This window comes from Vanellus vanellus, assembly GCF_965231255.1.
Source record: "Vanellus vanellus genome assembly, chromosome: Z".
In the NCBI taxonomy this organism is placed as follows: Eukaryota; Metazoa; Chordata; class Aves; order Charadriiformes; family Charadriidae; genus Vanellus; species Vanellus vanellus.
This window is the reverse complement of record NC_138908.1, coordinates 50175779-50247867: the sequence shown is the minus strand read 5'-3', so window position 1 is coordinate 50247867 and position 72089 is coordinate 50175779. Positions and strand designations below refer to the sequence as shown.

Genomic DNA, 72089 nt, shown 5'->3' with positions numbered 1-72089 from the left:
AAAAGTGCTGGTGCCCAAGTTATCTTTTCTTCCATTTTATCGGTCAGAGGAAAGGGTGCAGCCAGAAATCGAGGTATAATGCAAATCAACTTCTGGCTTTGTGGCTGGGGCTGTCCTGAGGGGTTTGGCTTTTATGACAATGGGCCATCCTTCGATGACTGTAGCCTGCTAGGGAGGGATGGGATCCACGTGCCTCAAAGAGGCAGCAGGCTGGCCAACTTGGTGAGTCAGGCCTCAAACTGAACGACTTGAGCGGCAGGGTCCAAAGTGGCAATGCTCCCACCACTGCAACCAACTGGGGAATAAGCCAGGTCAACCAGAGCAGCAACAAATGTCCCTTAGCTGCCTCTCAGGATGAGAACCAGAAGACCGGACACCTCAAGCGTATCTATACCAATGCACACAGACTGGGCAACAAACTGGAGGAAAGGTTAGGATATGATAGGAATAACTGAAAGACGGTGGGACAGCTCACGTGACTGGAGGATCGTGATGGATGGCTCTAGGCTGTTTTGTAAAGACAGGCAGGGAAGAAGAGGAGGAGGAGTCGCACCCTGTGTTAAGGAGAACCTTGAATGTATAGAAGTCAGCTACGGTGGTTGTGGAAGCCCTGTCAAATGCCTCTGGGTCAAGATCAGAGGGGTCTTCTCCGAGGCGGATCTTAGAGCAGGCGTCTGCTACCAACCTCCAAACCACGACGATAAGGCCAACAAAGTACTACGCGGGTCACTTAAGCAAGCTTTGGGTCAACAGAACCTGCTTCTTATGGATGACTCCAACTACCCAGACGTTCGTTGGAAGAGCAATACAGATACTCACAGGTCATCCCGCAAGCTCCTGGAATGAGTAGACGACTGCTCCCTCATACAAACGGGAGAGGTACCAACCAGGAACGAGGCACTGCTGCACTTGCTACACATCACAAACCAAGAAAACCTGCTTTGTAGTGTCTCGCTTAGTGATAGCCTTGGCTGCAGTGATTGAAACGTTGTGGAGTCGAAAGAGCTGCTGATGTTGTGGCAAGGCTGCTCCCCATAGTTTTTGAGAAGTCGTGGAGATCGGGGGAGGTCCCAGAAGACTGGAAGAAGGCTAATGTCACCCCTATCTACAAGAAGGGCTTAAAGGAGGATCTAGGAAATTATAGGCCCATAAGTCTTACTTCGGTCCCTGGGAAAGTTACGGAACAAAACCTCCTGGGGGCTCTCACAAGTCAAATGAAGCACATGATTGGGAAAAGCCAGCACAGACTCACCAAGGGCAAATCCTGTTTGACCTCAAACCTGGTTGCCTTCTACAACAAAGGAACCTGCTCGGTTGATGAGGGGTGAGGGGTGGACACCGCCTACCTGGATTTCTGAAAGGCTTTTCACATAGTTCCCCACAGCCTCCTCCTAGGCAAACTGATGCGTTACAGTCCAGACAAGTGGTCTGTCCTGTGGGTTGGGAACTGGCTGACAGTACCACCCAGAGCGGGGTGGTAAAAAGCTCCTTTTCAAACACAGGCAACCTATCACAAGTGGGGTCCGCCAGGGACCGATACTGGGCCCCAGGCTGTTTAATAACTTCATAAGGGATCTGGATGAGGGCATCAAGTGTTGTACCCCGATAAGTTTGCTGATTGCGGAAGTGCACACTTTGGAAGGGACAGCCACCCCACAGGAAGACCTGCATAGGCTGGAAGAGTGGGCTAAAAAGAACGTTGTGAGGTTCAACGAGGACAAGTGTAAGGTCTTGCACCTGGGAAACCATAATCCAGGAGTGCAGCACGGGCTTGGATCTAGGTTGGACATGCCCCCCCACCCAGGACTCCACACACCTCTCAGGCCCACACAGGTTCCCTGCTATGCCTGGACGTCATGTGGCCTTGGCGAGGGCCTGTGAAACGACAGCGCTCTGCTCCACACTAACAGCCATATTCTTTTGCTCGGGGTTTTTTCTGTTTGGTTTTTTTTTTTTTTCATTTTTTATTTAGACGGTAGAATAACACACTCACAGAATGGTAGGGGCTGGAAGGGACCTTTGGAGATCATCTAGTCCAACCCTCCTGCAGGTTCACCTAGAGCAGGTTGGACAGGAATGGTCCAGGCGGGTTTTGACTCTCTCCAGAGAAGGAGACCCGACAACCTCTCCGGCAGCCTGTTGCAGTGCTCTGCCACCCTCAAAGTAAAGAAGTTTTTCCTCATGCTCAGACAAAACTTCCTGGGTTCCAGTTTGTGCCCAGTGCTTCTTGTCCTGTTGCTGAGCACCACTGAGAAGAGTCTGGGCCCATCCTCTTGACAATCACCCTTCAGACGTTTATAAGCATTGATGACATCCCCTCTCAGCCTTCTCTTCTCCAGCCTAAAGAGACCCAGGTCTCTCAGCCTTTCCGCGTAAGAGAGATGAAGCTCTCCTTGTGCCTGGCCGATGGCATTCTTCCTGTTATCCTCCCATGAACCTGCACTCGATAAATGCAGCTGTAGCCAGAGTTCCCCCAGTTGCTCTCTATGACAATGCGGAGAAACTGAAAGGCTCTGGGAAGCTTGTTCTGCAAAGAAAACGTGCAAAAAGACACATCACCCCTGAGCGTAAGGAGCGGCAGGAGGCCCCACACATCCTCCTCTGCCAGCCTGGCCCTGGCTCCGGGAGGTGCAGCTCCTGCCCCAGCCGAGGGGACAGCTTCTGTCTCCTTGCCTTCTCCCACCCAGGACCCCTGTCCCTCTGCAGAGCCAACACCCAGCCTCAGAGAGCATCTGGGCCACTGTGGAAACCTGAGGCTGGCTGGCCCAGTGAGGAAACGGAGCCCAGGGAAAGTCCCGCTGCTGGGGAAATATGTTGAGTGTCCTCCTTGCCACCCCCTCCCCCTCTGGGGCTCGGTCCCTGTTCCGCCACCCCTTCCCTTTGCTGTGGCCTCTGTGCTGGCAGAGTGGCAGGGGAGCGCTCCTGCGCATGGGCTGTGGCAGCACCCAGCAGCTCCTCCACCTGCCTCCCCAGCAGAGCCCGGGCCCGGGGAGGCGGCCACAATGCAACTGGGTGTGGGGTACCCCTGTGGTGCTGCCTCTTGGCTGTTGCCACCCAACACGTGTGTTTTAGGGCAGCGCGCAGCACACGTGAGGTGACAAGGCTGTGGCGGGCTCTCGGAAGTGTTTTTTGTTTTTTCATTTTTTATTTTGACTCGCTCTCCTGCTGCTGCCCTTGCAGGGAGCTGCTCAGCCTTCCAATTCCTGCCACATCTCACTCGACCAGGGGTGGGCCCCGACCTCGGGAAGGACCGTCCACACTCCTTCTGCCACTGACTTGCTGGCAAACCTGCGTTTCTACCCTGGCCTCTTGCCCACATACGCGTCTCGTACCTGCAGAGGGAAGGTCTGCGTCGGCTCTTTCTCAATGTCAAAGGTGAACGTCCCAAGCAGAGTTTCTTTTCCTTCCTCATCCACTCCCTTGGAGATAAAGCACAGAGGAGCAGCTCAGGCTCGACTCAGCCACGAGAAAACACGCATGCCGGATACAGATCCGTGCCCGCGATCTGCCCCCTCTCCCACAGCTCCAGTGCATTCTGGCGCAGGATGCAGTGGAGCTGAGCCGTTGGGCCAAAAGGCACTGAGCAAGTCTTCAGGTGGGATGATACCACCTTACGCATTCCCCTCAGGGGGGGAATGTCCCCTCAGGGCAGAGCAGTGCTCGGGGCAGACCAGCACATGAATCTCAGTAGATGTGCAGAGACTAGCAAGTCCCCGTTACGGCTTTTCCCCGGCACCAGCTCCCAGCCCCAAGTGCCCGCCAGAGACTTACACAGACAGTGAAATTTCGGGGGGCGCTGCTGATGTCCCCGAGCGCAGAGGACTTCTTCAAGGGGTGCTGCACAGTGATCGCTGTTGGTCGGACTTGTGCAGGCAACCGAATGTCTACCTGGCTGCAAGATGCTTGGAAAGGCCAGCAGTATCCTGGGGAAATGTCCATCTGAAAGCAGAGGGCAATGCCATGGTTGGTGAGGCTGCAACATGGCCCGTGCTGCTGCCAGTGCAGCCAGAAGCACTGGCGGCACAGTGCCTGTGGGCTGGATTTGTGCTCGCAATGAGTGGTTTGCTGGGAAACGGACAGAAGTGTCCAGATGTCTCGCCAGCCAGGGAAAGAGGGCTCGCAGAATTCCCCAGGGGAGGAAAATATCCATCATGAAAGATCTGATACCCCGCAACTCAGTCAGGCCTATGAAGAAAGCTCTCCCTTTGCCCAGCAGCTCGGCATCTTCCCCTACCCCTGCCTTGCCCCATCTCAAAAGGCATGATCACAGCTGGGGGAGGCCACTGGGCTTGCTAAGGAGAACGACAGAATCAGAGAATCATTTAGGTTGGAGAAGACCCTTCAGATCATCGACTCCAACCGCAAATCTAACACTGCCAAGTCCACCACCAAACCGTGCCCCTAAGTGCCACATCTACACATCTTTTAAATACCTCCGGGCATTCTCACTCAACCACTTCCCTCGACCGCCTGTTCCAACGCTTGACAACCCTTCCGGTGAAGAAAGTTTTCCTAATATCTAATCGAAACCTCCCCTGGTGCAGCTTGACAGGACGGTTTCCTCTCGTCCTACCCCCCACCTCGCCACAACCTCCTTTCAGGCAGTTACAGAGAGCAGTAAGGTCTCCCCTCAGCCTCTTTTCTCCAGGCTAAACAACCCCAGTTCTCTCAGCTGCTCCTCACAGGACTTGTTCTTTTGACCCTGCACCAGCTTCACTGCTCTTCTTTGCGTGCCCTCCAGCACCTCCTTTTCTGTCTCAGAGTGAGGGGTCCAAAACTGCACACACTATTCAAGGTGGGGTCTCACCAGTGCCGAGTACAAAGGAACGATCGCTTCCCTAGTCCCGCTGGCAGCACTCTTTCTCATACAAGCCAGGATGCTGTTGGACCCAAGGGCACGACACGGCATTTTGCCTTGTTGAATCTCATACAATCGGCCTCGGCCCGTCCATCCAGCCTGTCCAGATGCCTCTGGAGAGCCTACTGACCCTCCAGCAGATCAACACTCCTGTGCATCTTGGTGTCATCAGCAAACTTACTGAGGGTGCACTTGGTCCCCTCATCCAGAACACCCAGATCAGAGAAGCTCCTTCATCCAGCAGTCACCAGGGATAGTGGGCAGGATGCAGCAGCTCAGCTCAGCTCAGCTCAACTGCTTCCTGGGGGAAGCCACTAGTTTCTAGCGAGCCAGGCCCCATGGGAGACCTAAGGTATCTGGCACCCGCCCAGTGCCATGGGCTTCAGCAATACCACTGGCCTGAGGGTAGACGCCCCAGGGCTTGCCCTCAACCTTACAAGGGGGAACAAAACCAGCACTGGTGATTTCTGCTACCATACCTGCACAAAGGTATCCAGACGGTTCAGATCACAAAGGAACCAGAACACGCTGCAGGGCCATGCATAGCTCCTGGGTGACATCTCCAGGTCAATGGCGACCCCTGATAGGAGAAGAGAATAGCTGACTGTCAGAGGCCCCAGGCTCGGAAGGCCTGGTGGCCGTAGGGCTTTTCTGTGGCTGCCTGCCAGTCCCGCGCCAAGCCCCGTGCCCTCAGAGGCGACGCAGGCAAGGAGGGGATCCCTGTTCCCAGACGGCGTCTCTCTCACAGCCGCACAAAGAGAGGTCTCTGGGCACTGGGAGGCTGTAAGCCCCCGTGGGAAGGGCAGGGGGCCCAAGCTGAGGCCCCGCTGCACGGAGAGCGAAGGACGACATGACCACTCGCTTTTCCCTCCCCAGGAAAGCTCAGCAGAGAGGAAGAGCGTAGAAATGCTGGCAGGGGTATGCCAGGGGCACCTGAGAGTGGCCTGAGGGCAGGACAGGCGTGAGCCCAAGGGAGCTGCTCTGCCGCAGGCACACTGTTGGGACCCGTGATTTCATCTGACCTTCCCCAGCCTCGGAGAGACGAGTTTGCAGTGTGGGCTCCTTTTGGGAGTGCTAAGCAGGAGCCCAGCACAATGAGACCTGCCTGCCCGCATCCATACCTGAGCTTTTCAAAACCCAGGCAGACATCCGGACATCCTCGTCCAAAGGCATTGCAGACGCTGCCATTCGCAGGTCCTCGAGTTCCTGGGAAAGACAGAAATGGACACGGGAGTGCAAGACAAACCTTGTCCAGACAGCTGCCAGGCTAAATGCCTTTTGATGAGAAGAGCAAGGGCTTGGCAAGGGCATTTGTGTCCACAGCCATAGTGCCACAGGTGTGGCTCTGCGGCCCACAGCCTCATCTACACCCCCACCCCCAGCTCAGCCCAGAGACAGGCTCAGCCCTGCCAGGGCCAGATGCTCCTGGGAGGCCGCTTGTGTCTCGCTGCTCTCTGGGGCCAGGCCAGATCTACCAGCCTCCCCAGGGCACCGGGGCAAGCACTTCAGCAGTCCTCCACCGCCAGACATGGCCCAGTTAAACTTGGCCAGAGGAAGGGGCTTTAGAGTAGAGAAGCCAGCAACCTCTGTCTGGTAAGGGATGAGTGGGTGGAGTGAGCAGAAAGGCCCCAGTAGCAGGCCCAGGAAAACACCCTCTGCGGGGCCCTGCTTATCCCAGCCCTTTTTCCCAAAAGCACAGCACTACCTTCTTCACACGGCTCGCCTCTGCAGCCAGGTACGCCACCAGCTTCCTCAGCTGTTGGACCTCTGGGGCTTGTTCTTCCTGGAGAGCGACCAAGTTCCTGCAGATGCCGGGAAAGCACATCTTGTCAGGGACCTGCTTAGCCTCTCCCAGAGCCTCCAAGCTCAGAGACAAGCAGAGACACACGTGCTCGAGCTGCCTTTTCTTTCCCCGCTTTGTGAGTGCTCCCCTTCACCTCCAGCTTTAGCAAAAGGCAAAGAGAGAGGGAAAGGCACGAGCCCTGGCTGCTAAGCACAGGAGTGCAAAGAGCACCAGGCCGGCTCCCAATACTCCACCAAATGAGCTGAGGGCCAGGAGAGGGCTCTTACCACAGGAAATTCAGCTTGCCCACGGGCTGCTCCAGATGCACCTGAAAGGGAAAAACTCTCCGTCTGAGTCCCAGAGCTGCCAGGACAGTGCTCCTCTGCAGGACTTTCCTGTCCCACAACAACAGTCACTGACCTGTGGCACCTCTTTTGCCCTCAGCATCCATGTGGACAGTGAGGTCCCGCAGTAGGCAGCAGCTGTAAGTCACATCACCGAGAGAGAGGTATTTGACTAGCGTTTCTAATGCCACCTGTAGTCACACTGTCTCTCCCTGGCTCTAAGCGGCTCTGCTTCCTCCAGTGCACCTCTGATCACGGGGCTACCAGAGCAGCTGTTGCACAGCAGCGCAGGAGCTGGGCCTGTCCCCAGCACGGACTCTCAATACACTCACCGAACATGGCTAGAAAGACGAGGCACAGCGTCGTAAAGAGCCTGCTCCTCTTCCGGGTGGTCTCTTTGCTGAAAAAGAGGGAGTCCTGCTGTTACCAGTGCTCAGGGACAGGGGCAGATTCCTGTATGAGGGCATTTTCACTTGCAAGCGCAGAAGCACCAATTCTGCGGGTTAGCTGCTGGCAGAAAGCGGACAGAGCAGCCCCTTCCAAAAGGAGCACGGTTTCTGTCTGCGCCCTTCAGCGCTCCAGGCAGAACTTGACAAAGAAGAGGTTCTCCAGGATCACCTTCAGGCATGGAGTTTCAATGATCCGGGGAAGTAAGCAGACCCAGCAAGGGAAAGCTGCTCTTTGGCAGTCTCTGCTATGTGCTGGCCTTCCCTTTGTCTAAGGCAGCAGACCTGGTTGCACTTGAGATGAAACACCTCTTCTTTTGGGGTGTTTCCACAGTGCTTGGTGGTGTAGCAGGCATTGACTGTTCCTCTCCCGCCACCCCGACAGATCCCCCTCCCCCTCTCCACGGCCAGAGGCTGTTCAAGGCCAATGCAAAGCCTTCTGCTACAGAGGTTTGGCCCCGACTCTGAGCATTCTGCTGCACCCAAGGCACTTGCCTTGACACGCGCGCCGACTGGGGCTGCTGAGGGAGTTTTGCTCTCATTGCCAAGCAGCTCCTCCAGCCCTGGCAGCACCCGAACTGCTGCCAGCAGGACACACGCTCTCCACATCTGGAGCACCACCAGTCTCCCCATGACCCAACAGCAACCCCCGCCTTGTCCACACTGGACACTTGCTGTACTCACATGGTGGAGAAACAGGTGTAGACGTGTCCCTGAAGGGGCACCACAGCCAGCTCCTGACTGCTGGAAACAATCAAGAGCAAGCCTGGCAAAGAAAGCAGAGAAAAGCCTGAGGACCCTTCTTGAGGACATCTGTTGGGATGCACGTCAGGCCCTGCAGGGAGGTGGGCACTGGTCGGGCAGAGCCGTGCCCAGAGCTGGGCAGCATGCAGCCCTCTCCAGCACAGGCCCGCCAGCACCATCTCCTCCAGCTCTGGTGCAGAGGAGCTCTGTGGGGGCATCCCAGAGGCTTTTGCAGAGCAAAGCAGCGTTGAACTTACTCTCATTTTCTGGAGAGCTGTCCCTGTTGCATGCAGGCCCTTGCTGGGTGGCACCCTGGGCCGCCTGAGCAGGGGTGAGCCTGTGGGAGGAAAAAGACAGAGCCCGCTTGTGCACCGTCTCCACGCCATGTCACGCGAGGCGGGCGGGAGCTGCCAGCACAGAGGCTTTGGCCAGAAGACAGGCCTTGGGAAGGCTCCCAGGAGACGGGGAAGCAGCAGCAAGGCGGCTCAGCCGCTTCCACCCTATCCTCCGCTGCCCAGCAGGCCCTGCTGCACCAGCCTGCCCTGGGGCGGGAATCCCAGCGGCCACGTGTCCTTCGGAGACAGGGCACAGGCTGCCCTCCTCCAAAGCCCCCCATCTCTTCCCGAGGCCCCTGCAGCATGAGGGCCACAGCCCTCCCCAAGTCTCCTGGCCAGGACCTTGATCCAGTGCCAGCAGCAGCAGTGCAGGGGTTGGCCCCAGGGGGCCACAGGGCCTTTCAGCGAGTTTCCCAAGCCCCACGGCTGCTGCTCTGCATACAGCCCTTGCCAGCCCCGCGTTAGGCTCTGCCTGTGCTGCCCCCTGGCTGAGTCCTCCAGAAGGAGAAAACCCGCATGTACATACGCATTCTCCCTGGTCCTGGCCGCTCTCCGCCGTGAGGGGGATCTTGGTGCCCGCTGTGATTTTTGGGGAGCCCTTCTCTGCCTCATGTTGTGGAGACAGCAAGCTCTCCCTCTATCTTACGGCCCCTTCTTCGGGTGCAGGGGTTTTGCCTGCCCGGGGCACGGATGATCGGAGAAAACCCCAAACCAATCTCTGGTAGAAGCGCTTCTGCCACACGCACGCAGCTACGAGGACAGCACGAGCCGCTGCCAGCCAGGCAGTCGTGGCCCAGAGTGCTGTGTGGCTGAGCAACACACTGACCTCACAAAGCCTGGTCGCGCATGGTGTGAGGTGATCCCTGTGACATCGCAGGTGGGGCCACGAGTGGGCGGCAGGTGGGGAGTACCCCTGCAGTTTCCTGGTGCAGCCCTCCCGCAGACACCCGGGCCATGCACCGGGGAGTGCTGAGGTGCAGCTGAGGGGCAGCACTGGCTCCCCTGGCAGCTCCTCCGGGATCCCGTGCATCCCAGCCCCCGGGCTGTTTTGAGCCCTGCCAGGGCCAGATGCTCCTGGGAGGCCACTTGTGTCTCACTGCTCTCTGGGGCCAGGCCAGATCTACCAGCCTGACCAGGGAAGTCCAAGTGACATTTCCTGCCCTGGTGCTCAGGGCCCCACAGCTACTCCCCGTTTCCCCTCCCCGCTGTGGCAAACACCAGCACCAGGCTCCCCGGGCTGGGGGAAGATCCCTCCACACGCCCCCCTGCACGCTGCCCCTGGGATGCTCCGCTTCAGCTCGGCTCTACTTCCCAAGTGATGGACAGGTCTGGTGCCGGCTGCCCGGCATACCTCCATGTAGACACCCACGAGCAAGGTCTGCAGGGAGAAACTGTACCAGTAGCTCACAGTGGGTATCGCAAAAAGAAACAACGAGCGCTCATAGTGGGTGACTCTGTTATGGAGCTGGCCCACCACACCAGACACAGCCAATCCCGGCAGCATCTTGCGCCTCTGAACCCATCAGAGCACCTTCTCCCCGGTTGTGCAAGGAATTCCTCCTGGGACATGGGTTAGACACCCCCTAACAGGTCCAGAGAGCTTCTGGTGGAGCTGGCCAAAGAGGAGACTCCTCTCAGGCCCGCCCAGGTTCTCCGTTATGCCTGAATGCCACATGGCCTTTGTAAGGGCCTGTGAAAAAACAGCGCTCTGCTCCACACTAACAGCCACAGTCCTCTGCTCGAGGGGGACTCTTTTGGTTTTCATTTTTTATTTTGAAGTCAGAATGTGTCCTCGTGCCTGGCCAATGCCATTCTTCCTGTTATCCTCCCATGAACCCGCACTCGATAAATGCAGCTGTAGCCAGAGTTCCCCCAGTTGCTCTCTATGACAATGCGGACAAACTGAAAGGCTCTGGGAAGCTTGTTCTGCAAAGCCCCACAGCTACTCCCCGTTTCCCCTCCCTGCTGTGGCAAACACCAGCACCAGGCTCCCCGGGCTGGGGGAAGATCCCTCCACACGCCCCCCTGCACGTTGCCCCTGGGATGCTCCGCTTCAGCTCGGCTCTACTTCCCAAGTGATGGACAGGTCTGGTGCCGGCTGCCCGGCATACCTACATGTCTGGGTCCACAGGCCACCTGGTGTGGCTGTGCCACAGAGCTGGCCCGACCCGCAACAGAGCAGCAGATCTCAGCAGACAGGGGGTTTTCCTGAGGTAGGGAGCATTTCACCAGGGCAGCGGTGAGAGCCGCAAGGAGCTGGCAGCTCTTGCAGGAAACACTTAGGAGGCCTGGGCATTGCCAGAGCAACGGGGAGGGGGACACACATGGGACGGGACTTAAACACAGGGTAACAAAAACGAGCTCTCAGTCACCAAGGAGAGCTTCTCTGGGACTGACCCGACCGGCCAGGGTCCTCTGCCAGCATGGTAGGTACTTGTCTCAGAGCTAAAATCAGCGTATCTACAGCAAAAGCCCCTGAGATGCCTGACACTTCTACCCAGACGAAACTGGTAAGGAAGGAGACTTCGGTACAGATGGTAGGCTGCAACGAGTGCCCAGACCCTTCTCTGGGAGAAAGGAAAGCACCTGCAAACACTGTGCACGTGTTGATGATTTGTTGCGTCAGGTGGCTGAGCTGCAGGAAACAGTTAAAAAGGCTGCGCAGTATTAGAGGGGCCAAGATGGCGGTAGAGAAGTGGTTTCAGAACCATGCTGCTGTGGCGGACGTCACAGAGAATGAGGCACCTTGGACACTGGTGAACCACAAGAACAGATCTCTGCCTCAGTCCCCACCTTCCAGTTTGACAATCAAAACCAGATACAAAGCTTTAAGAGCTGTAGACACCCACGAGCAAGGTCTGCAGGGAGAAACTGTACCAGTAGCTCACAGTGGGTATCGCAAAAAGAAACAACGAGCGCTCATAGTGGGTGACTCTGTTATGGGGCACTGAGGTGCCCATCTGCAGGCCTGACAGGGAGTCATGAGAGTTATGCTGTCTTCCAGGAGCTAAGGCCTGAGGCATTGCCGAGAGGGTGCCACAACTTGTCAAGAGCACAGAGTACTATCCATTGCTTCTCTTTCACAGGGGCATGAAGGACACCGCAAGCCGGAACCTGGGCAGAATCAAGGAAGACGACAAAGCTCTGAGGGCGCGAGCAAAAAGTGCTGGTGCCCAAGTTATCTTTTCTTCCATTTTATCGGTCAGAGGAAAGGGTGCAGCCAGAAATCGAGGTATAATGCAAATCAACTTCTGGCTTTGTGGCTGGGGCTGTCCTGAGGGGTTTGGCTTTTATGACAATGGGCCATCCTTCGATGACTGTAGCCTGCTAGGGAGGGATGGGATCCACGTGCCTCAAAGAGGCAGCAGGCTGGCCAACTTGGTGAGTCAGGCCTCAAACTGAACGACTTGAGCGGCAGGGTCCAAAGTGGCAATGCTCCCACCACTGCAACCAACTGGGGAATAAGCCAGGTCAACCAGAGCAGCAACAAATGTCCCTTAGCTGCCTCTCAGGATGAGAACCAGAAGACCGGACACCTCAAGCGTATCTATACCAATGCACACAGACTGGGCAACAAACTGGAGGAAAGGTTAGGATATGATAGGAATAACTGAAAGACGGTGGGACAGCTCACGTGACTGGAGGATCGTGATGGATGGCTCTAGGCTGTTTTGTAAAGACAGGCAGGGAAGAAGAGGAGGAGGAGTCGCACCCTGTGTTAAGGAGAACCTTGAATGTATAGAAGTCAGCTACGGTGGTTGTGGAAGCCCTGTCAAATGCCTCTGGGTCAAGATCAGAGGGGTCTTCTCCGAGGCGGATCTTAGAGCAGGCGTCTGCTACCAACCTCCAAACCACGACGATAAGGCCAACAAAGTACTACGCGGGTCACTTAAGCAAGCTTTGGGTCAACAGAACCTGCTTCTTATGGATGACTCCAACTACCCAGACGTTCGTTGGAAGAGCAATACAGATACTCACAGGTCATCCCGCAAGCTCCTGGAATGAGTAGACGACTGCTCCCTCATACAAACGGGAGAGGTACCAACCAGGAACGAGGCACTGCTGCACTTGCTACACATCACAAACCAAGAAAACCTGCTTTGTAGTGTCTCGCTTAGTGATAGCCTTGGCTGCAGTGATTGAAACGTTGTGGAGTCGAAAGAGCTGCTGATGTTGTGGCAAGGCTGCTCCCCATAGTTTTTGAGAAGTCGTGGAGATCGGGGGAGGTCCCAGAAGACTGGAAGAAGGCTAATGTCACCCCTATCTACAAGAAGGGCTTAAAGGAGGATCTAGGAAATTATAGGCCCATAAGTCTTACTTCGGTCCCTGGGAAAGTTACGGAACAAAACCTCCTGGGGGCTCTCACAAGTCAAATGAAGCACATGATTGGGAAAAGCCAGCACAGACTCACCAAGGGCAAATCCTGTTTGACCTCAAACCTGGTTGCCTTCTACAACAAAGGAACCTGCTCGGTTGATGAGGGGTGAGGGGTGGACACCGCCTACCTGGATTTCTGAAAGGCTTTTCACATAGTTCCCCACAGCCTCCTCCTAGGCAAACTGATGCGTTACAGTCCAGACAAGTGGTCTGTCCTGTGGGTTGGGAACTGGCTGACAGTACCACCCAGAGCGGGGTGGTAAAAAGCTCCTTTTCAAACACAGGCAACCTATCACAAGTGGGGTCCGCCAGGGACCGATACTGGGCCCCAGGCTGTTTAATAACTTCATAAGGGATCTGGATGAGGGCATCAAGTGTTGTACCCCGATAAGTTTGCTGATTGCGGAAGTGCACACTTTGGAAGGGACAGCCACCCCACAGGAAGACCTGCATAGGCTGGAAGAGTGGGCTAAAAAGAACGTTGTGAAGTTCAACGAGGACAAGTGTAAGGTCTTGCACCTGGGAAACCATAATCCAGGAGTGCAGCATGGGCTTAGATCTACGTTGGACATGCCCCCCCACCCAGGACTCCACACACCTCTCAGGCCCACACAGGTTCCCTGCTATGCCTGGACGTCATGTGGCCTTGGCGAGGGCCTGTGAAACGACAGCGCTCTGCTCCACACTAACAGCCATATTCTTTTGCTCGGGGTTTTTTCTGTTTGGTTTTTTTTTTTTTTCATTTTTTATTTAGACGGTAGAATAACACACTCACAGAATGGTAGGGGCTGGAAGGGACCTTTGGAGATCATCTAGTCCAACCCTCCTGCAGGTTCACCTAGAGCAGGTTGGACAGGAATGGTCCAAGGCGGGTTTTGACTCTCTCCAGAGAAGGAAACCCGACAACCTCTCCGGCAGCCTGTTGCAGTGCTCTGCCACCCTCAAAGTAAAGAAGTTTTTCCTCGTGCTCAGACAAAACTTCCTGGGTTCCAGTTTGTGCCCAGTGCTTCTTGTCCTGTTGCTGAGCACCACTGAGAAGAGTCTGGGCCCATCCTCTTGACAATCACCCTTCAGACGTTTATAAGCATTGATGACATCCCCTCTCAGCCTTCTCTTCTCCAGCCTAAAGAGACCCAGGTCTCTCAGCCTTTCCGCGTAAGAGAGATGAAGCTCTCCTTGTGCCTGGCCGATGGCATTCTTCCTGTTATCCTCCCATGAACCTGCACTCGATAAATGCAGCTGTAGCCAGAGTTCCCCCAGTTGCTCTCTATGACAATGCAGAGAAACTGAAAGGCTCTGGGAAGCTTGTTCTGCAAAGAAAACGTGCAAAAAGACACATCACCCCTGAGCGTAAGGAGCGGCAGGAGGCCCCGCACATCCTCCTCTGCCAGCCTGGCCCTGGCTCCGGGAGGTGCAGCTCCTGCCCCAGCCGAGGGGACAGCTTCTGTCTCCTTGCCTTCTCCCACCCAGGACCCCTGTCCCTCTGCAGAGCCAACACCCAGCCTCAGAGAGCATCTGGGCCACTGTGGAAACCTGAGGCTGGCTGGCCCAGTGAGGAAACGGAGCCCAGGGAAAGTCCCGCTGCTGGGGAAATATGTTGAGTGTCCTCCTTGCCACCCCCTCCCCCTCTGGGGCTCGGTCCCTGTTCCGCCACCCCTTCCCTTTGCTGTGGCCTCTGTGCTGGCAGAGTGGCAGGGGAGCGCTCCTGCGCATGGGCTGTGGCAGCACCCAGCAGCTCCTCCACCTGCCTCCCCAGCAGAGCCCGGGCCCGGGGAGGCGGCCACAATGCAACTGGGTGTGGGGTACCCCTGTGGTGCTGCCTCTTGGCTGTTGCCACCCAACACGTGTGTTTTAGGGCAGCGCGCAGCACACGTGAGGTGACAAGGCCATGTTCTTGCAACATAGCCATCGCTTGGAGACTGGCGGGGCATCAGCCTGCCTCCGGAAGGTAGGAGAGACTGCTGTTGCAGCATGAGGGCCACAGCCCTCCCCAAGTCTCCTGGCCAGGACCTTGATCCAGTGCCAGCAGCAGCAGTGCAGGGGTTGGCCCCAGGGGGCCACAGGGCCTTTCAGCGAGTTTCCCAAGCCCCACGGCTGCTGCTCTGCATACAGCCCTTGCCAGCCCCGCGTTAGGCTCTGCCTGTGCTGCCCCCTGGCTGAGTCCTCCAGAAGGAGAAAACCCGCATGTACATACCCATTCTCCCTGGTCCTGGCCGCTCTCCGCCGTGAGGGGGATCTTGGTGCCCGCTGTGATTTTTGGGGAGCCCTTCTCTGCCTCATGTTGTGGAGACAGCAAGCTCTCCCTCTATCTTACGGCCCCTTCTTCAGGTGCAGGGGTTTTGCCTGCCCGGGGCACGGATGATCGGAGAAAACCCCAAACCAATCTCTGGTAGAAGCGCTTCTGCCACACGCACGCAGCTACGAGGACAGCACGAGCCGCTGCCAGCCAGGCAGTCGTGGCGCAGAGTGCTGTGTGGCTGAGCAACACACTGACCTCACAAAGCCTGGTCGCGCATGGTGTGAGGTGATCCCTGTGACATCGCAGGTGGGGCCACGAGTGGGCGGCAGGTGGGGAGTACCCCTGCAGTTTCCTGGTGCAGCCCTCCCGCAGACACCCGGGCCATGCACCGGGGAGTGCTGAGGTGCAGCTGAGGGGCAGCACTGGCTCCCCTGGCAGCTCCTCCGGGATCCCGTGCATCCCAGCCCCCGGGCTGTGTTGAGCCCTCTGCCAGGTGCCCCATGTTGTGTCCCCTGGGCAGGGCAGGGCTCAGCACTCCTAGAGAGGCCCCAGGAAATGGGAGTGGAGGGTGGATGGAGGTTTCTGCTCTTGCCTCATGCGACAGCTGCTTCAGGCAGTGTTTCTGCTCTTGGAATCTATCTGCACCTCTGCAGAGAGGAAGGGAAACTAAGCGTTCCCTGGTGCTGCCAGAGGCAGAATGGTGTCTCTGTTGTGAGAAACGCGCTCACTGTATTTAATTTTAGTCCGGGGCAAATTCGGTGGAGCAAAGAATATTTATTACAGCGCTGGGAGTTACACAGGGGGTTTCTCCTCCTGTGCCTCATTTTTCTCTTTACAACCGCTTGTTTTTATTTCGTATTCTTTATAATTATTCATGTTTCTTCTTGGAACATAGTTTGCATAGTCAATGAGTTTTTGGAACGCGACCCACCCCCAAATACATAAACAATGAGTTCTGGGAATGCAACCCACCCCCAAATACATAGTCAATGAGTTCTGGGAATGCAACATGCCCCCCTCCCAGGCGGCATGCTTCCTCCGGGGTCTTCCTGATAGTCCATGGAGGGAGGGCCAAAGTCTTTATCACCATGTCCTTCTTGTGGCTTCTTCACTCCTTACACTTCTGTGGTTATCTTAGCTAACTACACCACCCTTTGTTCTGCAAATTTTCGGTAGTTCTAACTGTTGCTTTCGTCTGATATCCTATTTAAAACTATCTCTTTTCCAAACGCATAGCAAGCACACACCCATCTTAGCTGAAGCCATAGCGAGCACACATTCATTTTTAGCTGAAGCAAAATTTTTGCCAAATTACTTATTACACTGTGTAAGGCAGAAGGGTTTTTCTCAGCCTTGCTGACCGTGCCTTAACGTCCATCCCACTCTGCTGGGTCTGGCTGCTGTGGAAGTTGACTTTCCCCTGTTTCATTCACTATTTAGTTCCATGTAGTATGTTCTGTACGTATTCGAGCATATTACTGGCATATTACATACATATTATATACAAGGGACCTTCGTTTTCAGCTGACACTCTCTTGAATCAGGGAACCTAGGACAAGGTAAGTGCTCCCACAGCCCTCTAGATTAAAAGTGGTAACTAGGGCAAGTAATAACTTTTTGAGATTTTTATTCTTTGAACATGTCCTTAAAAAGCACAGGCAACAATGTTTCAATCTGCTTTTCACAGAACAAGCCATTTTCCTGCAATACATGTCACTTGCACTTTTATAAGCATCCACAATGATTTCAATGCAATTTCTGGGGAAGCCTCACACACTCTTGGAAGGAATAAAGCGCCATGTGCTCATCTTTCAGGAAACAGAGCAAGCTTTTCTCAAAAGTCAGGATCATGCAGGGCAGAATTTATTCCTTGCTAAGGTTTCTCCTTCTTCCTTTTGAACAGTTCTGCGGAGCTTTGGAACATGTTACATACTGAGCCCCTGTACCTACCAAAACAAATCTAAAAACTTGTTTGATGAAAAATCCCTGCATCCACACAATTTCTATTTCTGCTGCTGACTACTCTGCATGACAGTTAGCTCAGAAGTCAACACAATCCTCTACAGGCAGTAGCTGCGGGTAAGCAGTTACAGAGTGCACTGATATGCAAGTGTTAAATCACATAGAAAGAAGGAACATTGAAGAATGTCAGCAATCAGATAACCTGAGTAGAAACGTGTATAGAGTCCAGCGCTACAGCCAACCAAAGTCAAGTCTCTCAAAAGTTGTTGGCTTTGAATCTTGAAGGATTTACCATGTTCTACTTCATCACCTAAACTATCTTATCCCTTGTATTTTGATGAATTTCTGATATCTTAGAGCAACTGCTGGGATAAAAATGTCCTTGAGAATAAGTACATATACTCTGAAAGAGCTTAGATTGCCTAGGCTAGATTTTGACACAGGAAAGAATAGTCAAGAATAGACAGAATTTAAATACCTAACTACAAGACTGTTGTAGTCTGAGGCCCGTAATAATATTCACCACAATGCTTGTGAAAATACTACTGCTTTTCCCAAGCTGGGCATATGTAGTCTGACGGACTTGGCACCATCTTATGCTTTATGAAATTTAGTGCAATTCTGGAATTAAACAAGGTTGAAATCCCCTGGTAAAAGTACTGCCTAAAAACATTCAAAGCAAACTAGGAAAGCAAATTTGGTGCTGGTTAAAGGAGTACAACTCCATTGTTTGTTTCTTTATAGCAGCCATGAGCTTACGCACGTCAAAGAGCACAAGAATAGGGCAGGCGCATAAAAAAAAGTTTGACTGTTGAACATAAGTTACAAATTGTAACTGCTAACCAGTACAAAAGCCAATAAAATAGGACAATAAAAAAGACCTATTTTGTCTTCAGCATTACATGTGGGAAGAAAGCTAGCTGGTCATTTCAAGACCAAAGTCAATTCTGTCGATGCTGAGATTTAAGTTTCTCTTGGGACTATGAGGAAAAGGAGGATATATTAAAAGCATTGCGTAGACTTTCAGCACCCTACAGAATACTGAAACATTATTCCAGAGTTCAGACACCCTGATACTGGAATGAGTGAAAGCTGAACTGTTCACGAAATTAATGAGTCAAGGATGTTGGATTGTGGTGGGGAAAATCACACTGAAGACCTGATGATAATGACGCTTATTTTAGCTTTCTTATTACACAAACAAACTATAACCTACATTCTAATAAAGGTAGTACCTAATCACTTCAAAGATAAGAGTTGTGGTACTGAAGTACAGATGAACCCACATCTAAAAACATATAGCTGGAACAGAAAAAGTTTTAATGCTAACAAATTCTCTCCAGATGAATGTAAAAAAGGCTTAATGAAAGTAACATCTTTATCAATATTTTATATTGAGATCTATTTTTATATAGTCTATATTTTATTCTATATATTTATATTTCTATATATTTATATCAGTTTTTATACCTTGAGTAGCTTCATCAACCAGCTGGACAAGGGGACAGAGCGCCCTCTCAGTAAGTTTGCAGATGCCACCAAGTTGAGCAAGAGTGTTAACCTGCTTGAAAAGACTCTACCCCCTCTCCAAGGGATTTGGACAGGTTGCATTGACGTGCTGAGGCCAATGGTATGAAGTTGAACAAGGCCAAGTGCCAGGTCCTGCACTTGGGTCAGAACAAACCCATGCAGTGCTACAGGCTTGGGGAAGAGAGGCTGGAAAGCTGCCCAATGGAAAAGGACCTGGGGGTGTTGGTTGACAGCTGGCTGAACATGAGCCCACAGTGTGCCCAGGTGGCCAAGAAGGCAAATAGCATCCTGGCTTGTGTCAGAAACAGTGTGCCCAGCAGGACTAGGAAGTGATTGTCCCCATGTACTGGGCACTGGTGAGGCCTCACCTCAAATGTTGTTTTGGGGGGCCTCCCCCCAAGAAAGACACTGAGGTGCTGGAATGTGTCCAGAGAAGAGGAGTCTGGAGAACAAGTCTTATGAGGAGCAGCTGTGGGAGCTGGGGTTGTTTAGTCTGGAGAAAAGGAGGCTGAAGGGAGACCTTACTGCTCTCTGCAACTGCCTGAAAGGAAGTTGTAGTGAGGTGGGGGTCAGTCTCTTCTCTCAAGTCACAAGTGACAGCACAAGAGGAAATGGCCCTCAAGTTGTGCCAGGGAAGGTTTAGATTGGATATTAGGAAAAATATCTTCACTGAAAAGGTTGTCAAGCATTGGAACAGGCTGCTCAGGGAAGTGGTTGAGGCACTGTCCCTGGAGGTATTTAAAACATGCATAGATGTGGCATTCAGGGACATGGCTTAGTGGTGGACTTGGCACTGTTAGATTAAGAGTTGGACTCTATGATCTTAAAGGTCTTTTCAAACCTTAATGATTCTATTCTACGATTCTAATCCATGGTGAGCAGCACAAATTTCCTCATCTGAGATACATCTACTCCTTTGCTTCAACAGGAAAATTTTATGTTTTTTGTTTTAAGAGAGCAATAGAAAACCATGATTTATATCGCATAAGCAAAAATAAATTTCTCCATGACTCTTTCAAGAATTTTTATTCTATATAGCATAATAAAGGATAAAGAACAGGAATGGGGAGGCAGGAGACAATACTCTAAAAGATAAGTCTCTTGCAGCAAGTCTAGTTCTGTGTCTTATTTTAAATCACAACAGATTTTAAAACCCCATTCAGAACACTGGGAAGCAACAGTGATATGTCCCAGTTACTTGAACAGCAGGAGATGAGACCCTGAACGGAACAGCGTACTGGTGTAAGTAAACTCATGAAAGTCAGAGACTCTAGAAGTCTAACACTGTTCTAAAGAAGAATAAGATACACAGTTTGTCTAGAATATATCTTTATTATTTTCAGTCTGTGTAAATTTTAATACATGATTGAATTTCTACATCATTTTCTGTTTAAGCACATCCTGGTGTTTTCCAACAACGCAGTCAATTGCACCTTTATTATATACAGTCAGTATTTATGAAATATTACATATGCATCTATGAACTTAGAAAAATAACATGCAAGGGAAATTGTTACCATGACACTGATAAAAAAAGAAAAAAGAGACGTAAAACAGTCAATCCCCTTTTAGCGTGTTATGGCTTTGCACCAAGTGTCAGATTTCAAAACAAACAGTTTAAGATGCTTCTTGTTAAAGGCACTTACTGTTCTTCAAATACACTTCCAAATTTAGTTCTATTGCATTAAGTAGTGTATCTCTAGGATCATACTTTCATAAGACAGCAGAACAGTCCAAAAAGGCAGCATTAATAAAAAGGAAAAAAGGGGTTTTATGTTAAAATATGAAAATACCAGGAATTAACACAAACTTTCAGGATTTGGTCCTTATAAAACAGGCAACAGCATTCAGGCAATAGTGATTTCTTTTCTTAGATGCTAACAAAATAATATCCCCAAAAGTGAACTCTTCCAGTTCCGGCGTATAGATATATCTAAGTTCAGTAGTGTACGTACCCTCTAACAGCACCCCCAGTAAAAATATAGCTTTTCAATACTAACTACTGCTCCACTTTGGCTGGGAAGAAGAAACCTCAAAAGAGCATTATACACGTACATACTACCAAGCCTACAATTCTGTGTCTCTGTATCTGGATGGCTGCCCATAATACCCCTTCTTAGAGTGGTCTGAGAGCTGCCGACGGTACTCCTCCTCCTCCTCTGCATCGCTGCCGTAACTGCCACGGTTCTCTAGGTAAGGTCTAATAGGAGGTTTCTGGGGTTCTGGAGGTCTGGAGCTAACACAGAAAGACAGGGAAAGAGCGACAAAATTCTGAAATTTTCCATTCCGAAAAGCTGAAAGATAATTATACTTAGTATTTGCTTTATGGCCCTGTAAAACCTAGAAAAGCACGTGGAGCAAATTAAACCTCTTCTAGCCCATAAACAACTGCATGCCCATGGTATGCCTATCTGGAGAGGCATCTTATTCCCATGTTTGGATTTGATCTACTCAGCCTACCTGGAAGAATGCCATATTTAAAATTATTAAACAGCCCTCCACACACATCAAGAGTTTTACAGCACTTTATTCCCTGAGCAGAGAGGTTTTCAGCCACTGCTGCTACCTCAGCTGACATTTTCCTCGATTATTTTTGCACCAGGTTCTTTCTATGACTGCTTCTTTTGCATCGCCAGTTTCCTGTCTCAAAGTCTGAAGACTTCTCATGTGACATTTCTAAAATTGATAGCCTTCTCTCCTCACTCAAGGCTCTCACTAGGGCTCTCATCCTCAAAAGTGTGCAGAAATAACCCACACATTTGCATTTTATACACTGTGGTGCTACCCATTTAATATGACGTTAAGCAGATACATAGAAATAAAATCTGCCAAGGACGGGCATTTCTTCAGTTTCAAAAGCCATAATTTTTGCAATTCCACATTGTACAAAACCGAAATGTTATCTTCTTTCCATATTGCCCCAGTGCTTAAACATTCCTTCTAGGCCAATTGTTAACATTCCTGTAAAAAGGCAACGGCACTGACTTCTGTGTGCAAGCAAACATTCTGCCTACGTGGTTAAAAGATTCCTTTTCAATACTTCTGAAAAGCTTCTAAGGGCTATATAAAAAAAGTATGCTTTTCTGAACCCACCAAGAAAACATGAAAATAATCACTTCATTCCATTTCTGCATTTTAGATTACATACTATGACATCAAAGGATTTGATTTACTAGAAAAAAAATCCCATTTCTATCAGCTATTTCTAAGAAACAAGAAAAACTTGAAGTCCTGAAGAGCAGAAAAACTCCATCATGCAGTGTGTTAGCTCTTGCATAGGTGACTGCTCAAGTCATAGAAATATGCAGTGTGTAGGGGTAAGATGACACAATGGTTAACCAGCCCAGAACTCATTGAATTTTAATGAGACTACTACTTTCATGAGGCTTGATGGGTGACCTCAGGCAAGTTTCATCCTCAGTTTCCCTACCCACACAATACATCTGTAACAGAATAAGCATTTAAGTAATTAAGTGTTATTAAGTAATAAAACAGCAATTATGTGTTAGACTAACAGTCATCAACTATCTAGAACAGAAAGGACATGAATGCAGAAAAGCTTCCAAGTAATACTGATTGGGGCAAAAACCTGGCACTGCAAATATTTCAGCAAAAGAATATAGTGTTTCTTCCAAGGTAACTAACTCCAATACTATGAATGAACTAAAAGAAAAAAATATCCTGAAAAAACAAGAAGTGTTCACCAAAATTTTGTCCCACTCTTACAGTAATCTTTGAGGCACAACAAGAAAGCAGGATTATTTGTAAAAATAGAAACGGGCAAGATAGGTTTTCCTCCTGCTGGTGAAGTAAACAATCAAGGCAGAATGCTTTAAACCAGATACACCTTACCTCATAGGCTGAGGCCAGTTCTGTTCAGACTTCTGTGTTTTGACAGGAACAGCATAAATATCTGGGTGCTTCTGGGCTATTTCAAGCTTTAAAAGAAAGTAGGAGAAAATAATGGTGTTTTTTAAGTCTATCCATTAGAAATCCGAGACTATGAATCTAACAGGTCACATCTGAAATAATTAAAGCACAAATTGATAACTGATCTTATTCATATTCCAACAATAATATAATCTTTTGCTAGAGTAGTAATTCAAAGTTCATGTGAAAACAATGGATTGCCAAAAGTGACAGGATTATTAGAATTCAACTTTCTATAGTTAAAATAGGAAGCCTTAAAAATACATCCTCTTTTCACATCCAAATCCACACAACGGTATGTCTGTACGTGTGGTTTCCCAAACTTCTCCTTCCAGAAGCAACACAACAGAAGGTCATGATTTTAGTTTTCAGGATGTAGGCTGTTCTATATGCTGGAAAGCACAGCAGCAGAAGGATATTAGGAAGAAATTTTTCACTCTGTGGGTGGTGAGGCACTGGAACAGGTTGCCTAGGGAAGCTGTGGCTGCCCCATCCCTGGAAGTGTTCAAGGCTGGGCTGGATGGGGCTTTGAGCAACCTGGTCTAGTGGGAGGTGTCCCAGCCCATGGCAGGCGGGCTGGAACTAGGTGATCTTTAAGGTCCCTTCCAACCTAAACCATTCTATGGTTCTGATTCATACCCTGGCATTCTGGGCCTCTTGTAGCTCTTGCATTCTTTGTATCCTTGCCTTATGATCCATCTCCTCAAATATTTTGACTTTCCTCAACACAGATTTTGGAGTATTTTCTTGTTCACTTCCTTCTTCTTCCAACTTTGCCTCTTCTTCCTCCTCTGCAGGTGGCACTGCTGACTGAGAATTTCTCAGGATGGGACGCCCAAAGGCAGGTTTCACAGAAACAGGTGGTGGTGCTGCTTTAGCTGACACAGTTGAAGTCTCGCTGCTAACAGCAATGTTACTTGATTTGGAGTCATAGTTCTTGGGGAAGTCATATAGCTCCTCTTTGTTTTGTAACTTTCCCTGTAAGTATAGAACACGCAAACAAAGTTTAAATCAGCAACTTCGTAACTGTATTTTCAAATGAAGGCTTTAAGCTGAAATTAATAATTTTGCCTGTGTATTTAACAGTGTCAATCTTCACCCAAAGTAACACTTGAAAGGTATTTGAACTGCTGCAACATTTTGGTCATATGCTCATACACTACACATCAACCCATAGAAGACTAGCACATTTAGACTTGTTTGTCCCATTTGTTAAGAATTACCAGAACTACAATGTGTGTTAGGGGACAGCAGAGAGAAAAGTGACCTCCCAAATGATTTGTCAGTACTACCTAGTGTCGAATATTACTACCAGGAGTTTAGAAGTGCATAGGACCCAAGTCTGTTTCCTATTCCATCTTTATTTTTCTTACACATGTCCCACTGCCCAATCTCTATTGTCAAGGCATACTTGAATATATTTTTAATACACGCAGTGTGTGAGGGCACCTATCCTCAAGAAGAAAGGACTTTGGGGTCAGGGGAAATCAGGAATTGCTGAAATAGAATTTGGTGTCCAAACAAGGTTATTTTTTTCCCTGCATCATTCCTGAGCAAGGTCTGAATAAACAGTTAACATCCATTTCTAGTGGCAGAGACTGATTTTCAGAAGTGGTAGATTCTGGTTTTTCCTGATGATTATCCAACATTTGTTCTTGCTGAGCAAGAAAGTGCCTTTCAATCTGTTAGCAGACACAAAAAGGAGTCTACTTTCTTATTCCCTATAGAGATCACACATACTTTAAGAGAACTGTTATCTTTACAGTTTTCTCTCTGATTGATCCTGCAACGCCTTCAGTCATTCCTTCTCTCCACACTTACAATGTTTTCTAGTCTCTGACCGTTCCTATTGCTCTTCCCAATGTGCCACCCTGGACAGCTCTCCAGAAAGAGGAACTTTGTATTCAGATTTGTTTCTGCAAGTTTACCTTAGGTGGTTCAGGCTTGAAAGCTGGAGGTGGACTCGGTTCTCTAAGGATCTCCCTGCTACCAGCTTTTCTCAACTGCACCCTTGGTTCTGGACTAAATTTTCTTAAACTCTGTGAAAGAAAATAAGAGATAAAATCACTGCAGTATCCAGTAATCCAATCATTTTCCTCTCTCTCAAGTTTACTATTTTGGGAACAGTAACCAGGAGTCAAATGACTGTCAGCAACCTAAGCACAATCACTGCAGATGTAATTTCTAAGTTCAAGGTGATAAAAGACATCATCGGAAAACCTACAGAGTTAGGCAGAAAAGCAGAGCTATTATTATTTTTGCTCTATACAATGTAGCTCTGAAACACTATCAGAGGTAACAGAAAGCTGCAGTTTAAACAACTCTCATTTTTGAGCCACACATGCAGCGCTATCAAAAAGACCGAAGTACAGTCTTACTGAAAATCCAGTCATCTCACCTCCTCATGATGCACAGGTTCAGAGGACCGGCTAACAGATGAAATCCTTGGCTCATCCAAGGGCTCATCAAGCTCATTGTCAGTGTATGCACCTCCTTCTCCATCTGTATCCTCAAGATCACTGATCAGCCGACTGTCACAACTCAAATAATCAGCACCCATTGCAGTAAGGTAAGACATACGATCATCTGCATCATCTTCCATACCATCCATCTAGAGAAAAGTCAGAAAGAATTAAGGAACAAAGATTAAATATAAGAATTAGAGCCTAGTTAGGTCTCAACACCATGCCAAACAACTCCTTAAGAATGACTTTGCAGAACAGAAAGAAACACTAATGCAGAATCATAAAGTCCTGTAAGAGTTTATCCCTCCTCACCATTCTCCCCCAGCCACAGCATTAGTGATGAAAGCTCCAAATATAACATAAAGAACAACAATAAGTAATTTTTTGTTACTAACAAAGTCATCAGCTGACTACTTGTCTAACCCATCCAACATTAGAAAGAAAAATTTTCAACAATTTTTATCAGCAAGAGATATCTTGAGACATCTGTATAGCTTAGTACAGTATGGACTGACTGCTTACCTTTCCTTCTGATACCCATACTGCTTCTCCTTGCTGTTGCTGAATTGTATCTTTCAGACTACCATACCAACTATCGTTGGCTGAATTCAAATTGATGGTGGCTGTAAAAATTGAAGGACAAAGTATACGTACACAGCAAATGCAATGTGATCCTTTATCCAGTCTTCGCTGTTTAACGCTTTTTGTTTTAGTTATGTGAGAATGTTAAACAGCCATTTCATTTAGATTACTGACAGAAGCATGGTATTTTTATTTTATTGTTTGTCCATTCCTCAAGCTTATTAAATCACTTATCTTTTAATGACAGTATGCCGATTCACAACTTCTTTTGTATTAGAATTTGGCAGAACAAGGAACATTGAAAGAAGGGATTTCTCATGACCATACCTTCACACCCTTTTAGTTCCAACCTGCATGAGTTAATATGCAGAGTAGTAAGTGGATGTCTCAAGACTCTCAATCACATCCACTACTCTCTTGGTAAGCAGGTTAGACACACACTCTTCCTTACCTGTAAAGAGGTGGGAACAAGTTTTCTTCAGCTTGTTTGCTTGCTCATAAAGTTTTCTGGAGCTCTTGTTCGATGTGGAACATAGCCTTTGTCTCATGGTTTTCACACCCTGCTTACTGTCTGGGTTAAAGAATACCACAATTGGAAACCACTGGGTATAATTAAGCAGGTCCACTGCTTTAGGAGTCACATCCAACAGAGCATGTTTATCCTGTTAACAAGAAAGCCCAGTCAGTGTGCTACTTGTGGGGAAAATGAGGAGGTCATTGGACCATGGTATCCTAGGAAAACTGGGATATTTTTGTCCAATTAAGACCACAACTTGTTGGATTTTTTCCCCCACAGTTACATCACATTCAGAAGCCACAGCAGGTAGCCTTTTTATTTCAGCTCCATTTTTCTGAACAGCTTTTGCCTGTATGTCCACATTCTTATGTTAACTAACCCTCTTGTTAAGTAAAATGCACTGATTCAGTATTTTTTTCTTTAAATAGGTATTGAAAGTTAACTATCTTTTCTCTCTACCTGTCCCTATCACAGCTTCCACTACTGCAACTATTCTTGATGCTATTTGTGAGCTTTTATCTACATTTACTAGCTGAGACAAACCTCACTTTTTTCATTTCATATATTCCTTCTTAGCTACTTCTAGTGCAAAGATGAATGGGATTTTCAAACATGTCCTTCAGTGGGGCCTGAGCTCCTAACAGACTTCTGTGTAACATTTTAACCCCTCTGCCATTGATTTTATTAGGCTTAGGGCAATAGTAAAAACAACGTACTCTGCAGCTTAAGTTTTTTAGGCTTCTTTATTACCACCTATTTACTTGATCTCTAAACAGTATTATAAAAAGAGTCAATGCAGTCTCAGTAGATGTCACTTAGCTATCACAGTCACTTCCTGTTCAGTTCAATCATAGTAACTCAGGAGCAATCTAAAATGTTAAGTTTCTGATGGCAGCAAGAGCAACTGAAGAACTGCGTGACAGTAAAGCCTCCATTGCAAATTCAGAAAGCATATAGTAAAAGACAGATGCCCCTCTGTTCAAATTTAGAATGCACTAAGGAAGGAGAATTTAATTTCTAAAATCACATTCACCCTCCTACTTGGAAGACAGCTATCAAAATTATAAAAATTGTTGTTGAACAACCCCTATCATTCATTAAACCAAGCCTGCTTATTGCAGAAATAGATGCTGTGAAGATTTGAGAACTCTGCAAGTTTTAGGAACAAACAAATCAAACAACACGTCTTTGAGTGTAAGCAATTTTCACAGAGAAATACTCTACCTGCTCAATGATTTGCCTCACAGTGTTCAAGCGCACTACTCCAGTTGACTTCTCTGAACCTGCATCTCTGGGTTCTGTCTCTGCAAAGACAACATTTGAGCTTATCTAGAGTGGCCGGGCAGCTGTGATTATTAAGTTATCCATTCTCCCAGTTAAGGATGATATGGAAGCTATGAGGACAACTTACTTGCTGTCTGGTACAGGTGAGGCAAATCATTTGACAACTTCTCCATAGCGACATCTGCAATAGGGCCAAATATCACCACAGGTCTCTTAAAACCAGCTGAAATAAAAATATTTGGAGAAAAGATAAGTCTGATAGACTGGTTTGATATATAAGTGAAGTGGCACAGACAAGATCCTCAATTACTATGCAAGGCTATGAGTAAATTGAAGATATTAGAAATATATTTTAAAAAATTTATTTCTCTAAAGTTTGTGCAACAGCATAACTCAAAGAAAGCTATTTTCATCATCTGAGAAAGCAAAAGGGATTGTTTTAATTTAACAGCTTCCTTATTCTTTCTAATGGAAGATTTATTGAAAGGATTCTACATTCTGAAAATATACAGGAGATCTTCAGTAATCTTTCCATTCAGCAAAACAGTGAAATGTAACCCAGTGGGGTCACAAAACCAGCATGAAATGTAACCCAGTGGGTTTTGTGTGAATAAAGATTAAAATGCTAAACCAGCTACAGGGCAGTTTGAAGAATCAAAGAAATGCAAAATTCTGTTACGATTATGTCAAAAGAAGTGCAAACACAGCCCTCAGAAATTAACGGGAAAATGCCATTCTGTTGCTCAGTCCTTCATCTTGACATCTGGGAGCTGCTTTAAAACACTTTTTACTATTTGTTTTGTTTCACAATAGTGTCATGTGTGAATACCCAGAAAATTATCTCAACTTGCTCAACATAGCTAGTAATATAGCTAGTTTATAGTCATGGAGATGGACCACATCATCCTTGATTACATTTGGACAATCTGTTGGAAATACTTGGGGTTTATTTGCTGTCATTTCTTGCTTTTTTCTTAGAGTAGTTAATAGCATCCAGAAATCTGTGTTGAGAAAAATGTCATCGCTTTCTGTTGTTCAAATCTAACATTGAACTCAAGTTGTTCGAAATCACTTACTCAGCTGACCAAACATTTGGACACTAAACCAGCCAGGAACAAAGGGCCAGCTGGCTTACAGCAGTCTCACTTACCCTCACGCAACTGAACTCGCTCGTAAGCTGGGAATTTTGTGCTCACAGATACAATAGCTGTCAAATCTTCACGACTCTTCCTTAGATTCTTCTTCACTCCAGATCGCTGGCCACGTGTTCTCCAGAAGTCTGCCCTATCGCTTGAGCCATCTTTTTGAGCATTTTGAACACTGGCCATCTGCTCAGCTCTGACAGAGACAGCACAGAGTCAATTTGTACCAAGTCAAAGAGGACAGAGGCACTTTCATTGAAGAACAACCGATTTTCACTTTACAACAGGTAATTTGCCAGCCAGCCAGCCAGCCGTGAGTGGAGCAAAGAATAGAGAAGTTCAAGTTCTTTTGCCTTGGAGCAAATACAATGTCAGAACGATGCTCCGACCCGCCACAGCTACAAAATTGTTGGGCAGGATCGAGTCCTTGGGTCTTAAACTGGTAACTCACACAAGCATAAATAAAAGAATGCAACTGCAAAAAGGTGGTGAGGAGTGTAACTCAGGACTGAACAACTAAGAAATTAGTGTCACTATTCTCTTCTCATTAGGCATTGTAAGTTAAGATACTACAGCATAGACACAAAGGCTGGTTCGGTCAGATTAACAGAAAGGACAGAATGTACTAACCAGGAAAGGGGCAAGGGAGTCACATAAGAAGCATATTTCAGGAACTTGTGTACAATGCAGTTATGAGCTTTTTTCCTCAATTGTAAAATCACAACCACGCCCAAGAACTTAAAAGCTACAGTCTAAAAATACCCTGATTTTTTTGCTGATGAATTTTAATACTTTTACTCACTGTGCACATTTGAACGCTCATTATTACCTCACATGAAATTTGACTAGGAAAGCATACTTAAGCAAAAATCATTGCTGTGGTTCACTCAGTATTTCACACAAAAATAAGGACTATGGCTACCAAGAAATATTAGCCTTGGAGTAAATTCTTGAAACATTTTCCGTAAGGATATACAAAAGGAATTCAAGCACTGAAGTTCTTTTAAAAGATTAATCATCAGAGTATTCTTACATACACAGTCATAGAACCATAGAATAGTTGGGGTTGGGACCTTTAAAGGTCATCTAGTCCACCCCTCCTGCAATGAGCAGGGACACCTTCAAATGTTTCCAGGGATGGGGCATCTACCACCTCTCTAGGCAACCCATTCCAGTGTTTCACCACCCTCAGCATAAAAAATGTCTGCCTTTTATCTACTCTAAATCTATCCGCTTTTAGTTTAAAACTATTACCCCTTGTAACCTATCACAACAGGCCCTGCTAAAATGTTTGCCCCCATCTTTCTTGTAAGGCCCCTTTAAGTAGTAAAAGGCTACAATAAGGTCTCCCCAGAGGCTTCTCTTGTCCAGGCTGAATGACCTAAACTCTCTCAGCTTTTCTTCATAGGTGAGGTGTTCCACCCCCTCTGATCATTTTTGTGGCCCTCCTCTCTACCTGCTCCAACAGGTCCCAGTATGGACCCCGAGACACTCTGCTTGTCACCAATCTGCATCTGGACATTGAGCTGTTAACCACTACCCTCTGGATGGGACCCTCCAACCAATTCTGAATAGTCCACACATCAAATCCATCACTCTCCAGTTTAGAGAGAAGTAGGTTGTGGGGGATCCGTGTCAAAAGCCCTGCACAAGTCCAGATAGATGACATCTGTAGCTCTTTCCCTTGTCCACTGACATAGTCACTCCATCATAGAAGGCCACTAGGTTAGTCAGGCAGGACTTGTCCTTAGTCATAAACTTCCTAAAGTGTAGGGGTTTTTTTGTTGTTGGGTTTGTTTTTGTTTTGGTTTGTTTTTTTTTTTTATTTGGTTTGATTTGGTTGGGGATGGGGGGGAAGGAGGGAGAAGAAGCATGGGGGAAAGGCAAAAAAAGTAAAAATAGGACCCTCCACCTGTTTTCTACACAAGGAACTGAAGCAGCTAGTCGTCAAAGCTTGATTGATTGCTGAGAAAGAAGCTCTAGGTCTGTGTTGCAAATACCTGATCTAGTATGTAGGTAAGACCATCCTCTCTTCACATAATGCCGTGGTTCTAAAATCTACATTTTTACAGGCACAATTGTTGTGAAAGTAAAGACAAAACAATTTATCCACTCTTGTAAGGCCGGGGCAGGGGGGGAAGGAAGAAAGGTATGACGTAGGAAGAAAATATCATTTGGAAAAAAAATAATCTTACTTCTAACAACGGGTAGGAATGCAGGATGCCGCCTTACCTGCTCTTATTTGGAATGAGGCCCTTTTCCAGTTCATTTCCAATTCTCACAGCCAGCCAGCTTCCCAGTTTGCCGTCATACAGTGTGTCTACTACTCTAAAGATCTCTCCTCTGGTGAATGCTAAGCTCTGTGGTGATTCTTTTTCACACTCAAAGTGGCTCCTTATAAAGAATGAATCTCCTCTGCCACAGGCCATGATGTCTCTGTAGACTAAAACAGGAGCTCCCCTTTAGTTTATATTATTTTACACTTGAAAGAAAGATTAAGCTGTCACTCTAGAGAATAGTTTTGAAATTCTTCCCCTCCGCTCAAAAAGATGCAAAAAAATAGTCTCCACCTCCATTGTCCTACACACACATTATCAAAGAACGTTCTATACTTGTACACATACAGCCCTTACAGCTCTGATGGCAGGAGGTACTTGTACCTACCAACCTTTTCATGGTTTCAGCTGGCATAGAAACTTTTTAGCAGCTAGTACTGTGCTATGTTTTGCATTTGGGATGAGAAATACTTTTGATAGCACACTGGTGTTTTTTTAGTTATTGCTAAGCTCTCAAGGCCTCTTCTGCTTCTTACATCACTGCACCAGCAAGGGCTGGGAGTGGACAAAAAGCTGGGAGGACACACAGCTGGGACAGCTGACCCCAACAGACCAAAGAGCTATTCCATACCATGTGACATTATGCTTCAGTATATAAAGCTGGGGGAAAGAAGGAGAGGATGTTCGGAGTTACGGCATTTGTCATCCCAAGTAACTGTTATGCACGGTGGAGCCCTGCTTTCCTGGAGATGTCTGAACACCAGCCTGCCGGTGGGAAGCAGTAAATGAATTCCTTGTTTTGCTTTGCTTGCCTCTGCAGCTTTTGCTTTACCTATCAAACTGTCTTTATTTCAGCCCACAAGATTTTCTCACTTTTACTTTTCTGACTCTCTCAGCTATCTGAACTGGGGGGAGTGCGTGAGTGGTCCTAGCTGCTGGGGGTTAAACCACGACACACCTTCCCAAAGTGAAAGGCAGCTATGGTACTTCAATATTACAGCAGGCTGTGTCTCCAACAGGAAAGAAAGAGGCTTTGCTTACTCCCTAACTGTTCACCAATAAAACTATTTGCTGCTATCCGACTGAATCATTTGTGACTGCCAAAGGCACAGCAGAAAACACATACTAACAGCAGATCTTGGACCAGCTGCTACAGACAGAAAAGCAGAAGGAACAAGCAATACATTGCCACTTTTCAGGACTAAAGAGAGATGGATGAAAGAGATGGAGAAGTGCTCTGAAAAACATACCACGTGCACACCTGTATGACCCTTGTGGTATAGATTACAGCTATCTTTTAAGCTACTGAAAAGGATGATAACTAAAAGCTATCAAGAATAAGCACAAGAGAGATTATTTGTAGTTTCACTGACAAAACAAAGCTTAAAAGCTTCACGGATATACACAAATTTTGTTCAAAGCACCTACCTTCGTATTTGCTTTGAGCCAAAATTGTCACTGTTTCACCTTTGGGAATTTCTAAGAGATATAAAACAGCATCTTCCCGAACAACACCTCTGAAGTCTTGAGTGTTTACCTATGTACCGAAAAAACAAATTAAAAATAAAAATAAAAATCAATACCTGAAAAATTGGCAATAAAAGGAATAACCAAAGATTTTTGTTTAATCTAAAAAATCTTAAATATTCTCTTCCCTCGTTACACCTTTTTTTTTTTTAAAGTCAATATGGATGTCTGTTGCCATAAGGAATATTTTATTCCAGCCATTAACAGTAATCTTTCTGAAATAACAAGATCCTGGATGTGTACTACACAATTGTTTCTTCTACTTTAAAAGCTTCCAAGAGGCCTTGAAAAATCAAGGCTATCACAAAAGAAAACAGGCAGAAGAGAAAATTACATTAGCCTCCTATTTGAATTTTCAGAAAAAAAGAGGAATATGTAAGAGGACAAAATGGCATAGAAGATATAATTCAGAAACTAGAAAAATAAATCACTGTTATCCAAGGAAACTGGAGAAAGAGGAAAGAAGAAAAACATGCTGTCCTCAATTTTTCCCCCTCCAAGACTAGCATTGTACAGAAAATTTATTCTACCCTCTTGTGTCATTTTTTTTATTAATATTTCTCCTACCTACCGCTTCCACAGAATCTTAAACAAAATAAAGCTTGATAAACAATTCTCCTTCAAAACCACATTTCAGCAGGATCCCTCCACCACACATACACAGTTCCAAAGCAGTAACTTGGCTTCCAATGATTGTAATTTCTTCATTTTTCCACTAAGAAGCAAACCAAAAAATAAAAAAGTGATTTGCATTTCAGGGGCATATACTTATACACATACCTTAAGAATCTGATCTCCTTCCTGCAGTCCCTCCTGATCAGCTGAGGTGCCTTCTTGAATTCCAGCAATAAATATCCCTACATCATTTCCGCCAGCCAGTCGTAGACCCACGCTGTCTCCTTTCTTGAATCTCACCATTTTTGTATTAGGACTACAAGATTTACAGGCAGAAAAAGGAAGTAAGCACAGATGTTAGGCATATGACAGTAACAGGTTGTTAAGAGAAAAAAGTTGTGTCCCTTTCAACAAAATCGTATTATTAATATTCTTAGCCCCTTTATTTTGCTATATATGCTGTATTTACCCAGGTAACTCTTTACTGAGGGAAGGAAGCAGAGAATGTGCATTTTTCAGAGTGGAAACTGAACTAGGAAGAGCAACTAAGTGCCATACACAGCAGGAAAACAACTCCCTGCATTCAAAGTCCCAAAATAGTTGCCTTGCCTATTGGATCCTCTTGCAGATTAGCAGTTGGGTTTTTTTGTGAAAACAGCCTGAGTTATAAGTAGTCATACCCATTGTTTTTACCTCTGTATGCTTGAGAACTGTCACACAAATTAAATTTAAACCTGTTTTCTCTGCAGTTTAACATGTTTGTTAGACATATGTCTCAAAGTTTTCTTGTAATGAGAAGTATTTCCAAGTATACCCTATTGGTAGGTTAACAAACAGTCCTTTCATACTGCAGTGGGAGAAGCCACTACAATAGGTTCATCTTTTTTGCTATCAGAAAAGCTGTATGGTTGAGTGACCTTCCAACATAGAGGACAGTACTTATCTGTCAGCCTTTCTCAGTAATACCCTAAGCCTGTATTATAAATTCACCTTCACCAAAATAATCAGTTGATTAATTTGCACATCCATGACAACATACGCAGGGTCCAACCCAGAAAAGATCTGAGAAGAGAATTCATTTGAAAAAACACTCCAAGCTACAGAATATCCTCAAAACTTTATCTTTAGGCTCCTCCTTACAATCTCAGTACTCCACTCAATTTCTGTATTTGGAAACTCTCAAAAGAAAACATGTGAGTTGACTTCCTATTAATACAGTTTGCAACTTATAGTTATCTTAATCGTTAAAGAATCAATAGTACCAGGTTCCATTTGACCACTTGTAAAAATAATCAAAAAAACCCCAAAAAAGTAAACTTTGGAGCAATATTTTGTTTATTTCCAAGCAGAGACTGCAATATGGACTGCACAGCCTTGGATTTGAAGAAAAGTGACCAATTTCTGTACAGAAGTTTCCAGCTTGTATAGAAACACACATATGTTTGGCCTTGCCTTGCAACAAGCTTGTTTACAAATTAAATGGAGGACAATCTCTTTGTATCTTAGTATTGCAGGGAAGGGGAGGGTTGTCTTTTGTGTACATACAAAATAACAGAAAAGGTGGTAAATGCATTTCCATAGAACTGCACAGGTTAGAATGGCCCTCTGCTCAAAGCAGGTTGTTCAGGGCACCTTGACCAGTTATGCTTTTGAGTATCTCTGGTGGTGGAGATACCATAATCTACAAGGGAAAGCTGTTCCAGTGGTTAACCACCTTCATAATAAAAAGTTTTCTTCTTTATATCAAGTCAGTATTTCCTATATTCCAGCTTGCGTCCCTTGCTCTTCATCCTATTACTCTACCCCTCTGAGAAAAATATGGCTCTGTTCCCATCAGATCATTGCAGACAGCAATAAGATGTCCCTTCAGCCCTCTCTTCTTCAAGCTTAACAACCCAAATTTTCTTGGTCTTTTCTCGTATGCCATATGCTGCAGCCACCAACTCCCTATACTTACTGCAGTGTGTCACTATCTTTCTTGTTCTGGGGAGCCCCAAAATGGACATAGTACTCCAAATGTTATATCAAGGTGCCAAATAGAGCAGAATAAAAATATAAAAACATACCGTTGTGTATGTTACCATGCAAGCCCAGAAGCACAGGCTGTTCTATACCTTCCAGGTAGAAGGCAAGTCTATACTTTCCAGGCAGATACTTCTAAAACTAAATTTAACTCAAATATGGTCAGATAGAAGCCATGTCATCTCTTCTTGGCACTAAGCTATAAAGGGAGTATCATTCCAAATGAGCAAAAAAACCCAAAAACCCATGCAACCAAGAACAAGGTACAGGTCACTGGAAGAATACCGAGTGCAAAAGAACATAGCAAATGCTGCCTTACCCATATATTGCTTCATCTTCAGGGCTGGGTTTAAGAACCGTTCTTGTAACTGCTTTTGATTGAGACACTACATGTGGAAAAAAGCCAACAGATGTTACTAAGCTATTAAAAAGTTATAAATGGCGGCAATTTTTAGTTATCAGATAACAATCAAACCCTCCACGCCAAAGACTGATACAGCTTTAGAAGTCAAGCCTCTCTTTGACTAGAATTGATTTACTTCCTTTTTTTTTTAAATTCTTGAAAAAGAACAAAAAGGTCAAGGGAGGGATACACAACTCTTTCAGGCAAGCCAGATCAGATTTCAGGAACAGCTTCATTTGGCTGCTTACGGCAACAGGCTACCGTAGATGCCCTAGGAGAGTACTGGCTTTTTGAAGTGGTAATTCTGATAAGCAACTGCCTTCAAAAATCTCAAGTGTTTCTTCTCTCTCTGCACCACAAAGCAGTGACAGACCTTTTCTCTGTGTCAGGATGGGGTTGACATGGAGAGTATACTAGGTATGTCAACATGACTCAAGAGAGTAGACATTCTGTGGACAGGGGAAAAAAAGGCAACCAAAAACTTCAAACCCTGACCTGCTGGGTCATCTTGGTACTTCAGTTCTTTGTTTGTGTCTACAACTGTAACAGAAGGAGTAGCAATGTCACCGGTCGACTTGAATGGTGTAGGCATTGCTCCCATCCTGGACATCCTACTGGATGGATCATCTTTTGCACTAAAAGAAAGAAAAACAAAAAAAGCATAGTGAAATCAGGTAAGAAAGCCATGCATTTTAAGAATTTCTTTTGACAAGTATTAGAAAAATGGACTAAAAAGATCATTTCTTACTTTGGTTTCTCTTTCAGCTTTTCATTGGATGAATGCGAATCTAGATCAGAATGATGTAACCTGTCATCTTGAGGGGAGAATGATCTGTTTGACTCTATTTCAGAAATGTCTGTAAAGAGAGCAGCAAATCAAGAAATACAGGATTTGTTTAACGTATCTGCACATCTGACCACCACATTTATTTAAAAAGCTCTGACATAAAATATGCTGAACCTTAAAGCCTTCTCCTGTTCCAAGTTGGATTTGACTTGTGTTCAAAAAGTGCTGTATGCCTTTTAGTGCTTCCACGTTCCTATGCCCCCAAAAATATTTCATAAAGGTTTCGCACAACCTTTAGGAAACACACTCGACACCACACAACTACTTTGAGCATACCACAAACTCATTAACTAGTGTTAGCAGCCTTTTATTTGAGGTCTTCTGGAGGTTCCCAAACAAGACCACCTTCACATTAACAGTCCGCGCATCATTGCTTTTCAGTGACAAAAGAAACAGAGTAGCCTTCAGACTTGAACCATATCTCAGTCTTCACAGTACAACCTACAAAAAGGTGCACTCAATATTCTGACATCAGAGAAGCAAGTATCTTGCACACCATAATGGAACATCCTACTCCCCTAAACAACCATTCCAAAGCAAGATTATGTTGAGCGATACAGCTCATACACTGTGAGAGATCATTTGTATGAAATAGATAGTGGAAACAGAAAATAGTTGTCCGAGGGACTTATTTCCTGTTGTCCTGATATTGTTCCCTCCTGCTGAATGCCGTTATAAATGTTGATGCCCTCAGAAGGAGACACCAGTCCAACTCACTTGGTTTTAAATCTTAAGTCTTTTCTTAAAGCAACTGACTTGCTTGTTCTGAGAAGGTTGATTTTGCCAGACCAACATTGCTTCTTCTATCTCTGTCCCTGCACCAAATGTAACTATACAATTACTCCAAAATTCTTTCACGTAACAGATGTGGGCTTAATGCTTAATTTACTGTTACTTAGGTTTGTTTGTCTTTTGTTACTTTTGTTGGTTTTATTTGAAGAACCTAGTACCACTCTACCACAGCAAAGCACTATAAGCTCCATTCTGTCCCTGCACAGAGTCTGGAACTTTTTATCAACATTAAACCTCACCATCCATTTCTGAGTCACTGTCATTCAATGAAGGAATGTTGAGCAGTGTCTGTTTTCTGTCCCTGAGGACAACTAGCTGGAGCTTTCCCCGTGACTTCTCAATCAATTTTCGGGCATCAGCTAAAGACATGTTCTCTGTCACTGTACCATTGATCTGGACATAAAAAGGCAACAATAACACTGTAAGTAAACAAGTCCATATTCAGCTCAAGTTTAATAGTGAACTTGACTATAACATGGCTTACTGCAGCATAACCACTATAACAAGTCCCTGCTAAACTGCTAGCAGTACAACCAGAACAGACCTTGAGAATGATATCCCCTTCATGAAGGTTGCCATCTTTGGTTGCTAGGCCAGTACGGGTCATTTCTTTTATGAAGATCTGACTTCCAAGCCGGAGACCATATTCTGCAATCAGGGAAATAACCCAGTGTATCTTAGAAGATAAGCAAGGATGCATTTTTTTAAAACTACACGGTGTACATGCAGCACATCCCGTTACACCATGAGAAAAGAAACAATTGCAGACTTAGTAAACCCACTTAACCTTAAGCTAACTCTCTTATTTCTGTGCTGTCACCACAGTAAGAACAAACAGCAGTCCAAAACCAATCACAGATGGATGATGAGTCTGCAACTTCAACAGCAGAACAATGCCTTCATTTTGGAGGTGCTTATTAACATGCTGGACTAGATTCTCTCTCTGCATCATATTTTGCATGATGTAGAAAGGGAGGGAAAATTGTCAAAACGCACTAATAGAAGAGCTGTTTTATTTTACCAATTGCTGCATGCTAAGTCTGTCCTATTGGTACCCCAGTAAGTGTCTCAGTTGCTTCAGGCAAGGGATTTCCACCAGTGTCGTGTGTCCCCCCCCGGCTTTTCCTTTGATCCAAGTTACTTGGATCAGTGTATTTGCTACTTAAAAAGAAAGGCAACACTCTTAAAACACACACATCCTAGAACAACTGAAAAGGAAAGAAACAGGTTATCTGCTTTAAAAAATCACCACATTTGAATGAGTCTGCAGAATACCCATATGAATGGCAGAAGTTACTAAGGAATTACTAACTACATATAAAACTTAAATATACAAATAAGGATAAATTTAAGGTGTCTTTGTTATCTGCATTATCTTTAGAAGGGGAAACATTATATGCAGGGGAAGAAGAGGAAGGAGGGAAAAGGATCCTGGCCAGAGTCAATGAAAAAAAGAGGTATGCTCCTGCATACCAAACTTACATGAGAAGAAAATTCTTACAAATCACAACAGGGCAGACTAGAAAAAAAAAAACAACCACCCACAAAACCCCCACAAACAAGCCACCACACTCCCTAAAAAAAAACCAAACAGAAAAGCATGCGCAACCTAATCTCAGATATGCTTTATAGCACAACAGTCTTTACTTCACAGCATATGAGAGATCAGGCTTTTAGCTTTCATTTACACACCCAAATACTCAGCAAGGAAAGGCTGTTTCAGATGTTGCTATTTCAGTATTCTTTAACTACACTATTAAGTATTCAGAACCAAACAATCCTTGGAACTAATTCAATTATAATGAAGGGAAGAAGTAAGTGCACTATTAAAGGCAGAGTGTACTCTTCACCCTTTGTAGCTGACCCTTTTGTAGATGCGCCAAGTGTAATCTGAATCATGATCAGATCCATGTCTCCCACCAGAACCAGAAGAACAGGGCAGAGCAAATGGAAAACCAAAGGACACAGTAGCTTGAAAAGACTGAAACAATGTGGCTGAACAGTTCTGTGTTCAACAGTAAAGTTCAAGATGCTGGGGGAAAAAGCACCCTAAACCAGCCAGGAAGAATGAAAGACCAACTTAAGCAATTGGTTAGAACACTCAACATTTAACCTGTAAAAGCAGAGAATATTCAGCTCCTCTCATATTAAAAGTCAATTCCTCTCCTCCCCTACTATACCTACCTTCATTACGTCTGCCTTTTGTTAAGAGAACACTGATCGGTCCATTCTGATCCTGCGGTCCTAGGTACTCATGTTGATGGTGTATTTCAGGTGAAGGACTTCGGGAACGAAGCCTGTCCCGACTTCGACTCCTCACTTCCCTCCCATATCTAGGATCAGGTTGAGATCCATGACTATAACTGGGTGGGCTGTAGTCTCCTCTGTAGTCCCGTTCATAGCCACCATCCCTGTCAATGCTCCTTCCCCTGCTCCGATCTCTTCTATAGTCTCGATCCAAGCTCCTGTCAACGCTCCTACCACGACTTCGATCGCGGTTGTAGCTGCATTCCCTGTCACGGTCTCTGCTTCGGTTACGCCCTCTGTCTTGTTCATGTCTATAGCTCTGATCCAGGCTGTTTCCCCAGCTTTGGCTGCGCCCTCCATTACCACTATGCCAGCTTCTGTCACTATAGCCACTTCGAGCACTTTTGCCATCAAATTCTGCATGGTCATCCATTACATCTAAAGCTCTGTCCTCATAGTCAATCGAGGGGCTTCTCCTCAATGCAGCAGCCTGCACTTTCCTTGGTCTTTTCACCACCTGTTCAGTGCAATACAAAACAAAACAAAACAAAACACCCTCCAATGGTCAGAATATGAAATTCAACAGATGAACAGTCTTCTCACTTCAAATAGATGTTGGTGAGGGAAAAAAAAAGGAACAAATTTCTATTTATAGAGCCACCAGTATATTAGATTATTTGGATGTGCAGAGAAATATTTGTTAACTGGGAGGATAAAGAAGAGTAAGAGAATTTAAAAAAAAAAATCAGATCAGGAACCACATTCTTTTACTTATGCAAGAGTGTGAGTAATGAATACTTCTTTTCTTTTTCTAGATGACTGCTTATTTTCTTTTTCTAGATGGCTTCTAAAAAATGTGACAAGGCCCCAAAAGACAGTTGTAGCTGCCCCTCTCAACTAACGAAAGCCATGTGGACAGCAAATTCTTGGACAAGGTCTCTGTATGCAAGACATCATTTGCCTCATGTAACTTTCATTTTTTCCAACTACCATTCATTATTGAGTAAAATTAAAGACTGAGGACGTGTATTTTATTCCCAGTTTTTCAACGGGGTAACTTTGTGCCACTGTTGTTTAATTTCCATTCACTTCACCTGTAGAAACTACATCTTTGCTTTGTTGCATTTACTTTGTACATTCTATTGGGTAAAAGCTTACTTTACTTTACGCATTTATAGTACGCTTCATAAAAGAAAACCAAAATCTTGACTGCTTACACACGTAAATACCACAGTAGGGTGAATACATTTGTAATTTACTTACAATGGTGGCCACTTTTCCACTTTTCCTAAGCTGCTGGACTGCAAAAGAATGTGGAACATTTTCCATTGGGGTCCCGTTAACTATGACCACCCGGTCATTTTCTCTGGAAGAGGGGGAGGGGAAAAAAAAGAAAAAAAAGGATTTAAGAGGAGTCTTCATGAAAACACCACAACAAAATGACTTTTTCTTTTTTTTTCCTCAGAGGGAACCTATAGATTTCATTTGTGGGAAACCTCGGCTGGTCCGAGGGATCAGAATGTGAGTTTAACATTAAGCTTGAGCAGGTATCCGTGTACCCTTGAAGAGACTGGGGAGTCCTGAGAAGAGCTAAGCAAAAAGATAAGGGTTGGCAAACATCCTGGCTTTGACCAAAGCATGAACAGCGTGTGATGTGAGAGCGTATCGGGCAAAAGTAGAATGCTAGAATATATGCATAGATAAGCACCTGGGTAAAAGAATATAAAAAAGCACTGCTTGTTAAATAAAGAAATTGGATTGCTGCAACTTGATGTTCAGTGTCATGTCCGTCCCAACAACGACAACTGGTGAACCCAACGTGATTCTAAGGAAGAAGATGACTGGAAATAGTCGTGGGGATGGAGCCCAGTTAAGCTGAGGATAGCGGGCAGAGCTGTTGATGGATCCGGATCATATTTAAGAAGACACCTGTAGTAGGTGAGCCACTGGGGACATGGGAGGGAAGTCAAGTAAGGAGGAGCAGACTATACTCTCCACATGGACGCTGTTGTTGAAACGGCAAGGTGTAATCCTCCCTGAAGTGACTTTGCGAAAAATGCTATTGTGGCGAAAAGAACGGGGAGTAAAAGTAACATCGGTTACAGCATTTAGTATAACACAATGAATAAAGCTAGGGAAGACTTTATTTGAGGAAGCTACACGCGGCTCAAAAATGGCTGTTGAGTTGTTAACTACGTGGCGACTTTTATTAGAGACATTAAAGAACTTTAAGGAGCAGAGAGATTTAGCAAAAGGGAGTGAACAGCCATCCGCAGCCTCTGCGCCGTTTGTCTCTAAACCTCGTGTTGATAATTTAAAGGGGCAGGAGATTGCTACTCGGGAAAATAAAGGACTGCTCCCAATGAACACAAAAGATAAACAATATAAATATGTATTACCTCGCGACCAAGTTGCAAGTGAAGGTGCTAACTGATCAGGATTTGTATTGCCTAAAGACCAAATCAAGAGCAGTGAAGAGGTCCAAAAGTCCCCTCCAGAGGAGGTGCTCATATCTTGTGAACCTCCTAATCCACCGTTCCCTTATCCACCTTTGCCCCCTGAATCAGACAATGAGGAGGAAAGCAATTTGATCGACTGGGGCAATTCTCCTCCAGTTTCTGTCCCTTCTGCCCCACCTCCCCCTTGTCCTTCTCCAATTGATGTAAAATCGCAAATAGAACAAGGGGGTCCTCTCTGTTGTTCAAAGTATCCCCGAACTTGGGACTTACCACCAGTTCAAGTGATGGTTAAACCCTGAAACCCTGTCCGATTTTGGAGGGACGTGAAGCAAAAAGCGATGGAATTGGGTGAATGGGACTTGTCAAAGAAAATACCTGTTTCACTTTCTCATGCCGAGTCTCCTAGTACTGAAATTGCGGAGCCTGCTGCTTTTCCTGTAGTAAAGAGGTACACAAGGTGCCCCTAGACGCTTGGGGACCAACTGGCAAAGGTTTAAGTGCCTTACTGATAGGAAGATCTAGTACCACCTTACAAGGCCTCATGGTACATGTTGGAGTGATTGATGCTGATTGCACAGGACAAATATGTGCCATGGTATCAACAGCTACACCACCTGTGACTATTGAGAAGGGAAATCGACTTGCTCAGTTAATCCCATTTCAAAGTTGTGTTCCACAAACGAACAACGTTACACGTGGTAATGGTGGTTTTGGCTCTACAGGAAAGCCACAAATCTATTGGGTGCAAAGAGTATCTAATCAACGCCCACAAATGCATTGTGTTCTTGAACTTAATGATGCCACCCCCAAGAAGATCCGACTGACTGGATTATTAGACACTGAAGCAGATGTGATGATCATCTCTTTACGGGAGTGGCCTGTTACTTGGCCATTAACCTCCAATGCCTTGGGAGTTGCAGGACTTGGAGGAGTTGCCAATAGTTACATGTCTACTAACCCTATTGTGTTTGTAAACTCAGAAGGGCAAAGGGCTACAGTGCAGCCATATGTGACCTCAACTCCTTTAAATCTATGGAGAAGGGACTGCTTAGGCCACTGGGGAGTTTGCATAACTAAGGCTTTTTAGTCGGGGCTACTGTCTTGCAGGGTGTTTTTCAACCCACTTTAGCTCTAAAATGGCTAACAGAAAAAACGGTGTGGGTTGATCAGTGACCCCTTGGCCAAGAGAAATTAATGGCCATGCAGTCTCTGGTAATGGAACAACTTGTTGCAGGACACATAGAGGCCTCACATAGCCCTTGGAATACCCCAGTATTTGTTATCAAAAAGAAATTGGGGAAATGGAGATTGTTGCATGATTTGCGAAAGATTAATGAAGTCATGGCAACAATGGGAGCACTACAACCGGGATTACCTTCGCCTACTATGATACCTATGGGGTGGGAAATTGTTGTGATAGATTTAAAAATTATTTTTTTTTTACCACCCCTCTGGCAGAACAAGACAAAGAAAAATTTGCATTTACTGTTCCGTCCGTGAATAACATGGAGCCTACCAAAAGGTATCAGTGGAAAGTGTTGCCACAAGGTATGAAAAACTCACCTACAATTTGTCAATGGTCTGTAGCAAAAGCATTGACCATTTACCTTCACACCTACTGATTAAATTGGGCACACAAATAACCTCTGGACAAAAAAAAAAATCTCAGTCGTAGAAACCCAGTGGAGGGCCCCACGGTGTTCACAGATGGGTCAGGAAAAACTGGAAAAGCTGCCATTGTCTGGAGACAAGGAACACAATGGTGACATAAGATCGAACATCAAGAAGGTTCGCCCCAAGTCGTAGAACTACGAACAATGACCATGGTGTTTCAGAGTTTCCCCGGCCCAGTCAATATTGTGACAGATTCAGCTTATGTGGCCAGTCTGGTACAACGTTTAGATAAAGCTTTTTTAGGTAATGTAACTAATGAATTACTGTTTGGTGTATTGAAACTGTTATGGATAACAATACAGAGGTGACAGCAGGAATATTATGTGATGCATATTAAAAGTCATACCCAGTTACCAGGATTTATTGTAGAAGGCAATGCACAAGCTGATGCTTTAGTGTCTGCAGTGGCCCTGGGACCTGTGCCCAATGTTAAACAGCAAGCGATAGCATCGCATAGTTTTTATCATCAGGGATATCGTGCTTTAAAACATCAGTTTAATCTTAGTAATACTGAGGCCCGCAATATTATTGCGGCCTGCCCCAATTGTCAAGATGAACACGTACCTGTATATTATGGCACCAATCCATGAGGATTACGCGCTTTACAGCTTTGGCAAACTGATGTCACACATATTACTGAATTCAGCCGTTTGAAGTATATACATGTATCAATCGATACCTTTTCTTCTGCCCTCGTAGCCACTGCTCACACTGGAGAATCAGCTTGAGATGTCTTACGCCATTGGCAGCGTGCATTTTCTGGTTTAGGTGTCCCACAACAGATCAAAACTGATAATGGTCCTGCTTATGTATTGCAAAAGGTAGCTTCTTTTTTACAACTCTGGGGCGTGACACATGTCACAGGCATCCCCCACTCACCCACAGGTCAGAGTATTGTTGAGCGTGCACACGAGACTCTAAAATGCCTTTTACAAAAACAAAAAGGGGAATGATAGGGGAAACCCCTGAAACACGATTAACTGTATATGTATTAAACTTTTTGCAGCTTGCTGATGATACTCCTGCTGCGATGCCACCCCTTCTTTGGTACTTTGGTTCCCTTGTGATCCAGGAACAGGTGAGTCCTGGAGCAAAAGTGCTGCTGCGAGACCTAATAATCACGGCATCCTTTTTAGACCCCAGAGTGGCATCAGCTAAAGCGCTCACTACGCTTAAGAAGCTCAGGTGTTGGCTGGCTAAGCAATCTAATGCTACATCTTCAGCTTTAAGTAGTTTACTACTAGATGTAGACTCAGTTAGACATGCCACACTGCAGAATCCAGCTGCAACAGATTTCCTGTTGCTGGTTCAAGGTCATGGTTGTCAAGATTTTGATGGGATGTGCTGCATGAACTTATGAGACCGTTCTCAATCTATTCATGCGTGCATACAAGAGTTAACGGAACGAACAAAAAAGTTAAAGGAAGAGGATGGGTTCTTCTCTTTTGATCACCTTTTGCAAAACTGGGGACTCTCGGGATGGCTGGTTTCAATGGTCAAAGCAAGATTAATAATATTGTTGATAGCTGTAGTTGTGCTAATGATGGTGCCATGTCTCATCTCCCTACTGCAAAGGGCCCTGCAGCGGGTGATGGGGGCGGCATTTGTAGCACAAATACAAAAAGGGGGAAATTGTGGGAAACCTCAGCTGGTCCGAGGGATCAGAATGCAAATTAACATTAAGCTTGAGCAGATATCCGTGTACCCTTGAAGAGACTGGGGAGTCCTGAGAAGAGCTAAGCAAAAAGATAAGGGTTGGCAAACATCCTGGCTTTGACCAGAGCATGAACAGCGTGTGATGTGAGAGCGTATCGGGCAAAAGTAGAATGCTAGAATATATGCATAGATAAGCACCTGGGTAAAAGAATATAAAAAAGCACTGCTTGTTAAATAAAGAAATTGGATTGCTGCAACTTGATGTTCAGTGTCGTGTCGGTCCCAACAACGACATTCATTCACTCTTAACAGGGAGTTTTGCTTAAAAACTGTTTGTTATACAAACACTACAATAGGTGAATACTAGAAGCAGCTTTCAGTATGTTTAAAAATTAGACTTTCAGTAGCGGTGCATACCTTTGTACATGTACAGTGTGGACAGCAAATTCTTGGACAAGGTCTGTGTATGCAGGACATCATTTGCCTCACATAACTTTCATTTTTTCCAACTACCACTCATTATTCAGTAAAATTAAAGACTGAGGACACGTATTTTAAGACCAGTTTAAGACCTTGCCATAATGTCAAAGATTTTGTTTTTTAAAGAATATTTGTGACGACCACTAAAACTCTTTTCCAGGGAGCTTCAAATTGCTGCAGCCATAGCAGTATTCAGACAAATACTGACAAGTACCACTCCAGTATACTTTTCTGAAAGACTGTTATTCAGGTCCCATCTCCTGTGAAGAAAGACGACTGAGGGGAAGAATCCCAACCAAACTGTATACACAAAAAGCCCTCCCTGCCCTAAGAGAGAGGCCAAAAGACATCACAAACTTGTCTATTCAGACCTCCTGCATGTCAAACAGACCATTAAGACTTAACCCAGTCACCCCCAGGAGACAGCCCCGTAACATGATTAATTAAAAAAATGTATCTTGCAGAAAGGCATTTCAGCGCAAAAAGTGCAGGAGAATAAAAAAAAAGTACCACCCCTCATATTAGTTTATTCCAGAGTCTACTCAGTTACTAACCTTACAGTCCGAACATGAGCTCAACCAATTACTGGCTACTGTGCTGTTTTCTGATAGATGAAAGAAATTTTTAGTAACAATTATTTTCTCTTCATTGTAATCAAGTCACATCACAATCTTCTTTTTAAATAAGAAGATTACATACTTTAAGCCTCTCTTTGTAAAGCACTTTCTCTAACTCCTGAATGATTTTTGTGCCTCTTCCCATACCCTTCAAATTCCTTTTACTGAATGAGTATGCCAGGACAGCATCCTATATTCCAGTATCAGGTTCATCTGCGCTTTATGTGAGAGTTAAAATAGCTCTCTTCACAGTCCATACATACACAGTCCGAATCAAACAATGTAACACTGCATCAAGAGCTCCCATCTATTTATGTCCACTCCACCCTAAAAAGGATTGCAGGATTGTAATTCCCCCAGACTTGGAACGTTAGGCCTATATTCCTTGGTTTGTTAGAAGAAAGGCTTTGCATTCAGTTTTCTTCAGAACGTTTTTTGTTTGAATGTCCCCAAATTGCTTGGTATTGCCTTGTCATCAACAATTTACCTAAGATTTTACTTAATTTGTGGACATGGTTTTATTCCCAAATCACAGGCAATTATGGAACAGGGTGGATGATAGTGATGTTGTCCAGGGATCACTGCTATAAAACAAAGGTTTTGTATGTTTATGTTGAGGATGGTTTGTTATTTGCTTCACAATAATCCTTTTATCCAGTCCTTCAATAACTACTGCCCTGTCAGCTTTTTCATTACCTCACCAATAATTTATGTTTGGCAAAATAGTCAGAATCTACTCTTTTGAAGTACAAAGTACTGCACAACTTTGGCATTCTTCCACATTGTCTAGTCCTCATCAGGTATTCCAGGTCAAAGCCGAAAAACTCATCAGCAGTGGGCTAGAAATTGTTCATCTAAGCCTACAGATTTAAAATTACTTCTCTATGATAGGTGTTGCCTCACCAAGTATAATGTTACCAGGAGGACTACGGAAACACTTTATTTCCATATTTTTTTCTTTCAAATATAAAATAAGTATTTAGCAAACATTTTTGTTTCTCTTCCTTCCCCCATTATTGTTCCTGACACCTTATGAGAGAAGACCCTTCTCTGGGCTGACTTAAGCCATTCTCTTGAAAACTAATGATTGATCACTAAATGTATTTCCTGGAAGAAGAACAGGGTGAATGATTTAAGATAGTAAGTATTTCTACTGTTTCTTTAATAGAAATGCAATCTTAAAAGAAACGTACTTAAATATAAAAGCTTTCCAACACTACTGAAATTTAATTTCTTACAAAATGTCAAATAAAAACACCTCAGGGTGGAGTTTGTCTTGTTGATTTTTCCTTTTTTTTTTTAATTTAAAACAGACATCCAGGTTTTCAAGAGGACATCAGATCTTAAGTGGATTAAATCACCAGGATTTCAACCAAGCCTGTCTGAAGGTTTTATATATTCTGCAGCTATGCTCCTCAAAATATGCCAGACAGAGAAATAAGAAATTGCTTACTGAAGTAATCCATCTGCTGGACCACCAGGGAGAACATCTGAAATGACTATCGATGTTTCACCATTTTCAAAATGAGGGTTATCTCTGCCGCCAGAAACTGCAATCCCAAATCCTCGTTTTGAATCCTTTATAACAAAAATAAATACAAAAAAACTCAGTTCCATCCATAGGAATTTTGATAGGGAGAAAGAAGAGTAATGTGAAAGTTCCTGTGACAGCACTCTACCTAGGTATTATGTAAAATACGATAGTTGTGTGCAGAGTTGCAGAAATACACAGCACCTCTAGATTTAAAAAGGAATGGGTTTACAAATCCAGGGAACAAGACAACATGTTCCTGTGTTCAAAAAACTCACTCTACAGCCTTGCGATGGTTAGTAATCAAGCAAAGGACTCACTAACTCAGCCTGCCTTTTGGTGCACTATCCCACTGATTATTTGTACCAAATTTAGCATTAGACAAATCTGTTTTGTTAGTGATGCTTGGGAAAGTGGAACAGCTTTCCCAGGATCTCATATTCACTATGATTGCTATCTAGTTTGTAATAACTACTTACTCCTTGATGAGACTAAACAAGATCATGGCTGATAACAAAAAGCAAGCAGTGAACTTGTGAATTCTCTATAATTATTCTCTCTCACAATCAACTACTTTAAATTCATAATTTACGTCAAACCTGTCATCATAGAAATATCAGATCCATAAAAGCCCTAGATGGCATTCATAAAATCATAAGATGGCATTCATAAAATCACTGGAATACTTAAGAGTGTGAAGGAAGCATGCCTATAACACTAGACTGCACAACTGTTAGCATAACTGAATGGCAGACAAGAAGGTGTGCGCAAAACCACACATTTTGTTAAACACACAGGTTTAATATTATTAACTCTTTAACATAGACCTCCTATCACTATAAAATACAAATTATGCCATATTTAAACAAAATGTTGTAACACAGTGGCAAAGTAATACACCACATTAAACAGGGCTTTTCCCCCAACTCATACTCAGTGTGTAGTTCATCACACGCCAGCTTGTGTTCCACTAATGTCAATATTAAGTGGTTATTTCTTTGATGAGGAAAAAAGCAACTTGCCACTTCAGTAGTATAAGCCTGTGTCTCTGAGGCAAAGAAGTAATCCTCATTTACAAGATATTAAAGATCTGAAAAGTTGGAAATTACAGGAACTAAGGTCTACTTCTGCAATGTTTACTCCTGTCTATCTCTGTAACCTGAAAAACAATCCTTTCCCGACAATTCAGAAAAAAAACAGGCTGTGTAGGAAAGATCGCTAATTTACCTTGGGTCATCGAGTTGAGTTCATTGCAGAACATGTGAAAAAACGTAAGCAGCGCAGTACAGGCTGCTCACTGAACCCAGATGATCACAACAGCTGGGAAGACCACCACCCCACTGCCAAAGCGCACATTCTGTACCATGATGTGGCAGCCCAGCCATGAAAGAACTCAGAAGGAAGCGGTCTACTTTTTTTAATTCAAAAGGACTCTACATAATGAGGTACTTCCTCTTTTCTTAGAAAATCTATTAAAAAGCCACATCTATAGTCCATGTATTTTAGATATTTTGATGACAGCAATTTTCCACTAGATTCTACACTTGTAGATATTAGAGTATTTAAAAAATAAATACAATCAGTGGAATCATGTTCAGTGATTATTATAAAGCTTGGACATTAACCACAACTGCTTGACAGAACCATCTGCTTTGTTTTTAAGGTTATTCAATGATGAATTTAGCTATGTGATTGGCATGTGGTATATTATACTGTCATTATAAAGACCGAACAGTAGCAAATGTAGCACTTAAATTGTTAATTTAATTCAATCCTAACATTAATGAGTCATGCTATTGTATGAGTAACTAGCAATTAAGCTTTAAAATGAAAAACATATCTGATTTGGACAATGAATTAATCCTATTCTAGACTCAGATATGCTAATAACATCTACCATAAAACTTACTTAGACTAAACCAGTGCTTGAATATTTGAAAACTAAAAATATAACAGGCACTCACTCACCTTTTGTAAGGTCACAGTGTACTGTTCCCATATCAGCTCTTCCATGCCTGGGGCCTGTTGCACACAGAAACCAATTAGTAAAACACAAGGCATGCAACTATCTAAATTAAAATGTGAAATACCCCATTAAAACACAGGTATAAAAATTATATGCATATTCTAATAATGTGGTAGAGTTAGTATGAAATGTACGTATTCCAGTTAACGATTCTTTAAAAAGGCAAAAAAATATCAATAGGTCCGGGGTGACAGAATCCCTTCACATTTCACTGGTTTAACAGCTAATTCTGATTTTCTGGAGAAGTCTCATTCAGCAAAAGCATTTAATTCAGATCCCACTAGCATTGTATAGCCTCAATTCAAATAACACTCAAAATACTTAAGAAAGACCTCTCCATTCCAGTATGCAGTAAGATTAGCAGTTGAAACTGAAGTTTTCAAAATAAACTAGCCTTCAGATCTTTTGCTTTTGTTAAATCTTTTGGGGATTTAACAAAACATTTTATCACTATGAATTATGTAACTGAGTATTTAGGTTCCTCTCAAGAAATTAAATTTTACAGGAAAACACAGTGTATCGCTATATAGCACTGGCATACCCATTTCTGTGACACTTCTCAGAAACACTTTCTTTTTTCCACATTTCCAGTTAAAACTGATCCTGAACTGATCAGTTTATCTTACATAATATAACCTGAAATCTTTCCAACATCACAGCTTAAAATATAATGCAGAATAATCACCCAGCTGTGGTGCATCATATAGCACACAGCCAGCCCCTTCAATGCCTGCCCTGTAAAACCAAGAAAAAAATGAATCACAATATTTGACATACTGCAAACACTTCAAAAGGCAAAGCACCCATTGCTGAAGAAAAATCCACACACTGCAAGAGTACATGCATACATATACTCAAGCCATAGGTTTATTTGTTTTTACTGGTAAAAATGGTCATCTTTCTTGAGAAGCTAAGAATTTGCTCAGAAAACTGAAAGTCAGACAGAAGCTCAGTTTTGACTTAATGGTCTTTTTAAGGGCATTAAAGGGATTACTGGCAACTAAATGCCAAAACAATAGACAGAGAAGTGACACAAGAAGGGTATCCCTGTACTTTAAAGCATCCCCCCATATTTCCAGAGTAAAAATCTTCTGGCAGTACACAACTCTTTAACAAGCTATGGATGCTTTTTCTCAAACGCAAAGAATCCTGTGATGTATTCTTCTAGTGGATTCTGAGCACCCCAAAGAAGAATTAGGTTTACATTTTCTATTGCACATTCACTGTAGTGAGAAACAAAATGTAAGTCCTGCTCAGAGTTCCTCAGCAAACATGCAAAAGATTCAGCATTTTTACCAGAAATTTTACAACACTGAACAGTGTTAAATTTCCACTGTTCTTCCCAGAACTTTTTGGGTCCAATTAAAAAAAAAATAATTTAAAATAGCTGGAGGAGAAGATGGTGTGTATTAAAAATAATACAAGTTAGTATTTCTGAATTTCTACTTGTCTAGATCTCTACTAGAATTTCTACTTGTCTAGATGTCTACACTCTAGAACGAGTGGCATTTTTAACTGTCAGTATGAAGACATATATGTCTTGGGCCAGTGAATTACCCTGCCGAAGCAACTGGTGAAATTATTTTATCTGACATTCCATGTAACCGGGTCTAATCCTTCAACTAGCTGACACTGAACTTTCTCACTATATGTATTCCCTTACACAGAGAAACTTCCATAAGTAAAAAGTTTCTCCTTAACTAAGCACTTTTTCTGAGCTGCTGTGATGCTGTGGTAAATGGAATTGACTAGGTTTGTTTGTCTGGCATGTATGAAAATGTATAAACATTTTACCTACTACTGACCCTTGGCTACATCATCACTGTCCTACTTTTCTATACGGTATTTCTAAGTTCTGCAGAAAACCAGTCTGTGCTAAAGAAGGGCCTCGGTGTCATTTAAATTCCAGTTGACTTCACTGAAGAAAGTTTTAGAAATGAAAGACAGTATCAAATGATGGGTAAAATTTGAAGGACAAGCAGGTGGGTTCAAATTTTGTAGAAGCAGGGGAGATGGAAAGTCTTGTCCGTCCTTCTCACTGTATAAAAGCCTCAACAACTTAGATGTGTAACAAGAACATCACTTACATTCAGTTTGCACTGTACAAAGTTCTTATCAACACAACCTCTCAGCCCAGGCAAAATAGCAAAGCAGGCAGGATGCAATCAATGAGAGCTTACTACCCATGGGGACTAAGAGCAGCATAGTTGCCTTACTCTTCCAGAAACTCTAACGCCATGCCTTCCAACACACTGTCTACTAAAGTAGCATACTGAGAAATGACTGCCTATTCAGTACAACACTGCAGAAGAAAGACTGAGAAAAGCACAGTGAAGATACTGGATTTGTGGGTATGAAACAAGTAAGCTTCCAGAAAACCAGGCCTCACACGGGCGGTGGCACAAGCAGAATCTTGTGCACAAGAGAGTCACATTGTGTAGTATATCAAGGCATCATAAACTAATGCGGTTAAGTTTATTTTGCCCTGACAAGTAAGTCTCATGGTACCTGGTGATAAAAATAAGTAATAAGAATGAAAGAGAAACTACTGCCTACAGACACTACAATTAAGGTCTTGCAAGGTGTTGAGCCTATAGTATCATCTTATCTGTGCCTAGAAAAAATTACTCCTAGTATCAGTAACTGTCTCAGGTACTTTCTGTGTAAATTTGGGGGGTTTATTTTTAGCTTGAAATTGTTACTGAACATTAAACAAAAGCTAATTAAATGGCAAGGGGAGTCGGAACTAGATGATCTTTAAGGTACCTTCCAACCTAAAATTATATGATTCTGTAAATAATTCACTTTTAAATTTGTAAGTATTTGTTAAAGTAACACACTTTTAGAAACCACTCCTTGGGAAACTATCTCCCATTTGCTCTATGCTATTTTAGCAACAGAAAATACACTATGTATTTGCAAAGCTGATTTCATGCAACCTAATTACCAAGATGACAGGACTAGTTCTGCCATACTGATAAAGCTACGCCGGCTCTGCAGCACAGTTCAGAGAACTGAACGGTCACCTTGGAAGCCCATAAGGCACAAAACACATCTGCGCTCCCTCAAATCTCTAAGCAATAATCTCTTTTACATTATAAAACGTACTGCTGCTTGCCATTGCCACGATGCTAACCCATACTGACAGATTACCAGAGAAGAGAAGATTGAAAAGGAGAAAGAGACTACAAATGTTATAAATCATCATGATCAAGTTGAGGACTTGATCAAAACTAAGATTGAAGTCTCCACCACAATCGCAAAATTCATGTATTCTACATCTAATAATATGACTTTCCTCTAAATGCATCAAATGATGGGCGACCAAAAGCCTCCGTCACCTTGCCAATTACTTCATAGTTCATCTGTAAGGAAACACAAATGGATCCTAAGCAGCCTATGCATCCCTTACAGGATCGCAATTTCACTGCAAGATCACACACCAAAACAGTGGAGAAAGGTAAGTAAAATGGTTGAGAATCTCACCTCCAGTTACTAATAGTACCTGTTCTGCAAGTCTACTCAGATTTCACACAGCAGGCTACCTGCTGCAGTAAATGCAAATTACTGTAATTAGCTAGTCTAAATTCATTAGTGACTAAAGTCAGTCCATTTCTAATTAGAAAACTGTAGTCAGGATTTGCTTAAATCTGCCTAATGCTCACACACCAAAATGACAGGTGCTTTTACATACCCAAAATAGACTGCTTAACAGAATCTTTGGCAGGAAACTAGTCAAAGTGCTAAAATCATCTGCATGCTACGAACAGGCAGCTGTTGCAATTCTCACTAACAGTCATCAGAGATTTATGCAATTACTTGCTGCCGAGAGATCACCGAAGACAACTTCATTCACACTGAAAGAACAAAACCCAGAAGACCTGCCACAACAGTTATCTGGCTACAAAAGTGAGTTGGAGAGGGGAGGGATAGACGAAGGGAGGAGGGGAAGAAAAGACTCGGAGCAAGATGCAACAAAAAGCAACTCACGTGCCCTTTCAAAATCCCCAACTTTTTGACTGCATGTGACCACATTCTCTGCAGAGCTTGAGCTGTCTTCATTGTTGCAGGATATAATCTGTGAAGGGACGCTGTACATCCCCGTCTTTTCATCTGTTTCCACCACTCAACAGGGTTATGTAATTCTAATACAATAGTGCCCTACATACTCACACAAATCCCGCTGCCAGTTTCACACAGAAACACATCAAAACCACAGCAGGGAAATCTACCAGGAGTTCAACTAACTCTTACTTTAAGAGACCTCAGGAAAAAAGCAGTACTGTAATCTTAGGTTGTTTTTTTTTTTTAAATAAAAATAAAAATTAAGTGTCAGGAACGGATCAATAGGTAGCAAGTTATTCTTCTCCCAAACACATATGGGTTCACTCCAGCAGGAACCTACTTGAAACTTTAAAAAGAAAAGGCTTAAGAAGCACAGTTCAGATTATTTGAAAATTCATACTCTGACTATAATATTTTATAGTAAAAATTACCACTTGAATCCATTTTCTTGAGTAATGTTGTGGTTTAGCAGCCTCTATCAAGTCTTAACAATTTAACTGCTGAATCCAGGAAGTCCTTATGCAGAAATAACTGTATACTTGTGAGCAATCCCTTCAAATTACATAAACACACTTGCAGAACCATGGACTTGGCTCCAACAAACAAAACGGAAGAGAAACAAAACCGTAAGAGCTGCAAATAACAGACAATCCCTCTGCCCTCAAACATTTAGTAAGATATTCGTAAGAATGATAAGCTAATCATACAGCCCAACAGACGACTTCACTGGAAAATAGGTCAAGCTATCAGTTCCATCTATGTCGCATGAATGCTGTGAAATTTAAGCCTTAAGCAAACCTTCCCCCTAGTCTTTATGTAAGTTTCATAAGCAGTGAACAGATAGGAACACACGTCAAGTTCACTACACAACGTTAACCAAAACCTCTATCCACAGATTGCATTTTTCATTAGTGGAACAATTTAACTGCTGAAAAGTAAGAATTCAGACAGCAGTGGAAGATGTGGAGGATTGGGGTGTTTTTTTTTTTCTTTTTTTTTTTTTTATTTGTTCCCCCCTCCCCACCCTGTTTTTTCCATTTAAAATTAAGACCGAATTCAATGTCAAGTGTTTCAATAGTGACCCCATCCCTGCGCTAGCCAGCAGAACTAGTATGAACACAGGCTTGCACCCTCAGGGCTGACCTGCTGAGGGTGAACACTGTTCAGCCTGCACCAAGGGAGTCCGGGATAAGTGCACTGACACCAGCCTCTGACAGGAGCTTCCCCCTTCCACAGCATGCGGATGGAAGTAGTTTAAGACTCTCATTAGAGTTTGGTCAAAATAGTTTAGAATACCCATCAACATTTCTAAAGAAAAGACTCATTCATCTGAACAGACTCCCATTCACAGCTTCCAAAACTGTATTTTAAATTTATTCATGTATTTTTACAAGAACAGCAGGAACCAGAAACAAACATAAGGATGTATTTGAGACCTCTCTAACCCTGTCTTAGCTCTCCTGCTCTCATCCGCCTTGCCTTGAGAAAGCTTCAACAGCACTCCAAACAGAGAAATATCAGGAAAAAAAAAAAAGGCTGTGATGACATGGAGAACAAGAATGGTGAAACATTGTCCATGAGCTGTAGTCATTATAACAGCAGAGACTCTTCTTGGTTTTGGACTGTCTTTTCTCTAAAGGAAAATTAGAGACAGATTAATTGACTCCAGCGAAATTTAAAAGGAACCTGAAAAGAAATTTAAAAAATAATCAGGAAGTCTAGGAGCATCACTGCAAGTGTCTTGAATAGTCACAACAGGATCTGTGACAAGACCAATGAGTTAACAGAAAGGTGAAAGCTTTTGCATGTGGATATTTAATGTTGGAGGAAAACAGTTTCTCCAGGATAGGAATTCCTCTATTCACCTTTTTAAAGTAAGATGGAAAGAAAATACTATTATTTTTTTTTAACTAAGAAAGAAGTACCGTCCCAGATACTGTCTTTTGACCTTACCTGCATGCCTCTTCACAAAGGGTAAAGGAAACCAAAGCCTAACTTCATCCCCAGCACAAGATTAGAGATGCAATTACAACCTTTCACATTTCACACTTATTTCACATCTATTGTCCACAGACATTTAAAACTGAAACTCTTTTTGAACGCAAGCTAACTCCAATGACAGACATACACCTTGGTTCTTTAAGCTTCCTTATCTCGGCTTGATCTCCCCAACAGAAAAGGTAACTAGAAGTATTGTCAGTTTTAATCTCTTCCTCTCTAGCCAGTGAAGAAGAAGGGTGTTTTCTCACACATAATCTAGACAAGGCTGTGTAAGTAAGCAGAAGGGAAACCTTAAATGGTCTTTTTGGCTCCATTACAGAAGTGACGCACACAAAAAAAGCGTTTCTTCCCCACACCCACCTGCTACATTTGCTACCACGGACTTCAAGGATAAAAACCTTGAAAGCTGAGTCCAGGTTTTCCTTAGACAGACTGCTTTACTGAAGATGATGAAAAACTTCAAGTTTAATGAGAAGTCATCCACCTGGTAAAGCATGGGGACAGAAGCTCTTCTAGCCACTGATAATGAGCAGTCAAGTGGAGGGACTCCAGAGCTGCACCAAGATGTCAGCAGCATACCTGCTCTCAAAGATCAGAGACATTATCAGAGGATTCAGAAACTGCCTTCACATGTCACCTGCCTGCATAAAGATAATTATGACAGACAAAACTGAATGGCCCTAGATTTATAGGCATTCAAAGATGCTGATGCACTTCAGTTTCTGGAGATTGCCCAAGAGATCTCTTCAACAGGAAGTGGAGGCTGAATGAAATGAGAAGCAATCTGTACCTCAGCCTGTAGTGTGAAGGTCCACATCTCCTTTTTTCAGCTGTAGGCCGTAGATGACTATTAAAAGATGATCACGTAACACAAGCTGCATATCCAGAGCCTGTCAAGTATTCTTAATTAACATAGTGAAAAATGAAGAACAGGACTGTTACCAGGCTCTTCCCCTGCAGTAAGGAAGGACACTCAAGCCACTTTGAAGTAAGACGGCTCTAAGTGTTTTCATGCAGTATCCACACATGGTACAGCACATATTTGATTAGGATCTAGGAAGATGAGAAAAACTCTTTATCCATGGGTCTTTTACATTACAGCCAACATATCACAAAAAAGGAGGTACCTTGTTTTCTACCAAAATGCTGTAATTCAGAGAAGCATTTCCTACTTTTTGTGCAGGCTCCTGCACCGATACAGCAACTGCCAGAACAGCAACAGATTGTCCTGACGAAACAAGTTCCCAGAATAATGAGTGGCTCAGATTAAAGGAAGAGAAGTGACAAAAAATGGTTTGCAAAAGATATCCTCTAGGAGCAACTTGCAATTCCTCTTCAACAAAGCAGAAACTCCTTTTTTTTTTTTTCCCCTCTTGGAGTCATGAAGGCAAAACACACATAAGGGACTACTCCATGTTAAGAAATCATCAGTTCTACTTTCACATTCCAGTAAAATCAAGATTGATGTTAACATCAAGATGGTTATATTATCAGGATGCAGGAAGTTTACAAAAAAACAAAACAAAACAAAAAAAACAAACAAAGTCACATATTGTTCAAGTAAGTATACCTCTGCACTGGAATGACAAGTTTTGAAGCAGAAAAAAAATTTCACATAGAAATGAGCTGTGCAGACAATCCTTTCTTCCCCTTCCCTCCAATGCAAAGTTATCAGTTAGATATAGCCTTTGCTGTTTCCCAGGTTATTTGACAAGAACAAATATAACAGAGCAAAGGTGTTTTTTCGGTTTTTTTTGGGTGGGTTTTTTTTTTTTTTGTAACAAGCACATTCATCATGTATTATCAGACTTTGTGCAAGAAATATTTTTTTCCAAAATGCATTTAGAAGCAGTAATCTCAAGACAAGGGTTATCTAAAAAGACTTATTTAAAGAAAATATAAATTGAGCATAACATTTCTAATTTGTTCTTCATAGATTTGGTAAGTTGAATGTCATTACACAGAAACAAACAGAACTGTTTTTAATGCAAAAGAAGTGATGATGTCAAAATTTTTCTTAATCACATTGCACTTAAAAGTAATACTACTCACTTGCTATAATTTGTAAATTCTATCTACAACAGCACTGGCAAATGCTACATAAGTACAATATGCCTATTCCAGTCATTCAAAGACTAATCTTTACTTCTTAAGTTGCAAGAAAACTTTTGAAAGCATCAAATGAGAACTGTTTACTAGACAGTAATCTAAGGTTTTTTTGTTTTAGTTCTTTCAGGAACAGTTTGCTCCAGCATGGTGACAATGCCCACAGTCATTACTTGACCTTGTGCTCAGCACTATTTCACAATGAATTTTGCTTCCAGTTAGCAAAACTTCTCCTTCTTAAAAAATACCCAGTGCCAAAGCTGTCAGCAGCAGAGCCAGGAGCATACTTCAGGATTCTTGACTTCAAGTCAAGTAGCCTATCCACTGAAACCTATTGTGCAAGGAAGCAAACACACAGATTTCTACCATTTCTGTCAAACAGAACTCTCACACCAAAACAGCCCCTGTAAACAGGAAAACAGGGGTCAACCTTCTCCCTTTGTGGGAGTTTTAGCCAGCTAACAGATGGGGAAAAATTCCAGAGTGGCAGAACTTGCATTCATTTCTACCTCCTGTTGCACTGTGACACTCCAAATGCCTTCCAGGCTGCAAACTGAAGTGGAATCCAGTCCTATGCAGAACTGTGGAGACGAAGGGCAACAGCACTGTTCACCAGGCTATTGAGAATATTAATCGACTAGCACATCTAGGTCTCATTTGCACTGCAGCCCTATTACTAACATTCACAGCATAATGCCTCAGATTTTCTAGTGCACAAAAATTGTTTAAAAAATAAGCCTAAGGAGATTGGGAAAAACTTGCATACATACAGATCTCCACTGATCTGCAGCTTTGAGAAACTATGTGCTTTTTAATGGGAAGTACATCACTTAATCCAGCTACCAGCAAGTCAGTAACAAACGATGCTTAAACGTAATGAAGGATATCACACAATCTGCCTGTAATAGCAGTCCCTGCAAGAGCATCCTTCAAATGGTTCAGAGGGATAAAATAACATCCCCAGCTGAAAGAACTTTTGCAGAAATTTGCCCAAGCACAGGGAAAAAAAACACATCAAAATACGGGATTTGACTTTTACAAATATTTAATTATTCTGCGATTTCAAAAAATAAAGGGAATAACAAGTAACCTGGACACTGAAAAGAAGCCAGTAAAGAATGTGGTATTAAGCATCCTTTTGCTGGATTACTGGGTAAAGCACATAATCTCTGAATAGTTTTATTTGTTTCAACTCTGTATTAAAGAAACACTTAAATGGAATGGGGAAGGCTGTACATATAAACATCTGAGTAATGCACACACTAGTCTCCGGGAGTAGGGGAAGGGAATCAACTATTTTTCAGGGAATTTTTTATCTGTCCACACCAGTAAAATACTGCCTAGGAATACTGTTTCCTATACATTTAAAGCCAAACATTTACTAATTATATTGAAGACTTCCAGAAAGCAGGACAAGCAATTTGACAGGAAGAAAGGGGAGAATCAGGATTTTCTTACATTTTGAGTTTGTCACAATTCACCTTAGAAATATCTAATAAAAAATCCAAGGTGGAGCTTTTTGTTTGTGTGCTTGCTTGCTTTCTAGACACTTTCTTCTTCTTAGGCACATTAAGGCTTCCTTACCTCTATAAATGAGCACCTTTGGAAGGTTCACAGAAGACCAACACCCCTTATCATCTTTGGCAATGCAGGTTTCTCTTTCCAAAAAACATCCACCTCATAGGCTGGGTACGGTTTCTCAAGATACAAACTAAACTTCCTTTTGATCATAGCAATTTCCACCCTCCTCCTGCTCACTTACATGCGGCCCCTTGACTCACTCCATGAATTCTGCTGTATGGCTCTTCAAAGTAAGCCAAACTAGCTTCCTAAAGCATAAAAAACCTGCTCATCTTTTTCCACTGGATTACTTTATTGCCATTTCTAAGAGCTGAACTGGCTTGACAAGGAACAGCTGAATACCAGGAGACGAAGCAGAAAGAATGTTAGAAATCAGCACCCAAGATCAACTCAATCATCAGATAAAGCTTCACCTTCAAGGATGCACCAGGGTAGGAAAGCGCCTTTAAGATCATCGAGTCCAACCATTAACCTAGCACTGCCAAGTCTACCACTAAACCACATCGCTAGGTGCTGCATCTACATGTCTTTTAAATACCTCCAGGAACAGCGACTCAACCACTTCCCTGAGCAGCCTGTTCCAATGCTTGATAACCCTTTCAGTGAAGAAAGTTTCCCTAATATCCAATCTAAACCTCCTCTGGTGCAACTTGAGACCATTTCCTCTCTTCCAATTGCCTGTTACTTGGGAAAAGAGACCAACACCCACATCATGACAACTCCCTTTCAGGTAGTTGTAGAGAGCGATAAGGTCTCCCCTCAGCCTCCTTTCCTCCAGACTAAATAACCCCAGTTCGCTCAGCTGCTCCTCATAAGACGTGTTCTCCAGACCCCTCACCAGCTTTGTAGCTCTTCTCTGGACATGCTCCAGCATCTCAATGTCTTTCTTGGAGTGAGGGGCCCAAAACTGAACACAGTATTCAACATGTGGCTTTACCAGTGCTGAGTACAGGGGGACGATCACTGCCCTAGTCCTGCTGGGCACACTGTTTCTGACACAAGCCAGGATGCTATTGGCTTGTTGGCCACCTGGGCACACTGCTGGCTCATATTCAGCCGGCTGTCAGCCAACACCCCCAGGTCCTTTTCCACTGGGCAGCTTTCCAGCCACTCTTCCCCAAGCCTGTAGTGCTGCATGGGGTTGTTGTGATCCAAGTGCAGGACCTGGCACTTGGCCTTGTTGAACCTCATACTGTTGGCCTTGGCTCATCAATGCAGCCTGTCCAGATCCCTCTGTAGAGCCTTCCTACCCTCAAGCAGACCAACGCTCCTGCCCAACTTGGTGTCTTCAGCAAACCTACCGAGGATGGACTCAATCCCCTCATTCTGGTCGCTGACAAAGATATAAAGACTGGTCCCAATCCTGAGCCCTGGGGAACACCAGTTGTGACCGGCCATCAACTGGATTTAACTCTGTTCACTGCAACTCTTTGGTCCCAGCCATCTAGACAGGAGCAGGGAAATAAACGCAACACAGGAAAAAAAAAAACTTTTAATGGAAAAGACAAGCAAATGAAAGTTTTCGAGTGCCTTTGAGGGTACTTTATGAGAAAGTATATTCCCTCCTGTTTTTTAATCCATCTTTGATAATACAATAGATTACTACCCTCGTGCATATACTTTAGCCTAACATATCCTGACAGCCATTAATAGGTAGTGTATCTTGTCTGTTTGCCCATATTCTAGAAGAAACATTTACAAAGACTTTGCAGGTATTGATGCAACAGTAGGCTATAATCTGATATATAAATATATTAAGATATATTAATAAAAAGATATTTCTATATACATATATAAACACACTAAATATCTCTGCCCCTGTAGCAGAGATGAACAGAATGAAACCCTGCTTCTTTTACCACCTCGTGCTGCATATTAGAAAGGTATACAAGGACCAGGAGCTGTATTTCCATCTCCCACTTAGAAGTCTAGAGCAGACCAGCAAAACAAGTAGGGAACCTCATATTTCAGAAGAAACTCACCAAGTTTTTGACAAATTACTTTTGCACAATGCAGACAAAGCATGCAAGCCAGCAAAACTCAAGAGCACTCAAGATGCACAACTCACAATTACCCCAGAGAGACACTAGGTGGTGCAGTGATGCTGCAACTGAGACACACACCACTTCTGTACCCCATAAAAAGGTGTTAAATACAGCATTTCTTTCGAGTTTTAGAAATACAACTTCAGGCTATTGCTTTGGCACACAGCATGGTATTACTGCTCTGAAGAACTATACTCAATATTACACAGTATCTTAATGTATTTATTTCTCAAACAGGTTGGCATTTTGAGTTATTTTCATAAATACTATTTGTATAAGTTAAAAAAATTCCGAGACAAGCCTAACATCTTGTTAGGCCAAAATCCTATTTCAAAACTTTCCTCCCAGACTAAAAGTGACAGGAAATGTGATGTTAAAACAAGGTGTTAGGTGGTTTTTGTTTTGTTTAATTTCAAACAGGCAGCTGTATTTTTTAATTCCAGCTTTATTAAGTGCCTTTCCACCACAATTATTTCAAGAATTAATTACACTGTTTATACAAAGAAAACTACTTGGGGAACATGTTTGTTTCATGTTCTGAAAAGAGAGAAACATCTGGTACTCCAAAGATAAACCATGAATACTGCTCATCAATCCTATCAAGCCACCACGAAAATGGGTAGCTGAAAAATTCTAAGCGTCATTTTGAACCAATACTACATGACAGTTGCACCTAAAATTAGAAATGCGATATTTTAGCACTAACAGTAAAAAGAATTATTGTCAAAATTTTTGGTGTAAAGCTTTTCCTTCCAGGCAACTTTTAACCTGAACGTAACAAATCCGCACTTGTAAGAAGGTCCTGATTCTGCTGACATAAAGGTGTCATTTCTCATTACATCAGGAAAGTCAAGCAACACGTACACACAGAGAAATTTTCTAAAATTCATTCACTTGTATTTGACAGTACTTGTGATCTCTGCCAGTGAGAAGAACAGTTACTAATTTCAATTGAGTACTCAGAAATTACTTACGATTGTGTGGTGCCTTTATCAAACTGTGATGCTTCTCGAACTACTGTATTTTTAACAACTCCCTGTTCCTTCTCTAACTGTTGGGAGGGAGTAAATGCAAAATCAGCGACCTGAACTGCTCTGATGGTATGCTACCAGGAGCAGGGACTCATTTACCATTATCGGGGTGGGAGGTGTTGGGGGGGAAGAATGGTTAAAAGGGCAAAGCAGCAGTATTTACCCAGCAGAGCATAACAAATTCAGAACATGAAACCGAACATCAATTTACAACATTCACATGCTATACGAATTAAAAATATACATGCAAAACTTCTAAACTTCTCTGGGATGGGGTGGAAAACACGACAGGAGTAGTTTCATTTGTTACAGCTGAATTCTACTGAGCTTAGATGCATACATATGCATCATCAAAAACCAGTACAATATCCTATTACAAACTAAACAAAAGCCTATTCAAGATAGGGAGGAAAAAAAAACCAAACTGATTGTATCCAAAGCACAGCTGCAAGATACACAGGTCTTACCTACTAAAAACCTAAAATTCATAAAAATACAGATTAATCTATTTCAGGAGCAAGTTCCCTCTGCTATCTTTTGCCCAACAACAGTTCTGTCATTACCCTGGAGAAATTATGCTGCAATTGTTCCAGTGCTTCCCACAACAGGAAGCAACCAATTGTTCAAAATTTGTGAGGGAACAGCTTCAATTGAAATACAAAATTGCCATTTTGGAGAAGAAAACTTACCCCATTTCCCACCTTGCAGAAAAAGGCAGAAACGTTTTAAGTTATTTTGTTTTTTAGAAAACAACTTCTGCCTCTTGAGAAATGACACTCTAGGAATTAACATTTTTTTCATCAAAGTTTTCTTTTCACACATTGCTTCGCAGAGGAAAGCCAGAAGCTGTTTTTCCCAAGCGTGCTGGCATGTGCAGCACCAGTCCAGCAGAGGAGCCTTGGAAAGGCTAACTTACTCTCCCATGGGTGTTCAAGAGGTTCTAAAGAAAAGAACAAACCTCACCTATTGGGGCATTGCATGTGCCCTATCTTGCAATAAAGTGGATTCCCCTCCCTCCCTTTTTCAAAAACACAGCAAGGCTTCAGGAGATAAAAACCTAGAAGCCAGGCAATTTTAGTTGACGATCAAAATTAATATAGGTAAAAGGTTGACAGATCAATTATACTTGTGTATGCAACATATGTATGTAAACACTGGAAAGTGAAAGAGTTTATTTGCTGTTTCATTTTCTGAATGGTTTTCCTGGACTTTCACCTTCTCACACAGTATAGACTTAGGTGCTGCTAAGTTTTTTGTACATAGTACAGGAAGGTAACACTACTGAAGGGTCACTAAACTTTCAGCCCAACTAACCAACAAAGGCTGTCTCCGACTTTACCACCCTCATTCACTTTAATTGTAAAACAAAACACATTTCTTTCCAGTCACATTGTTTCTGTACCTTCTGCTCCTTGAGATGCCCATGCAAATGAAGTCCGAGAATCAAAGTGCTTGATCAGTCTGTACATAAGCTAAGTTCAAGAGGAGAACTTTTTGCTTAGCATCATGAAAAAAATGTTTGTTCCAATGTTCTTGCAGGATCAGGATTTGATGGGGAGGTAAATTAAACCACTAGGCATGCATAATCAATTTCATTATGCTAGATAAATTAAAAAAATATATTTTTAAGTTAACTGTGTAAAAGATAAGCACAGACACCATTCTATGTCTCATTTCAGAATCAGTTATTCTCTGCAACCAAAGTATAGCTTTTACTCTTGTAGCACCTTAAGATAAAAAAAAAAATTGAAAGAAAAAAAAACAAACCATCACATGCATTACTTAGTGCAAAGAACAAATTATTATTTTATTCAACTTCAGTAATACACCTTGTGCTACTGTTTTTGAATGCTTCAGTTTCCTGCACCTATAGTCAAACAGCAAACCAAGCAGCAGAACTAACGAACTCTACCATCAAGTGACTGCTGGTCAGAAACTGCATTTCTGCCATTCCATGATCCTTACAGATTCTGTGATTGCATAAACTTTGTTACTCAACAACTACAGCTTCCGAATCTGAGAAAAACAAGCTGGGTACCTGTCTACTGCTTCCTGTAACCGGTTTTTAAAAGGCCAATTCATTGCTGGGATACAATCCAATCAGGTCAGCATTTATATTTAATCATCCAGTCATAATGCAAGACAATTCAAACAATGGTACAATTGTTCGTTTCTGAGCTTAGCCCCAAACCAAACTAGATTTTCTCTCTCTGTTAAGGTTTCTAGTATCCTTTGTTCTAACTCTATTAATAGAAGAATGATATGCCGTATTTTTGGAAGCGTCTTACTTTTGTTCAAGCATTCCTGTGGCAGCAAGATTACATATTGCACAATTAGCTTTCTTTTCTTGGCTGATGGAAATAAACCTAAATACGGTTCTCTATAATGTATAATTTTTAATGGTACACTTTACCACATCTAAGACTAAAACCCCATAAAACTCACACAATACATTTCATACAACTATCAATGCTGTATCACAAACCTCACAAAACAAACATCAAACTGAAGGTCACTCATACACAAAGTAGATAAATAAAAAGCTTCAAATGGATTTAAACATCCATAACGGTAAGAAACTAATTCAAATTTCTGTTAAAAAAAAAAAGTTAAAAATTGACAGTTCAGAAGATATCAAATCTCTACAAAATTAAGCTGGTTTGAGCCTGAAGTCATATGTTTGGCATCATTCAGATACATAGCAAAACAAACAGCTTGATTTGTTAGCCAACTCTCAGCTGTTTTCTAGTCACACTAGTCATACCTCTCCACATTCCTTTCCTTCTACCACCATGCTCCTGCCTTCAAGGTCTTAAGCAACTCACCTCTCCCTCTCAAGATGTCTCAACAGCCTACTCAGTCATGCCAGAAAGCACTGCTGAAGTTCACCCCTAAACTTTAATGCGTCTTGCACCTATCTAAAATGAAAGCAAAATCTGTTGCAAAAGGGAGCTCAGTAATTTTTCTGTCATCCATGCAGTGGGATGCATGGATGCAAATGCAAATCTGGGGATTGCATTTGAAGGGTTTAGGTCAGTAAGTCTTATGCTGATACTCGTCCCAGTATATTTGAAGGAAGATGAAACATGCAAACAAGCAAAAAAAAAAAAATAAAAAAAATCAAGCAGCCCCTCCCAAAATCTCAGTTACCATGAGACAGTGGATTAAACCAGCTGCACTTGCTTCAGTAAAACACGTTCAATATCCCTTTTCTCACAGCAGTTTCCTCCAAAGGAGTATAATTGCTTTTTCAAACCATGAAAGTAAGCATAAGTGCTTCCCACAGCTCTGAATTTTTCTGGGACAGTATCACCAGCAACCTATTATCCAATATAAAGTTCTGTTATCCTGAAACTCACCACGTAGTTGATGACGCTAATAAAACACTTTGAGGTACCAAAGCAACAGAAGGGCAGATGAGAGCAACAAAATTCAAGTGTTTTTCATTCATTCTCCTCAATCTTTTTGCAAGGGTGGATGTGAAGCTGAAGCATACTATGCAGTTATGTACTAGCCCATGACTTCCCTAACATCTGAACGTGTTGTTACAAAAAACATCTCAAACACCCACCCTCCCCCCCAACTTATGTAGAAATTACTCCTATCAATAGTGCTAATGACAGCAGTCAACCAACAACCAATAAGTCAACACAAGGGGCAGGGGGGTGAACTAAGCTTCCCCGGTTCTTTAACATCAAGATAGTAACTTTCACTTGGCTGATTCATTCCCAAAGCACTAATCTGAGTTTATCTGCAACCATCCTTGCCTCACTTGAAAGGATGACAGCAGAATAATTTGAACCTAGAATTCTTGATGCAATCCTTCTACCAAGTCAACACTTCGTATGCATGTAACGTCAATGTAAGGCTTCGCTCTAACCATTAAATGAAACAAAACTGACACCTTCCTATGAAATCGTGACACTTCTACTGAACTGCAAACTGAAGTACAGAAAGGACAAGTTGACTAAAACAAGATCAGTGAGTGACGGAACAGATTTTTTTTCCTCCTTTTGCGACTATTGTTCACTTTCATAAACCACATGAAGCTTTGAAAAGAACTCAGAAAGAAAAACAAAAAAATCCTTTTTGCATATGTACCTAAAGGAAATGAAACATCTCAGAATCATTAAGGCTGAGAAGTGCTTCCATTAAGTTACCATCCAGAGCAAAGTTCACTTTGGTAGCAACTGAAAGTTCATTCTCAACAGAGATTCAGAACAGAAAGTTTTCTTCTTGTGGTCTGAGTCACATAAAAGAGCATTTCAAGGACCTTCTGACACACAAAGCTGAAGCAAACCATGAAGAAGTGTTCTGCTTTTTTCCCATCTGGAAGAGAAAGAAGTTATGTACCTGCCTATAGATAAACAAGCCTTACAAAACAGTAAAAGAAAACTTAATCCCTTTTCAAATCATCATGATGCAAGAATTTTATAGTCCATCCTTACTGCTACAGAAGACACTGGGAACACATTTACTAGCTTCTACAAGGTAAAGCAGGAAAAGAAAGCTTGCAAAAGAATGCAAAATTAAGTCAAATTATTACAACAGGCAGAGAAGTTAATAGATGAAATTTAATGAGTGAAATTCTATAGTTTAACACCACAGCAATGTTAAAATTAAGGAGGCATCATAATAACCTGTCAAACAAAAAGCCACACAGAAAATGACAAAGCATACTCAAGGCAATACGTCAGATTAGATTATAAAGTATTTCACATACACCGAAGGGACAGCAACGGCTGATGTACCAACAGCATTCTGGTACAGGGCTTTTCACATTCTACCAATAGCTTGACAAGTGTGTCTGAGGCCCATGACTGAAGATCTCCCCACCTTAACCTATCATTAAATCTTTTAGGTGCACTGGGCACTGTGCACAAATAGTTAGGGAAGCATAATTGCCAAAGGGGAACTGAGTAGCCATCCATCTGCAATCAACACTATGTCTTCAAAAGTCTGACCCCAGGGTTTTTGCAACCTGACCTACTGTAACATATGATACTGAAATAAAGCACATGCAAGTATTTGTCAACTGTCAGCAACTGAAAGGGAGTTCCTGCCAAAGCACTGGGGCAGGAACAACATCCTTACTTTGATACTAAACTGCAAGACTTTCAGGAAACTTTAAATACTAGAAAATAAAAATTTACAGCCAAACTGTAATCATTATGTAGTCCACAGACAAAACAACACAATTACAATTCTACACAGAAACAGGAGTTCTAATGGCTTCATTTAAGGAGCACACACATGCTACCAATCAGTTATGCTACTGTCACTTCCAATTGCTTTTGAAGTGTATCAACTTAACTCTATGAGATAAATAACCAAACCCACTTTTTATTTCTGGAATAAAAATTACTTAGGAAAACAAAGTAATCAAAAATGTAAATTGTTTTTTGTCCTGTTCTGCAGCTCTTCAAAAAGCTTCTGAAACACTGACTGGACAGAAGAATCCTCAGCCCTGGCCACTAGAAGAGACCCACATTATCCAGCAGATCTTTGTGCTGCTGGAACACAGAAAGAGCAGCAATCAGTGCCAAGCGCTGACCCTGGCAGCAAGCTGCTCAGTTCAGTCAAAGGCCAACAATTTGCCTCTCACGGCTTTGTTTGCAGAGCCTGGAATGACAGTCTAATTGGACATCCTGCATTCCCTGCAAAAAGCCCATACTGACTAAGAATCATGAGGGGTGAGCATCCAAAATACTTTCCCATGACAGAATAGCCATGCATGTGCAAGGGAAAGATAGGCAGGTGGAGTACATACATTATTAAGTAATAAATAAATAAATAATGGGTAGGTGTATCATTTCTTGTAGCTGTATAAGGAAGCCATTAGGTCACAGCTGTTTTTTTGCAGGTTTTTTTTTCTTTTTTTGATAGTGTTTTTTTAACAAGAATCATTTATCCAAATTTCAGTTGTGAAACACTGATGCAGTATTGTTAATCAGATCCAGAGACTCAAGCAGCAGAATATGTAAAAAGATATTGCTCTGATTATTTAATAGGGCACAACCACCTGGAAAGCTGCTGACAATCACCTGCCTGCTTAGTTAACTGCTACGTAAGCCTTGAAGGAATATTTTCATCTTTATTGTATTTTTGAGTTACTGGATGGAGATGCCTGGAGGGTTCATGAAGGCATCTCTCCTGCTGTTTAGTAAATTAGATGATGTATTATTCTTACATAATATCACTGATAATTGCATGTATGTATTAGTTTCCACTGTATGTTCCAGCTAAGATGCATTCAGGAACATAATTCTGCCTTAAGGCTGGTATTTGCAGTATGTGTCTGTCCTATCAGCACGGATCACACAAAATTCTTGGCGAGTTCTTCATTTTGATGGCAAGAAAAACATTCCAAATATGTTATTAAAATGCAAAGTGATTTTAAGTTCATTTGCAATTTTAATACAGTCATGAATTACACTATACTATTTGGCTCATAAAACATATACAGTTTGGGTCACCAAAAAAAAAAAAAAAAAAGATTCCTGCAGCTTCAATGATGGCAGTTCCCTAAGAAAATACTGCAACTCACCACTTTGTTACACAAAGGACTCCAAAAATGCTTCCAGTATCAGCTGAATCCTCATTTGTCTTATAGTTCTAATAATCACAAGCTGTGAAAAATCAAATTCCTAGTATAGTCCTAAATTTTATATTAACATAGCTTCGTTAAGAAAAATAAAGATGAACCTAAAAATCATAGCTGTAGTATCTCTCCAGATTAATTTCCCGTATTTTTCTACAAAATAATGAAAAAACTGTTGTCTTCATAAAAGAACCAGAATTGTGGGTTTATTAATAGCTGTAATATAATGAATATAACCATTGCAGGAGACACACTGGCTATTTCTCCCTACTTAAGCTCAGTACGTGTAAGAAACATTAGGTCTCACAGTCTCAAATATTAGGCAGGAGAAAAGATCAGCGAAAGCTCTTTCTGCTGACAGAAAAGCTGCCACTGAATTCACAGCCACCACAGCTTACTTCCACACTGCATGGACTCACAGCTGTGAAACAAAAAGAAGCTGCATCCAAACCATTTAATTTCTGTCTCAAAGGCAGATGCTGAAACAGTTTGAAGAAACCCCATACACTCAGTAGAGACCTGACAACCCACACTTTTTATCAAGCCAACGGAAGTGCCATCATAAACTTCAAAATGGCAAGGATTCCACCAATATTGAGAAAAGTAGGGCCAAAAAATGTTCCAAACTCAATACGGTTTTGTTTAAATGAAGTATTTGAGCAATAGCCATGTAAAGTGTACATCTAAAGTGCACACTTTTAAAAACAGGCTCTGTAACTACTATAGCTTACACGTGCAGAATCAGGCTTTCCATCCATCTCAGGTCAACACAGTTAAACCTCAACCCCAAGAGACCCCTGCAAGGCAAGACACCAACACATTGTCAAGGATATTTATGTTTCTCTCACCAGAACCATCAGCAAATCATAACACCTACTTACTAAGTGTACTGCAGCAACAAAAGTGTCAAATACAATGAGATCTGTGTCAAAGAGCTTACAAGATGGGTTCAGAAGAGATGAAAAAGACAAGTTCAGGAGATGAAGAAGATAACAGAACAAGAAGGGTGGACTAAGAGTGGGACAGTTACCTAGCTTAACTGCACAGTCACGGAATCACAGAATAGTCAGGCTTGGAAGGGACCTCTGGAGATCATCTAGTCCAACCCCCCTGCCAGAGCAGGGTCACCTACAACAGGTTGCACAGGACAGCATCCAGGCGGGTTTTGAATGTCTCCAGAGTGGGAGCCTCCACAACCTCTCTGGGCAGCCTGTTCCAGTGCTCCACTACCCTCAAAGTGAAGAAGTTCCTCCTCATGTTAAGATGGAACTTCCTATGTTCAAGCTTGTGCCCATTACCCCTCATCCTATCAATGGGCACCACTGAAAAAAGACTCCTCCCATCCCTCTGGCATCTTTGTGATTTATTAAAAACAAACAAAAACAAAAAACCCAAACCAAACAAACAAAAAGAAAACAAGCCAAAACCACACACTGCAAATAATTACATAAAAGAAAGTATCCACTAGTAGTTCACTGATGGCTGATAAATACCCGTAAAGTGCAATATACGATATTGGCTAAAACACACAGACTCCATACACAATAAGGATAGTTACAGTACTAATTATTCTGCAAGCCACAAAACAAACTATGAGGCATAAATAACTTCGGTTTATGGCTTCCATACACGTTTTAGCGGGGGTGGGGAAGATGACTACAGATAAATCCAGTTTCCTGCACGCAGGCACGCGCACCACACAGCCCCTCCAGTCCCGACAGGTGCTGCCTGTTACTCCTAGGTGCTTCAGAGCTGTATCGACTACTGCAGTTCTGCAACAGGTGTAGGGAAACACGTTTTCCCACAAAATATGATCAGTTCTTTAAAAAACAGAACAACAAAACAAAGCAGGGGCCGGGGAGAGGGAGAAGAGGCTTTTCTTTTCCAAACTTGGGAGTTTGTTTCCCCGCAGACACGGGGGTACTTTCGGTTAAAACACCGACCCGCAACCCGAGCACGACCAGTATTTAAAACACAAAATTCCGTTTCGTCTTCCGGCGCCCCAGAGGCGAGGCACAGGCCGTCACCACGGGACGGCACGTCCAGGCGCCCGAGAGCCCACCGCCTCTCAGCCCCCGCCCGCCCACCCGCCCCTCCCCGCTCCCACTGAACCGAACAAACACGGGGTTCCCACCGCTCCCCGCCTCCAGCAGGGACAGCCCGGGGCGGCGGCGACGAACGGAGCAAACCTGCAGCAGCTCCGCGCGACCCGGGCCCTCCCCTCAGACGAGCGGCCTCCCCCCCTGAAGGGGCGGGTGGTCCCGGCCTGCCTGGCGGGCGGCGCAGCGGCCAACAGGTACGTTGAGCGGGTTTGAAACACACGTTCGCACCTGTTAAAAGTGAGCGTTACAGACAGGCGCAGCCCCCTCTCACGGTATCATGGACCACCCCACCACCCTCCCACGCCCGCAGCCCCCCTCCCCCTGGCCCCGCAGCCGAGCCCCTCCTCTGCCCCCTACCGCGGCGGGGTCCCGGCCGGGGGGGGGGGGGGGGGGGACGGGACACTACCACGGCCGGGGCGAGGGGGGGTGCTGGCAGGCGAGCTTGGCAGGCGGGGGAGCGCGGTGGGCGAGGGGGACGCTACCGACCTGCTCCGCCCCCCCCGCGGGCTCCCGTGGTTTGCTCCCGGCGGAGCCCTGCGTCGCTCCCATAGTACCATCGCTGCCGGCCCCGCGGCCCCGGGCGTTAGCGGTCAGAGCCGCCAGCCCCGGGCACGGTGCTCACCCGCCTCGGCCCCGCTACCCGGGGAGGGCCGGAGGAAACCGACGGGGGTGGCCGGAGCCCGCCGGGGACAAAGCCGGCACTGAGGAACCCGCCACAGAGCGACTTTGTACCGCTGGGGCTCGGCCGCCCTCCGCCGCCAGCCAATCAAGCCTGCAAACGCCTCGGGGAGCCGAAGAAACGTTTTCATTCTCCCTGGGAAGAAAAGAATTGTTATTCTCCATTTAC

General features: G+C 43.6%; 1 protein-coding gene across 1 annotated transcript; it reads right to left on the bottom strand.

Annotated features, from left to right (window-relative positions):
• Positions 1-19941: 19941 nt before the first annotated feature.
• On the bottom strand, positions 19942-55734 carry TJP2 (tight junction protein 2; the record flags this gene model as incomplete). Its single annotated transcript, XM_082497980.1, has 23 exons — positions 19942-20854; positions 22471-22556; positions 23188-23526; positions 24477-24587; positions 24947-25159; positions 25536-25636; positions 26047-26257; positions 27337-27416; positions 27524-27619; positions 28547-28734; positions 30771-30981; positions 32243-32351; positions 33122-33272; positions 35298-35364; positions 35877-36016; positions 36130-36238; positions 37260-37413; positions 37565-37668; positions 39205-39784; positions 40531-40633; positions 47607-47731; positions 49653-49706; positions 55729-55734. The coding sequence occupies 23 exons, from the start codon at positions 55732-55734 to the stop codon at positions 20686-20688; spliced, it is 3507 nt and encodes a 1168-aa protein (XP_082354106.1). The 3' UTR covers positions 19942-20685.
• Positions 55735-72089: the final 16355 nt, after the last annotated feature.